The sequence below is a fragment of the Borostomias antarcticus genome, assembly GCF_949987555.1.
Source record: "Borostomias antarcticus genome assembly, contig: scaffold_65, whole genome shotgun sequence".
In the NCBI taxonomy this organism is placed as follows: Eukaryota; Metazoa; Chordata; class Actinopteri; order Stomiiformes; family Stomiidae; genus Borostomias; species Borostomias antarcticus.
In genome coordinates this window covers 1087597-1159685 of record NW_028176587.1, presented here as the reverse complement: position 1 = coordinate 1159685, position 72089 = coordinate 1087597, and the positions used below count along the sequence as shown (strand labels likewise).

At 46.9% G+C, this 72089-nt stretch overlaps 1 protein-coding gene and 1 long non-coding RNA gene across 6 annotated transcripts; one reads left to right on the top strand and one right to left on the bottom strand.

Annotated features, from left to right (window-relative positions):
* The first annotated feature begins 28341 nt into the window (after window positions 1-28341).
* Window positions 28342-36660, top strand: LOC311328313 (uncharacterized protein). Of its 5 annotated transcripts, none has more exons than XM_084462301.1 (17): window positions 28342-28480; window positions 29292-29374; window positions 29542-29691; window positions 29809-30022; window positions 30338-30413; window positions 30548-30819; window positions 31095-31172; window positions 31460-31501; window positions 31784-31857; window positions 32118-32189; window positions 32552-32757; window positions 32841-32937; window positions 33869-34031; window positions 34735-34838; window positions 34926-35070; window positions 35627-35750; window positions 35897-36660. In XM_084462301.1, the coding sequence occupies exons 1-17, from the start codon at window positions 28448-28450 to the stop codon at window positions 36193-36195; spliced, it is 2232 nt and encodes a 743-aa protein (XP_084318427.1). In that variant the 5' UTR covers window positions 28342-28447; the 3' UTR covers window positions 36196-36660. The 5 variants fall into 5 exon arrangements, with proteins under 5 accessions (XP_084318427.1, XP_084318426.1, XP_084318425.1 ...); XM_084462300.1 differs by having other exon boundaries at window positions 29545-29691; window positions 35627-35756; window positions 35897-36659; XM_084462299.1 differs by having other exon boundaries at window positions 35627-35756; window positions 35897-36659.
* Window positions 36661-36742: 82 nt separating this feature from the next.
* LOC311328314 lies at window positions 36743-42495 on the bottom strand. Its single transcript, XR_014631201.1, has 7 exons — window positions 42346-42495; window positions 40709-41373; window positions 40543-40588; window positions 38951-39042; window positions 38635-38745; window positions 38183-38471; window positions 36743-38079 (listed from the first exon to the last, which is right to left on the bottom strand). It is a non-coding gene; the product is annotated as an uncharacterized lncRNA (long non-coding RNA).
* Between the last annotated feature and the right edge of the window lie 29594 nt (window positions 42496-72089).

Genomic DNA, 72089 nt, shown 5'->3' with positions numbered 1-72089 from the left:
TTAGATGCGCCTCACATATGCGACACCAACACTACACATGACAGTTTGGTAAAATTATAGATGTACGTACGTACGTTCGCTTGTAATGTGTGCAGAAATTGCATAGCGACGTGTCAAACGTGCCAGTGCCTTGCTAGCGCAGCAGACGTGTTAGCGGCCGCACGTGTAAGGTCAGTCCCTTTAAATCATAGCTGGTTCTAATCTCGTCCTTGCCAATTGGTAATGCATTCTCAATAAATGGAATTCGCACATGTTAAGCAACTTGTTTTTAATAAAGCCTAATATCTGAATGACTCTTTCTTCGCAATTTAAAACAAATGTTCAGATACACGTGTTTCTTGTCAATAGAGGGCGCTGCAGCACCGTCAGCACCAGTTCGAACAGCCACAACCTATTTGAAAATGTAGCGATAGTGGAGATAAAACGACACATATCTAGGAAAAGTTATGCAAGGAGGGTCCTGGAATTTGATTGAGTGCAAATAAATATTCTTAATTTTTATTCAATATGGACAAATGAGCCCCGCTCGCAGCTTCTAGTGCCCGCTGACTTAACACGAGCGTGCAAACGTTACATGCATGTGCGCAAAAGTGGCACGGCACTTTTTACACGTCACCCTCTGAGAATGCGAGCGACTCGTAACGCGTGCGTATATGCACGCCTATTAATCAGCTCGCCAAAGTACCTTTATACACGCAATGCAGGCGACGAAAGCACTGAGTGTTTGTTACGCTGGCACGAATCACACCCCATATGAGTGTGGGGGTGGTGTGTGTGTGTGTGTGTGTGTGTGTGTGTGTGTGTGTGTGTGTGTGTGTGTGTGTGTGTGTGTGTGTGTGTGTGTGTGCATGTATCCTCAACAAAAATTATGTCTCTGCAGGAGGGGGCGTAGAGTATGCTTCTCCATAACATTCAGGCATTAACACTACACACACACACACACACACACACACACACACACACAATATCCACATGCACTTTCCATTTCCATGCTGGAGTAGGAGTGGGAGGTGGGGAGAGGATGTTAAGCACTGCTGAGGCTATTATAGGATAGCATCACCCACGGTTACCTGTTTTGGCTAAACAAACCCGAAAGGCCAGCACTTCTCTAGGCATGATGTTTCTGCAGGCGTGGGTATAGAGCATTGCTCTCCCCATCATTCAGCGTAATGCACTAACATTGCACACACACTACTAGGGGTCTATAACCGAATGGGCCTACCGGGGCCCAGGCCCAGGGACACAGCAGCTCATAGGGGCCCCTAAGCCAGAGCGTGCGTGTGAAGTCGCTGTTAGTAACTTTGCATTTATTTTGGCAGAGTCCAAGGGTTTAGTCATTCATGTCGATAGCAGAGCCCAACAAGTCCTGCTGAAGGAGTAGCCTAAATATTAACTCTGAAGATGTCACAAGATAGAAACCATCATGATACCTTTTAAGTGAGTGTGTATCCTCTCAGTGTATCTACAGGACCTTAGAGGGGCTGGTTACTCCTTGGAATATGGGCCCTTCAACACCAATTTCTTTGAGGATTTCTTCGCACAGGGAGTCGAGGTCCGTCGAGTCTAATCCGAGCTGAGAAAAAGTGATTTTCGTGACTATGCTCCGAGGGGGACGAGTTTCATGGAGTCTATATATCGGATGCCTTCATGCATCCGATATATACATACATGCTTTGTAACCAGGGCACCATGGCAATTGAGACATTGTTCTCAATGGGTTCCCCTGGATAAATAAAGGTTAAATATAAAAATGTAAAATAATTGAATAAATAGCAAAATAACTAACTAACTAACTAGCTAACTAACTAACTAACTAACTGACTAACTAATTAATTAACTAACTGACGAACTAATTAACTAACTAACTAACTAGCTTGCTAGCTAAGTAAAAGAAAAAAAGGAGAAGAAATTAATAAATTAATAAATTAATAAATACACGATTGTATCATAATCCGTCCGTGCACGCTACATATATCTACATGCACTTTCCATTTCCATGCAGGAGTAGGAGTGGGAGGTGGGGAGAGGATGTTAAGCACTGCTGGGGTAGTGGGGAATAGAATAGCATCACCCACGGTTACCCCTGGTTAGTTAACCACCAGGGGATGTTTTGGTTAAGCGAACCTGAAAGCCCAGCATGTCTGCAGACTGGTACTGCACACACACACACACACACACACACACACACACACACACACACACAGGTACCTGCATTTAGAGACAAGATAATGGCCACACAGAGTGCAGCTTTAAGGTTAAACCAATTATGGGCAAACCTGACAGGTGTACTTCACAGTCAATCTCATGTAATGTGTGCGACGGTCTCCTCCCCTCAATCCCCTGCACTCTCTCTTTTGCTCTCTCTTTGCTTCTCTCTCCTCCCCTCTATTTCCAGCTCTCTAGTAGCAGAAACCGTCTCTCCAGGCAGTTATAAATAATTTGCGCTCAATGTCATTGTCAGTTGTCGGATCCTTAAAAACAAGAACTTTCCTGAACGCAGACCTCAGAGAAGAGAAGGCGATGGAGATGAAAGGAGGGGAGCAAAGCTGAATACTAAATCCCCCCTCAGCTACGCTGGTCTCTGTTAGGGGTACGGATCTGGGAAATGGCCGAAAACTTGACACTCTTAGGGACAGAGGCAGCCAGCCCTGCCTTCTCCTCCTCCTCCTTCTCCTCCTCCTCCTCCTCCCTTCCTCATTTCTCCTCTCTCTCTCCTTCCAGGTCCCTCCCTCCTTCAATGGTTTCTTTTCCTTTCCCTCCCCTCTCTGTTCCCTTCGTGTGTCCCTCTTTCTCCCTCATCTCCCCTTCTCTGTCCTCCTTCCTCCTTCCTCCTCCTCTCCCCGTCTGTCAGAGAGAATACTGCGGCCAAGACCGTACCCTCTGCTTCACTCAAACGCACACTCTCTCTCTCTCTTTCTTTCTTTCTCTCTCTCTCTCTCTCTCCTTGCCAAAGCAAGTGAGACAATAAAACATTTAAATGAAAACAAATGGACCACAAAAAAAGAACAAAATACAAAATCATAAAATATCTGTCTCAAGATTAGGGATTGAAGGGTTTACCGTTACCGGGGTATGAAACAACCACGCTACAGCGGACTTTGTAATTTGATATGGATTGTTAAACTGCACCAGATTACAAGATTGTTTTTTTTCCATCTTTATGCAAAATAAACGATGTGCACTGTAGGACGCTACAGTGTTGCACACTAGAACATGACGTCTCACACACACATTTCAAAACGCCACGCACACACATTTCAGTTCAAAAAAGCAACATTTTTCTTCAAAGCAAAATACTTTTTGGTTTTTCAATGTGCCATAGTAGCCTAAAAGGGAGAACAATACAGTGAAACCACCATGGTATTTTGGTAAATACCGTACTGTACTCTGAAATTTCATACTGTTACATCCCTTCTTAAAATTAAAGTTTCAAGATGTCTTTATTGTTACATCCAGGTATAAGGGAGTAAAATGTCTAGCAGCAACAGAATCAGAATAATGCAAATACCTTGGTATTGGGCTTGATGAGGAACTCACATTCAAATACCATCCCATCCATCCATCGTCATCCGCTTATCCAGGGTCGGGTCGGGAGGCAGCAGTTCCTTCAGGGGCCCCCAGACATCCCTTTCCCTAGCAGCATCAACCAGCTCTGCCTGGGGAATCTTTAGCCGCTCACAGGCCAGTGTGGAGATGTAGTCCCGCCACCTGCTCCTGGGTCTACCCCGCGGCCTCCTCCCAGCTGGACATGCCTGGAACACCTCCCTAGGGAAGCGCCCAGGAGGCATCCTCACTATACGCCCGAACGACCTCGACTGTCTCTATTCGACGCAAAGGAGCAGCGGCTCTACTCCGAGTCTCTCACGGATGACTGAACTTCTCACCCGATCTTTAAGGGAGACCCCGCCACCCTCGAGAAAACTCATCTCAGTGGCTTTTATCCTTGATCTCGTTCTTTCGGTCATGACGCATCCTTTATGACCATAGGTGAGAGCAGGAAAGAAGATAGACCGGTAGATCGAGACCTTTGCCTTTTGGCTCAGCTCTCTTTTCGTCACAACAGTGCGGTAAAGCGATAGCAGAACCGCTCCTGCTGCTCCGATTCTCCGGCCAAACTCCCTCTCCATAATCCTCTCACTCGTGAACAAGACCCCCAGATACTTGAACTCCTTCACTTGGGGTAAGGACTCATTCCCTACTCGAAGTGGACAATCCCATTTAAATACCACGTGGGAATTCTTGCTAGCAAATTGCGACAAAAGATTGGCTTTTTGCACAGAAACAGAGCCAGCATCCATATGATTAGCAGAAAGAGTCACTGAAGCAGTGTTCCTTTCTGTTTTGGATTACGGGGATGTCATATATAGACATATGGCGGCTTTCACTCTTAAGCCATTAGACTTTGTATATCATTCAGCGATTAGGTTGATTACTGGTGATAGTTATCATAGTCACCACTGTATTGTGTATAATACTGTAGGGATGGGTGGGTTTCCCTGGCCACTAGACTAGAATTGCACTGGCACCTGTTTTTATATAAAGCCATAATTGAGGATTGTCCAAATGACATCACTTCTTTATTGGAATGGACCTCCAGACCCTAGGACACACGAACCGACGACTGGCTCACACTTAGAGCGCCTAGAGTTTGAACTGCATTTGGTAGATCTGCCTTTAGCTTCTGTGCCCCTGACTCGTGGAACTAGCTACTGTCTATGCATTGGTTTAGGACATCGATGACCAAGCATTTACATTTCCTGAAAGTGTTTTTGAATTGTTCATTGATTCCTGTTTATGTAATATAGTTTATTATTGTTTATGCGGCATTGTTTCTTGCTGTTGATCAATAATATGTTATTACTGGACTGTAAATGAGTGTATTTATATTGCAAATGAGTGCCAATGAGTGTAACTACTGTGTAATTGTGAATTTAAATGAAGGTGGAATCAATGAATGAATTAATAAATGAATGAATGAATGAATATAAATACTAAATGCATGAATACTAATACTAATACTAGTAAAAACAGTGCAATACAATTGAACAGCACAATACAATACAATAAAAAGTAATAGCATGGTGTGTGCAAAGTGTATAGTACGTCAAAATGCAAATGTGTATTGTTTGGTTGGTTCTCTCTCTCTCTCTCTCTCCCCCCTCTCTTTCTCTCTCTCTCATCTCTCTCTCTCTCTCTCTCCCGATCTCTCTCTTGCGATCTCTCTCTTGCCATCTCTTAAACACATGCAAAAACACACCAGGTTTCAGGCCATCTTAATGGCCACCCACGAGCTCAGACAGGACCCTCCATCCCTACCCTACACACTATCACCCACTCACTCTCCCTCCTCTCTCATTCTCTCCATCCCTCCATCCGTCAATCCCTACCCTACAGACTATTACACATTGTGTACTGTACATTTGCAGGAGCCAAACGACAGCAACCCAGAATGAACTCAGAGTGCTGTGATGCACTTGTGCCGTCTAATAGAGGAGAGTTGTAAATCTCATTTCAACTCCTTACCTCATGCCTCTCCTAGCAACCAGTCATTAAACACACTGTGCACGGCAGCCTCTGAATTTAGCTCTGCCAAAAGCAGAGGACGAGCGACGGCGAGGGACCCTCCCCCGTGCACAGTCAGATAGTCTGGACTCTCCTGCCCGCTCCAGCCATGTGTGTCTGACCGCAGCTCTCTACACCACTACATACTCAGACGCCGGCCCGTTCTGCGTGTTTAGGTGTGCATAGAAAACGCATATGCGCTGTAGTGAAGCTCTAACTAACGCTAGTCCTGACCCCGACCCCGACCCTTACCATAACCACGGGGGTGGAATGCATTCATACGGGTGCTGTAGTTCACGGTTCGGTTTTGTGCAGGGGAAAAGCCGGTTTACTAAAGCAAGGAAATACCTAGAGTGGCGGATCATGCAGTGCTATTGCTCGGGATGATGACATGTTCCAGACACGACTCAGCTCAGGCGTTCGCTATTCCAGTCAAAGCGTCCCCAGATTTGAACCTCTTTCACAGCCACGCAGAGCAGCCTGCTGCCTCCATCACTCACTGATCCCCTGCCAGAGAGGCCAGCCTGAGAGAGCGTGTGCGTTTTTTGTAAGGAATTTGTTCCAGAGGCCGAGATAATGTAGAGCATAACGGTCAATTGGCTTTAACACTGTTTGTCTTATCCTGTAATGAAGGCCACGCTTCACACCCTGCAAGTCCAGCAGTCCGCAGTGTGATTCCAGGGTTTGTGAGGTGACTTTTAATTTGAATTCACAGGACATCTGCAGCTGCTTCGCTTGACTTAAAAACAACACCCAGGTGGTGAAGTAGGCGGTGCAGGTTCATGAGCAATCTCTACTGCCCTCTAGAGCCGGTGTGCAATGTTATTGGTGACTCCTGTTTGGTCTAAATTTCATGCTACATGAACGGACACAGACGGATACACATGTCAGGTATAGAATGCAGATGCACTTAAGTTTTGTTCATAGTTTTTGTCCAATTGAAATGAATGATGAATGAACGACATGATGAATATTCAGGCTACGCATATATGATGGAATGTTCAGTGCTGCACTCCTGTTTTCCAACTTGTCACTACTTTCTAATCCACATGGACAGATTATACCTCAAAATCGTCTTCAGGTTCTCATGAGTCTCACTGTGTAGTATCTAAGCTATGACATGTATACTTCTTGAGATAGAGCTGTCTGAAGCAGGCCATGCTTACCTCATGCCTGCCCTGTAGTGCAGGACACACACATGGACACACATGTCAAGTATAGAAGCGGCTGCGCAGCTTTAAAAAATAATCAAATAGAATCAAACTCAATTTTTTAAATCAAACCCAGACATGTTTTAAGTCTTGGGAGCTCTATGTGTGTGGGAAGAGAGTACAATAGGTTGCCCTAGGGAAGAGTGTCTGCAAAATTACTAGGACATGTTTTAAGTCTTTAGGAGCTGTGTGTGTCTGGGAAGAGATTTGTAGGTTGCCCTGGGGAGGATGGTCTGCAAAAGGACTAGACTGTAAATATCAATGTGCTTTCTTCGGTGGATATATTTGTGTGTGTACTGCAAATGCATATTCCTACAGTGCGGCGTTCTGCTTGCCATGATACACAGCTCAAAATGGGGCAAAAGGCTGCAGCCAGCACACTTGAAAGTGTTTAATACCCTGATAAATCTTATTGACAAGCTTTAAATGGAGCTCTAGACTCATGTGGGATGACATTTAGAAAGCCTTGTCACCGCTGCAAAATCTCAGAGAGTTTGATAAATGGATTAAATGGATGTTCGAGCAAATTCAACGAGTCCCCTTGGTCCTAGTGTCCGGGTCTTCTTCCAGGAAGGCTATGTTTGCAATCAAGCCAAGTCTAAGCTAGTTCAAGTTACAGGTGGCTCAGACAGTGATTAAAAACAAATGCATATATAATTCTTTAATTCAGGCTGAATTCAATAAGGGGTAAAGGTGATTTTAGACTAAAATGGGCATACTGTACATAATTCTCACTTTTCACCGTGTGAAATGTAGGAATGTCCCAACAGTATACCTCACAGTTCTTTACATATTTTACAAACCTTGCACCCCTATCTAGCACTGTCTTCCAATGGATAATCTTATTCAAAATTATACAACGGGTAGTTCCGGCCTCGCAATCTGATTGGTTAAGAGCCGTTGTATATGCCATGATATACCACGGGCAAAGCCTCTTTATTGTTCTATGTGAAATATTACTGCGCCAATTATTACTGCCTGTAAAAATGTTAGTTCCATTGTGTAACGGTCTGTTGGTTACATTACAGTTTCTCCTCAAGAATAATGGAAGCATTCAATGTATATTTTGAGTTGTTCTATCCGTCCTGTAGCCTACCACTCTGGTTTATCTTCACTCGGCTGCACCTGTGCCTATGACCACCGCACAACCTATGGTATATTGGCCATATACCACACCCTCTCATGAGTTATTGCTTCAGTAACTCAGAGAAACATAGCAGCACCATCACTGTCAAAAAACAATGAACATTCTACAGCTTCACACTGACGTCACGCAGTTCCAGAACATTGAGAACAAAGATGTCTCCCATTCTCCTCTCCCATTCTAGAAGAAAGCACAGCCTCACGTTCTACTGTTCACAACCTGACACGCCATTACACAACCAACATCAGGATATCACAGACAAATCCTAAGACTATATTTAACTTTCTCTCTTAGTCAGAGGGAGGCAATAAAGACGTTTCACTTTCAAAGAACACTTAATTTTGTAATTATGTCTAGCGTCTTTGGTGACGTCGAAGTAGTTGGCCTGCAATTTCTCTCAATTAGACAGCACCCGGTGAAGGGAGGTACACCACGTCTCCCTACTCCTCCACTTTCCTCCTTAGCTGACACCTCAAAGCTTTCTTTATTTCTCTTTCTTCTGCTGGATCCCCGTCAGTAGCCTCCTTGAACATGAAAGGGGCTTTGTCATTTAATAGTCTGCCGCTGCTCACTGGGTTTTTAAGGACCTGTGAGGTGGGGGGGGGGGGGGGGGGGGGTGGGCACGCCGGCACGGCCTCTGTGCTTTCATTAGCCAGAATGTAATAACGCCGAAAAACAAACAAGGCTAAATTATCTCAGCCTAATTAAAATCTCTGGGCGGGGTGGCTCAGGACACGTGTCGCTTCTCTGCACTGCCCAAGAGGGGACTTCTGTTTAAACGTCCCTCCCCCTCCCTCCCTCCTCCTCAGACTTCCTCCCCCCATCCTCCCTTTATCCTCTATCCTCTCCCCTCCTCCTCCTCCTCCCTTCCTCCCTCCTTTCTCCACCAAGTCAGTCTGCAGTGAAGCGTTGAATTCATATACTTGATCAGTGCTAATTAGAGTTGGACCAGGCCCAACATAAACACTCTAGGAGGACATTGGCAAACACCAGGAGGATGTGTTGTACCAGCCTGTGTGCTCTTTCTGACACACACACACACTCCGCCTCTGAGCTGAGCTCAACAACTCTGGGACTCGAGTAAATAGATCCTCTGCCCTGCCCAATCTAAACGATGACGAGAATATGCCTGCTCTATTACAATGTAACTCTATGCTGAACAAAAGTCTCGCTGATGGAGAAATGCTGTGGAGCACTACGTGTTTGGTATGAGCAATGGGGCTAAAACCAAGCGTTCAGGTCACAGCCTGGGCTACTCATCACATGAACGTGGTTGCCAAATCACCTCACACACCACACCACACCACACACACACACACACACACACACACACACACACACACACACATGTAGTTGTGTGGGTTCTGGAGCAGCTGTGGTTTTGTGGTCTCTAGAGGGGCCGATCAGAGTGAAAGCCAGAACAGCCAGAGGGCCTCTCGAGTGGCTCGGATGAAATCTGTGCAGATGTTCCAGTTACCAGACTGGAAATTAGACTAATCTGCTGCTAGCTGGCGTGTCTTCTCCTGCTCTGTTGGTGGGATGAAATAAGAACTCTGTGTGTGTGTACGCTTGAGAGAGAGTTCTAATCAACTCTCCAGCTGTTCCTTAGAAGCCAAACTGATTTCCCCGAAAAAATGTATTGTGTGGTGTAACACCAGTCACTTACCCCTCCACACATGCACATGCACATGCACGCACACACACACACACACACACACACACACACACACACACACACACACACACACACAGCACCTGTTCTCCATATTATATCTTAACTAGAAAGGTGCTCAGAGAGCACAGGCCTCCGCTCATTAATGCATTGTGTTGGTGTAACTGGTTAAAATCACACCTCAGTTTATATGTAATAGCTTACCACAGGATCCAGGCTAAGAAAATGTAGGCCTGATTTGTCTTAATAGTGAATGAGAATCAGATATTATTTTGTTTAACATGCATGGAAAGATGTTTGCTTAAACAGCAAATAAATGAAGTAGATTTGAGCTCATTTGACTCCACATGTAATGCAGAGACAAAAATCTTGGTCTGGATTCGAACCCAGGTATACAGATTAATACTGCAACAGCTTAAAAGAGAGGGAAAATAGATATAGAATAGACGTGTGTATAGAAGTGTATGCTCTTTAACTGTACTGTGTTAAAACTGTTGTTTTGTTTCAAATAAAAGTTACAGATAAAGCAATGATTTTGTCTTACTTGATATTTAAGTGAGTTACAATGCATAGATTTGAGAACTGTAGAAAATGAGATCAGAAGATCAAAATAAAGGATGTCATAGTATTGATAACATAATTAATTGATCAATAGTTTGTTCGTCATAGAGCAATACTATAGCATATGATTTATATGTAATACCACATGATCCAGGCTAAGAAAATGTAATATTTCCTAATACAGTCAGTGTTTATCTGATTTGTTTGTCATGAGTCAGATATTATTTAGTTTTACATGTATAGAAAGGTAAGATAATATTGTTTGCAAACAGCAAAGTTCATATCTATCTATCTAAAGCTGACTTGCGTCCTCATTATAAAGGAGAGCCTTTGTTTAAAAAAATAAAATAAAAAAAAAGTCATCTTGATCAGGATTTAAACCCAGGACTCGGAATCGTAACCACTCGGCCACTGACCAGTATGGTATATCATTATTTATATGCATATTAATATTCATAATTAATTTATTTTACATCTATAGGGATAAGATAATATTGTTTGTGAAAACAGTAAATACATTTGACTCCTCATTATAACAAAGAGCCATCGTTCTATAAAAAAAGGAGATATTGAACCCAGGACTCCACTGACAGAGCAGCGTTTTAACCCCTCGCCCACCGGGCAGTACGCTAAACCTGGCAGAAGAAGTAAACATGAAGTGAAGGGAAGTGGTCCAAAAATGGCCGCATTTTGTTTTCTTTTAATTCGTGTAACCGCACCGTACTTCAGATCCGCTCCAAAATTGAATGGGCTTTAAGGTGGCCCATGCTAAACCCCTCCACCGAGTTTCGTGAAAATCGCTCTGGTCGTTTTTGTGTAATCCTGCCAAAGAATGATCAAACAAACAAACAAAATAACAAACCCCGCTGAAAATATATCGTTCGCCCCGGGGGTCGCCGAGTGTGGAGGCAATCACAGCAGATTTGGAGAGGAGCTGACATCCTAAGCCACCCTGTCCTGCCTCGTCCTCTGCTGATATGGTCACTGTCTTCATTCATTTAGTCACATCACGCAGTGAGATGTGCTCCATTAAACGCTATTTGACAGCGAATCAACCCATAAACATCAATAAATGTCAAGCATCAAACATTTATGACTGGGATTCATTTGAGTAACCCGGGGGCTGGCATATCACGGGGAAATGTCACCTTGCTTCCCAATAGCGCCTCACAATGACTGGTGAGGTCTTTGATACACTCGAAATGTGGGATGGTATTCCCAGTGCACCACATATCTACTGTATCTCTTTCTCACCCCCCCCCCCCCCACCGCCCCCCCCCCACCCCAACTCTCTCTCTCTCTCCATCTCTCTCTCCCTCTCAGACACTTGACATTTAGAGACTAGAAGGGTTTAGGAGACTGAGACATAATTCATGTCTGAAAGGGGACGACTGATCTCATCACCCCCCCCCCCCTCAGGGCTTGACCTGCCTAGAAGGGAAGCTGTGCTGTCACACAGGCAGCCCGTGAGGAAAGGACCCAAGCCTCTAGGCAGGTGAAACATTGACACATGGATATGCTCTCACTTAGAACCACACAATGAAGGTAATCTCTACGGATTTAAGTCATCTAGAGAGAGAGAGAGAGAGAGAGAGAGAGAGAGAGAGTGAGAGATCAATTCATTCCACTGTGCTGACCCAAAAAAAAATAAAAATGGTGAATTTCCTTGAATGACTTTGTTTGCTCATATGAACTGACATTTAACCTCTTATATTCTGGCAATATTCACTGCTGCTGCAATTAAGTTTAGCCATTCTTCAGAGGCTTGCCACATGCACACACGCACACACACACACACACACACACACACACACACACACACACACACACACACACACAAACACGCACAAATGCTTCCTAAAAACACCAGTCCCCCTATTGGGGGATAATTCATGTTAACACACTGAGGACAATAAAACAGTACAACATGACCACCAGGCTGAGCCCAAACAACCTATTAAAATCCTCCACACAGCAGGCCTCCAGGGAGCTGCAGCAGTTCTGGCTCAGATATAAGATCATATGCTCTACCTATATCTGAGAGGAACATACATCCATGGTGCGTGTGTGTGCACGTAGCAAGGCTATAGCTGATGGCTCCCCAAGGGCTTCAGGGGGTTCTCTCTCCGCAGCACGTACACTCTCTCTCTCACACACACACACACATACACACACGTACACGACAGCCAAGGGCTATGTTGTCTCTCATAACTCTTCATTAGTAAACAGCAGAGCCCATGGCTGCATCACGTATAGTAACAGAACCTCGCCAGCCTGCCGGTGGGTGGCCCGGCTGCAGTGTCTGACTGTGGCTTAAGAGACAATCAGAATGGCTGTAGGGTAACATCATGCTCCATGTAGCAGTAGCAGACACTCCAAGTAGCAGAGACCCCGTGGCCTGGCTTTCATTAGGTCCTCACAAGTCAGGTTGTTCTGTTCCGCAGTTTCCTTTGGTTTGTAGCTGTATCGCCAAATACAAAAACATCTCTCTTCACTTCAGCTTTTAACTAGCTCCTTTTGCACTTTTTCTTAAATGTATATCTCCCCAGTACAATATTTTATCAAATTATGTATTTTACTTGATTCCTTTTCTTAATCCTACACACAGGGCCTGCTCAACGATACTGTCCTGCACGGTAGTCTAGCACAGTTGTGTATTACGATGCAGCTCTATCGCTCTCTCATTGATAAGAGAGACGAGCGTTCTGACGGGTAATTCCACCAACACACACACACATACACATCCTGTACACATGACAAATAAATCTACTTGAACTTGAACACACACACACCCATTAGGGAAATTCCAGCACCGTAAACTCCCTTCCCCACCACAGGCTTGACTGGTTTATCACCTTCGGTATGCACAGACAGAACCACCAGGAGGGTTATTTCCTTCAGTCATAAGGCCTTCCTTTGTCATCAAATGTGAACCTGACCAAGTCTGTCATTAATACTGTAACGTTTCCAGGAAGGCAGGAGGCAGCAACCCCCCCCCCCCCCTTCCCCCCACCAATTAAGACCACCGTCCATGCCAGAGAAAAGCAAGGGAATGAGAAACCCCTTACCTTGAATGAGCAGCCACCCAGTCGCGCTCACACACACGTTGAAACACACACGGACACGTCACGCAGGCTGAGGATGGGATGAGCAGAGTTTGCGGTAAGGTCGGGGATGAGTGCGCTTGACTTCAGGTCGGGTCGGACCGCCCGGTGGAGCTAGAGCGGCCAGCAGCAGCCAATGACGGCAGCTTTAATGAGTGCTGATGCATGATGAATGGGACCATATGGTGGAGCAGGCTGCCAGAGCGAGGGGTGCCGATCCTCTCTGTTCACACCGGCCCAAGAAGGAGAGGCATCAAACTCTCCAGAACAGCAGGTAGAGAGCATGACCTCTGAAACCCTATGGAGACCCCATGAGTTTATAATTACGGTCCAACCTCACACTCTTGAGTTTAATGAGAAAACTTTTTTTTGATAACAATATTCTCACTGTGTTGAGAAACTGTGTTGAAAGGACGTATCCGTGCACGTGTTTGACTGCGCATGCGAGACGGTGTCGCCCAGCTGAATCCGAGCAGGTGAAGCCATGTGCCGTGCATGCTCATATTTCCCAGTCAGCACGTTCCTCTCCTCCCTCAAATTCCAAAACAGAGAGAGAGGGGGGGGGGGGGGGCTCAGAAAGAAAGCGATAGGAGAGGAAGAGAGCAAGTAAGATACGAGAGGGAGGGACTGAAAATAAGGAGAGAGAGAGAGAGGAAGAGAGAGTAGGAGAGAGACTCACTCTGAGGAGCTGAATGGGGCCTCGTTGTCCTCTCCCACCAGATGTCATCTCTCTCACTAATTGGCCCTGTGAAAACAAGAGGGCCTGGGATGCCTGTGCTCCGAACCCGGCCCACCCAGACAGAGCCCCCTCCCCCCCTCCTAGGGCAAGAGAAACACATCTCCTCTATGTCTGCCTGTCGGAGCTCTTTAGCTTGTGCGCTGATTGAAGCAGTGAAGATTAAGCGGATACTGTGCAATAATATACTCTGTGGATAAACAAGCGGGTAATTCTGCCTACACCTCCACAAACCCTCGACTAAACCTCTGAGACCAAATCTGGGTCTAAGACAGCGCTGGGACGCGACCACTGAAGTGATACTCAGTCCAGGTCCAGCAAAACTGTGCCCAGTGCTCAATCCACAGTTACTTACTGTTTGTTCATATTGGAACCCCGCCATGTTGAGCGCTGAGAGGAGAGCTAAGCTGTTACTATGTGAGGAGGAGTTCATCATATAACACTTAGAAAAGAGACATTCCTCTGCAATGAGTACAGATGACGAATGCACAAGAAAAAGGAACACTGCCCTCATTTGGCAAGATATGGTCATAACATGCACATCAAGACCAAACAGAGATAGATACAGACAGAGGGATAGAGAGAGATAGACAGACAGAATGACAAACAGATAGACAGACAGACAGACACAGAGACAGAAGGATACACAGACAAAAACATATCTTGGACCTTGGCTTCATATCTATGAATTGAATCTTGGCTGTATCTGTGCATTCTATATCCATTATGTAGCAAAGGATATACAATCTTAAAATGTCAAGCACCTAAATAGTGGCATGCGTCAAAGTGTGTAATATCCTTACTATGGCCCTGTATTATCATGGAGAGAAGGCTGATGCTCGGCTATCTGACGTGAAACTGGGTTGGCAAAATGATTCAAGATGTTGATTCATACTCATTTCCATAGTGTGGCATACAGACTTTTGAATGCTTTTCTCATCAACGTCCAATTTACGAAGCCTGCACTTAATGAATTATTCATCTATCACTTTAGGACAAAATATGATCAACACAGGCAGTCTTGAGCTTTAGTCATTATTCAGAGTCTGCTAAATAGATTTCTGCCACAGCAGGAATTGAATTGATCACAAACTCTGTGTGTGTGTGTGTGTGTGTGTGTGTGTGTGTGTTAGGCTAGTAAACACACAGGCAATCTTAATTGCGCAGAGTACTTAATGCTTAATAGTTTTATTGGGGTTTTATCTGATGTATAATTTTAGGACTAGATGGTTTGTGAGCGATTTGAGCAACTATTATCATTGTTATTTATTGTAATGGTTAGAGGCTGAGTGATGAAAATTAACATTTAAAATGTACATTTAATACTATGATCTCATTTGCACACATTATGTCACTCAATCTATGACGCTGATGGCTCATAAACGGCTTTGTCAGCTTACATTCTGAATGGGTACTGTAATTCAACTGAAAATATGGGGTGCTTTAATTGGCTCTAGCCAATCAGCTCTCTGGCTGTGTTGATCAACTGCCTGGACTGCTGACCAAAACAAGGTCCTTCACACTTTCAAAAATTCACATCCTACCCTACATAGCATTGGCATTGTCAGAAGAGTTAATATTATTATTAGTTAGTTATTATTGTGAATAGTCAGCAGCACTAACAGTTCACTTATTCAATAACATGGCATACTCCCGATTTGACTTGAACTGACCTATACGGTTGAGATTGTAGACTTTGTTGCACAATGTTTATATATCTTATAAGCTACTCAGTGTACATACTGTAATTAGTCCCTGAATGTGCCTTTTGTTGTCCAACCTGAGATTGTAAAATGTATGTTTTGCCCTTTTGTACGTCTTGCATACTGTATAATGTACTGTATACTGTACTTATTATGGCTCATACCGAATGTTCCTCATTGTGCTGTCCTTTTGTGCCCGCTGTGCCTTTTTGTTCTGTGTATAATTGTTGTGTGTCCTGCTACAACAAAGGAATTTCCCCACGTGAATCAAAAAAGTTGATAGATCAATCGATCTATGTATCTATGTCCTTATCTGACCTTGGACAATGTAAGTGCACAACATCTGCAGCTGGGAAGGAGTCTGATTCGCAGGATGTAGGTTTTTGAGATAAGCCTGTCAGTGGCTATATCTCCCGGTGCCAATCAGATTCAATCACCCGACACTGTTTTGCAAGGGCACTGTTTAAGAAAAACAAGCTTAGCTCTGCTCAAGATGATTGTGATTAGTTTAAAGCAATAGTGTTTTTCCCCTATGATCCCTGAATGATAATAGTTTGCAGCTAGACCTGTCTCCAGCGCTGGCACAGTGCTAAAACGAAGTGTGTGGAGACAGATCTAGTAATGCAAGACTAGCTGGGACTATACCCCCCACCCCCTTCTCGGCCAAAGTCCACCTTATAGCTCCTGGAAAGGCCCCCTGCCTCCTCGTGTCCAGCTCCTTCCCACTCTGTGTCGTCAGTTGTCCCTATCCAGCCAACCCCACCCCTATTTACCCTTGGCTCTCTGCTTTCTGTTTCCCCACCTCTGCTTTGCGGCATTCTCTATGAGTCTGTTCTGCTAAGTGCTTACTGTGCTTTGTTATATAGTTCACTTTAATATCATATTAGAGACTACAGGGATAGCTAACACATAATGGCCCCATGTAGGGAACTTCTCTGTAACTATTTGTGCACTCTACTGTTAGTCCTGTCTCTCTTATGAAGTATTTAGCCTATGTTTACTGCTCTGTATATGTTCTTAGCCAATAGACAACATTTTCCAGGAGCTTGCTTGATCGTCTCGTTGAGAGTTCAGGGAAGAATTTTTACAGCTCACTTTTCTGGCCCCCGGGTGAACCAGTTTTTTTTGCTTCCCTCTGGAATATGTACAGTATGCCCCCCCCCCCACACCCCCTATTGCTCTCTGTAAAGCGCATTGTGTTGCCTCTGGGTATGAAATGAACTATACCAATAAAGTTTGATTTGATTTGGGAGGTATTATTAGAGAAAGACTGTTTTACAACTCTTCCTTACCCTTCCTCTCTCTGTGTGAATAATCCCCCCATAAATGTAGGGAAAGTCTTGGTCATGACCATACCGCTGTGATCATACAATAAGTGTGTTGTTAAGCCAGGAGTCCAGCACACTGGAGTTCTACTCAAGACAGACAATCTCACGCACACACATATGCTCATACACCAAACGCACTCACACACAAACATACGCACACTCACTTGTTCCTCAGCAAACATCTACTGTACTGTATGAGACAACAATAACCATAAAAACTATGTTTATTATTATTATTTTATAAAACATACAGTAGAACACAGATATTGTTTCGCTAGTTGTGCAAGCCAAAAAGGTTTATAGTGCCCCCAATAATATGAATAATAGCTTGAAATATGTTCCCCCCTCTTTGAGGAACTTTGATTGGTAACTGAAAATGTGGAATGAGCCTGGCTGCCGAGGAACATTCGAGATCGTATGTGATTAAAGTATTACTCTGACACTAAATAAAATAAGTAGTTAGTGAACGAACTAACAACTGTAACTGAAAACTAAGAGAGAGCCTCATCATGGGACCGTTTACAGAGCAACATTAAGTCCTTCCTGCAGGTGGCGCTCTCAAACCTGAAGCCCTCGATGATCAGCGTGTCCCCCACCTCCTCTGCTCTGCCCTCACAGATGTGCTGCTTCACCTGCCGCTAGACACACAACGAACCAACACAATCCTGATGTAAACCACTACAGCAGCTCAGCTCATATGCTTTCTCATGAAATTGCCAAGTCAAGCTCCTGCAAGACATCTTTAGTACAATACTGTAACAGCACAAAGGCATTTTGTTTTCAAGACAGAGTAAAACACCTTCAGACATTAGTTTAAGATACAGTGTAACCCATATGTTCCGGCATGCATAAGAGAAAGTAGTATGGTGGGTATGATATTAAAAAAGGCTTTCAAGAGATACAGAGAAGGAAATGATTTAAGACCTACTGTAGCGCCAATTCACCTGCTGGTTAGAGGTACCTGCTGAGTTGCACTTATCTTGTCTCATCATCTTCTTAATGGCATTCATCAGCTTCTGGGCTTCATGAAGCACTGCACTCACGCTGTTGTGGGGCGTGCGCGGAGCGCGTCACGGTCTGCCTCTCCGACGCCGTCTGACCAGCCCACCACCTCTGCGCGCTCAATGAGAGCGTTGGCTAGGCGACGACGCAGCCGGTCTCCATCAGGCAATCAGCGCACCTGTCGCTGATTGCCTCCGCTGCTACAAGAACCAGCGGGACCGGCAGTTCATCGCCAGATCGTAGCCTTATGTACACGGTACAAATCTCGCTCCCTGTGATTCCTAGTCAACTTGCCTTTTCTTTCCCGGACCCTGCCTTACCCCGTTTTGTGTTTTTCCTTCCAAGATTCCCACGGACCCTCCCTCGCGTCTCTCCGGCCCCAGTTCCTCTCGGCCTCCCGCGGATCCCTTCCCCGTCTCCCCGGACCCACAGAACCCCTCGAACCACCCCCGAACCCCTGGACACCCTCGGACGGATCTCCCGGTACCACGCTCGCCTCCTCCCTTGGACATCCCTTGGACTCTCGGACTGTACTGTAGCCAGGCGCACGCACATACATACAACACCCTGCCCGCCTATATCACCCCGCACCCACGGTAGACCACACACATAGTCTTCACTACGCACTACACATAGGTATTCACACATCCCATACTCCGAGACCATTCGGCGCACCACACTTTCTCCCGCATATCCCCTTCCCTACGTCCTGGAAATAAACAAACCCACGGGCTAACGGATCAACCGCTCTGTGCCGCTTCTTTGGTCCCCCCGGGTCGTACCGTACAACATTACGATCTGGCCATGACGGACCCCAGCGGCACAGGGGCGGCTGACGCCCCGGCTCCACCGGTACCCAACGTCTCGGCCCTCTCCGTTCTCTCTGGGGCTGTCCAGCGGCACGAGGGACGGCTAGCCAGCCTGGAGACCCAGCTCACCGACGCCTTTGCACTGATTGTGGCTCGTCTGGATCAGCTGGACAGCACCGCTCGGGCGCAGTCCCAACCTCCGCCCCCCGCCGCTCAACCCATGGCAGCGTCTCCCCCGTACCAGGCTCCTGCGCCCGTCGCTCCGGAGAGAGAGCCGAACCTAGCCACCCCTAGGCCCTACGAGGGCGACTTCGATCTCTGCCGTGGGTTCCTCAGTCAATGCGAATTAGCATTTCGCTACCAACCTAGCCGGTACGCCTCTGACGGGGCTAGGGTGGCATACATCATGTCACTCCTCACAGGTAGGGCCCTTAGATGGGCTACAGCCGCGCTAGATCAGAACGGGTTACTCACCTCAGATTATGCGGTTTTCCGTAGGGAGTTCACTCTGGTGTTTAACCACCCCGTAGACGGATGTGACGCCGCTACACGCCTCCATGTAATCCAGCAGGGCTCTCGTTCTGTCGCGGAGTATACCGTTGAATTCCGCATCCTTGCGGCCGACAGTGGGTGGGGAGACAAGGCCCTCCTCAGTGCCTACCGACGGGGCCTTAGCGAGGCTGTCAAGGACGGTCTTATGAGGGACAGACCCGAGACCTACAACCAGCTGGTGGACCTGGCTCTCATGATGGACCAACGTCTCCGTGAGAGACGCGCCGAGCGCTGTCACCGTCTTCCTCCAGCGGCCCCTAGATCCTCTCCCCCGGCTCCCCGATTCCACCCCGAACCACGGTTCACGACACCCAACGAGCGTGCACCGGCTCTCCGTCCAGCCGAGTCCGAGGAGGAACCGATGCAGGTAGCCCGGTCACGGCTCTCGGAAGCGGTGCGCGAACAGCGCATGCGCGGAGGGCTTTGTTTATACTGTGGGGAGCCCGGTCACTTCATCCGTGCCTGTCCTACCCGCCCAAAAGACAGGGCTTACTAGCTGAGGGGTTACTAGTAAGCCACCTGACGCTGCCCCAGAACAAGAGCTCACCTAGTATGTTATTCCCTGCCTCGATCTCCTGGGACAGCCAGTCATTGACCGTTAGCGCTTTTCTGGACTCTGGGGCAGACGACAGTTTCATTGACAGCACGCTTGTCCGGCAGGCTGGTATCCCCCTTGTTCTCCTGGAAACCCCTCTGGTTGCCTACGCCCTGGATGGGCACACACTAGGGAAAGTTACACACAGCACTAAGTCCCTTTCCTTCTCCATCTCCGGCAACCATGTAGAAACCATGCGTTTTTTTGTTATCTGTTCGCCCACGGCCCCGCTCGTGTTAGGGAGACCCTGGCTCCAGAGACACGATCCCCACGTCTCATGGTCCACAGGGCAGATCCTCGGATGGAGCGTCGCATGCCACGCCAACTGTCTCCGTTCTGCCCCTGGCTCCCCTAGGACGCTCAAGCCTGACCCCTTACCTCCGGATCTGTCTGGCGTTCCTACTATTTACCACGACCTAGCCCCCGTGTTCAGCAAGGAACGCGCTCTCTCTCTACCTCCCCATAGACCCTACGACTGCGCGGTCGACCTCATCCCGGATGCGCCGCGTCCCTCTAGCCGGTTGTATAACCTCTCCCTCCCCGAGAAAAAGGCGATGCGGGAGTATATATCCGAGTCCCTTGCCTCTGGTATCATCCGTCCCTCTTCATCCCCGGTGGCAGCGGGTTTTTTTTTTGTTGGCAAGAAGGACGGCTCGCTCAGGCCCTGCATCGATTACCGTCAGCTCAACGACATCACCATCAAGAACAAATATCCCCTCCCTCTCCTTAGTTCCTCGTTTGAGCCTCTCACCACCTCTGTCATTTTCACGAAATTAGACCTGCGCAACGCTTACCATCTCGTCCGTGTCAGGGAGGGCGACGAGTGGAAGACGGCGTTTAACACACACCTTGGGCACTTTGAATACCTGGTAATGCCGTTCGGGCTCACAAATGCCCCTGCCGTTTTCCAAGCCCTCGTGAATGACGTTTTGCGGGACATGTTAAATATTTTTGTTGTTGTTTACCTGGACGACATTCTTATTTTTTCCCGTTCCCAGCAGGAGCACGAGCAGCATGTCCGCCTGGTCCTCCAGCGGCTCTTGGAGAACCGCCTGTATGTTAAAGCGGAGAAATGCACGTTTCACGCGGCCTCAGTGGAGTTCCTGGGGTACATAGTGGAGGGGGGGCACGTCCGGACCGACCCCCGAAAAGTGAAGGCGGTGGTGGAGTGGGCCCAACCCACCAACCGGACTGAATTGCGTCAGTTCCTGGGGTTTGCGGGGTTCTATCGCCGTTTCATCCGTGGCTTCAGTAAGGTGGCAGCCCCTCTCCACGAGCTCACATCCACTCTTCGAGTTTTTTCCTGGACCCCGGAGGCGGACGCTGCGTTTGAGACCCTGAAGGGGTTGTTCACGGAGGCTCCGGTGCTCGGCCATCCAGACCCAGCCCGGCCGTTCGTCGTGGAGGTGGACGCGTCAGACACGGGCGTCGGAGCCGTCCTCTCCCAGCGGTCTGAAGAGGGCAAACCGCTCCACCCCTGCGCGTTTTTCTCCCGGCGTCTCACCCCCGCAGAACGCAACTACGACGTGGGGAACAGGGAGCTGCTGGCAGTCCACGAGGCCCTGGTTGAGTGGCGGCACTGGCTCGAGGGGGCTGAGCTGCCGTTCTTGGTGTGGACAGACCATCGCAACCTCACCTACATCAAGACCGCCAAGCGGCTAAACGACCGGCAGGCACGCTGGGCCCAATTTTTCAGCCGTTTTGATTTTACCCTCTCCTACCGCCCAGGCTCCCGAAACACCAAGGCGGACGCCCTCTCCCGGCAGTTCGCGGAGGAGGCAGCCGACCACGACACCCCTGACCCCATCCTGCCCCCAGCCCGAGTGGTGGGTGTCGTCACCTGGGCCATCGACTCTGTGGTCAGGGCGGCTCTTCGCGCCCAGCCAGGCCCAGGCAACGGACCCCTCAACCGCCTCTATGTCCCGACCCTGGTGCGTTCTCGGGTCCTCGAGTGGGGCCATTCCAGCCGTTTTGCCTGCCACCCCGGCGCCCACCGCACGCTGACCTTCCTCCAGCGGCGCTATTGGTGGCCCTCCATAGCGGCTGACACCAGGGAGTTCGTTGCAGCCTGCGTCACCTGTGCCCGGAACAAGGCGTCCCATCGACCTCCGGCGGGCCTCCTACGTCCCCTACCGGTTCCCAGTCGGCCTTGGTCCCACATCGGGCTCGACTTTGTCACAGGTTTCCCCAGGTCCCAGGGCAACACCGTGATCCTCACCATCGTCGACCGGTTTTCCAAGACCGCCCACTTTGTGGCTCTGCCCAAACTCCCCTCCTCTGCGGAGACCGCCGACCTCCTCGTCTCCCACATCGTCCGGCTCCACGGCATACCCCAGGACATCGTCTCTGACCGTGGTCCCCAGTTCACCTCTCGGGTGTGGCAGGCCTTCTGCAAGGGGATTGGGGCCACGGTTAGCCTCTCCTCCGGGTACCACCCCCAGACCAACGGGCAGGCGGAGCGGACCAACCAAAGCCTGGAGGCGATGCTGCGCTGTGCCACCTCCCGCAGCCCCGCCTCCTGGAGCAAGTACCTGGCCTGGGTGGAGTACGCCTACAACTCCATGACCAGCTCAGCACTGGGTATGTCGCCTTTTGAGTGTTCCCTGGGTTACCAACCACCTATGTTCCCCCAGCAGGAGTCCGAGGTGGCGGTTCCGTCCACTCGGGCCCATCTCCGGCGGTGTCGGCGCATATGGAAGGTCGCCCGTGCTGCGCTGCTGAGAGCCACGGAGCGGTCCCGGCGTTGCGCCAATCGACGGCGGGTTCCGGCTCCCCTGTACCGCCCCGGCCAGCGCGTCTGGCTTCTGGCCAGGGATCTCCCTCTCCAGGTCCCCTCCCGGAAGCTCGCTCCCCGCTACGTGGGGCCCTATACCATCGACCGGGTCATCAACCCCACCGCGGTACGTCTCTCCCTCCCTCCATCCCTGAAGGTGCACCCGGTGTTCCATGTGTCACTACTTAAACCGGTGTCTGTCAGTGCCCTGTCGCCCCCTGTCTCAGCTCCCCCTCCTCCCCGTGTCCTCGAGGACGGCGACCAGGTGTGGCCCGTCAAGCGGCTGCTCGCCGTCCGGCGTCGGGGCCGGGGGTTCCAGTACTTGGTGGACTGGGTGGGTTTCGGCCCCGAAGACCGGAGCTGGGTGCCCCCTTCCTATCTGGCTGACCCTGCCCTGTTGGCCGACTTCTATCGGGCCCACCCTGACGCCCTTGGGCGCTCGCCGGGAGTCTCGCGTCGGGAGGGGGGTACTGTTGTGGGGCGTGCGCGGAGCGCGTCACGGTCTGCCTCTCCGACGCCGTCTGACCAGCCCACCACCTCTGCGCGCTCAATGAGAGCGTTGGCTAGGCGACGACGCAGCCGGTCTCCATCAGGCAATCAGCGCACCTGTCGCTGATTGCCTCCGCTGCTACAAGAACCAGCGGGACCGGCAGTTCATCGCCAGATCGTAGCCTTATGTACACGGTACAAATCTCGCTCCCTGTGATTCCTAGTCAACTTGCCTTTTCTTTCCCGGACCCTGCCTTACCCCGTTTTGTGTTTTTCCTTCCAAGATTCCCACGGACCCTCCCTCGCGTCTCTCCGGCCCCAGTTCCTCTCGGCCTCCCGCGGATCCCTTCCCCGTCTCCCCGGACCCACAGAACCCCTCGAACCACCCCCGAACCCCTGGACACCCTCGGACGGATCTCCCGGTACCACGCTCGCCTCCTCCCTTGGACATCCCTTGGACTCTCGGACTGTACTGTAGCCAGGCGCACGCACATACATACAACACCCTGCCCGCCTATATCACCCCGCACCCACGGTAGACCACACACATAGTCTTCACTACGCACTACACATAGGTATTCACACATCCCATACTCCGAGACCATTCGGCGCACCACACTTTCTCCCGCATATCCCCTTCCCTACGTCCTGGAAATAAACAAACCCACGGGCTAACGGATCAACCGCTCTGTGCCGCTTCTTTGGTCCCCCCGGGTCGTACCGTACAACACACGCAGTCATTTTAAGCACATATAATATACAGTCAACATACAGTACAGCACAGGAATTATACTACAGCTATACAGGCAGTCAAGATCCAGTATATAGATCGAGTCAACTTAAACTGCTTTAAATATCAGAATATCATTATGAAATAGAACATTTTACAATTTGAATTTTGCAGTTTGTGTGATGTTTGAAATATCACCCCCAAAAAACATATATTTTGAATTAGACAAACGTAGACAACAGTGTGAATACATGCTGCACGTAGGGATGGGCATCGTTAGGATTTTTATGAATCCGATTCCGATTCCGGTTCTGCTTATCGATTCCGGTTCCTAACGATTCCATTTCGATTCCAAAAATGGTAAAAAAAATAAGAGGTCAAATGTTTATTTAACAAAAGTAACTTTATTCTTTTAAACCTTAGTCACTTTAAGACCTTTTATGGATAGAATAACATCCTCTCCTTTATTCCAACACAGTTGATCCATTTGTGGATAATATAGTGAGCTGCTTGTGTTTTTATTTTATATAAAAATAAATATAAAAATAAAAACATTAAAAATATATATATTCTCTATTCACCCAGGGTAGTAGTATTGTACGTCTTACTACTGACAATGACAGTAGTGTGATAAAAGCCTTTCTGAGCAGCATTGGGCCAAATACTATATCTACTGTAAACTGAATTCACTGCAAAACAGACTTTGACTTTTCCACCTTGTACCAGGCAGGAATCAGATGATTTGATAAAATATCTCTGGAGGGAGGAGTGTAGCTGGGATTTAGGGCCTTGGTCATCTCCCTGAAAATAAAGATTCAACATTACATAAGTATCTGTTACTGTACAATGTTAAAACGTACTGTACAATGTTAAAACGTTCTGTATCAAACGTTTTTTTTACCAACTTAAACCTCGCCCATTTCCAACCTAAATCCCATTATTTTTACCTACCTGAATGACGGAGATTCAACAACTGAGAAGGGATGTAGTCCTTTGACCACAAACATTGTGACCGTTCGGTGACACTCCTCTGTTTTTTCTTTTGTCAGCTTTTCTTTTTCGCCAACGTAAACGGGGTCTCACCTCTCTCTGTGCCGGGCTCTACCGGGGCTGCTGGCGAGGTGCTAATGTTGCTACTCACTGTCTGAGACATGGACGTACTGGTCGCAGTGGCCGGACACCGCAAACATACCGTGCAATCTTTCACATCAATGCCATGCTGTCTTAAATGTTTCGCCATATTAGACGTGCAACCTGTCTTAGCGCTAACTAACTTTCCACATGTATTGCACTTTACCATTTCACCGGTTTCTCTTTTATAGTAAAGCTATGGAGTCAAAATGAGGCCAGAAAGCATTGTAAACGTAAGTGAAGTATTGTAAACGTAAGTGAGGTATTGTAAACAAAAAAATATGAATTGTAAATGTAAGTGAAGTATTGTAAACGTAAGTGAAGTATTGTAAACAAAAAATATATAAATAATCACTTAATTATTAAAAAATAAAATAAAAATTGCATTTACGATACTTTTTTGCGTTTACAAAACGTTTTCTGCGTTTACAACACTTTTCTGCCTTTACAATACTTTTTCTGCGTTTACAAAACTTTCTTGCGCTGCAAAACATTCTGGCCTCTCTTTGACGTGGGGGCGGGGTTAGATGAGTGGCGTGTCCAGAGAGGAAGAGGCGGGGTTTCGGGATGCCCAACGTTTTTTGGACTTCTATGGTTTTGATTTATATATGGCGGTGGGCATCCCGAAACTCCGCCTCTTCCTCTCTGGACACGCCACTCATCTAACCCCGCCCCCACGTCAAAGAGAGGCCAGAATGTTTTGCAGCGCAAGAAATGTTTTGTAAACGCAGAAAAAGTATTGTAAAGGCAGAAAAGTTTTGTAAATGCAGAAAAGGTTTTGTAAACGCAAAAAAGTATTGTAAATGCAAATTTTTTTTTTTTTTTAAATAATTAAGTAATAATTTATATATTTTTTGTTTACAATACTTCACTTACGTTTACAATACTTCACTTATGTTTACAATACTTCACTTACGTTTACAATTCATATGTTTTTGTTTACAATACTTCACTTACGTTTACAATGCTTTCTGGCCTCATTTTGACTCCATATAAAGCCACACTTTAGAGCGTTTGCCACGGTCCATATTTCACAGCATGCCGGTTCGCTCAGATGTAAACACGCTGCGTTGTATGTGAGCCATGGATGGTGTGAGCAGTGCAGCGTGAATGCGTGACGTAATCACGTACGTTAGACAGGTCCTGGCAGATAGCCATGTACGTCTTTGAAAATATATAATCTCATCCTGATTGGCCTTTGTTTAGCGCGGCTAGGAACCGATATGCAGAACCGAAATTAAATTATTTTTATGGGTACCCGGTACCGAACATTTTTTATTCGGTTCCTACTTGGAATCGAATTTTGGTACCCATCCCTAGCTGCACGCACCATCCTTTGGTTTGAAGTGGCACATCTGTAGTCTGTCCACACAGCCCATCTCCCTGATCTTCACAGCCTCCTTCACAGCCACATCATACGACCTCCTCGATGCTCCTCTCAGGCTTTTGGGCTGCAGTGGAGGAGAGGAGGAGAACGCAGGAGAGGAGAAGACAGGGGAGGAGAGTCGAGGAGAAGAATAATTGACACAAATTCTCAAAAGACATAACGCTAACTATATACTGTAGCTACATGTCTCATAATTTCAAAGCACGGATGGAGACAGAAAGGGAAAAATGGATGACAAAGATTATAAGAAAACCTACTATAGAGGATAAGTTGTGGTAGGGCACTACGGTGTTAGCCGAAGCCCAGAATCTTGTGTGGGGTTTCCCCAGGAACTCAACATGATACCCCTCCACATGGCCTTCGCTGTTCTGCCTCACATATCCCCCCTCGTCAGGGTCAGGGCTCAGGATGGCTGGCCACCTGGTGGACAGCAAGAGTTCTGCGGGTTTACGCTTACAATACATGGAATGGGAGGTAAACTCCTCAGATGAAGTTCAACAATGTATATGTGTTCACTGTAAGTTGGTTAAAAATGGTCTCTAAATGGCTTAATATGTCATTATGATATATTAACTACATTAGCCGCATGGGCAGTAGGCAGTGATGTGGCATGTTTCTCTCCAACCCACACACTGCAGTCTCTGAACTCCATACCATGGCCATTTGTTTGCTCTGACCAGAACCAGGCTCCCAGCTGGAAGAAGGGAGCACACCACCTCCAGCCTCTGGGCCCTCAGTTGTGAGTCTTGGGGGTCGGGGTCCTGGGGGATGCTGCAGAGGCTGAGGAGTGGGTTTGGGTTCATGTGGCAGAACCAGGGCTTATCCAGGTCCAACTTCACCTCGGGTACCAGCCTCCACTTCAGGCAGCTGGGAGACTCACACTGAACCCATATCTTGTTTTGGTGGGAGAACGACTCGTCACTGGCATTCAGGTTAGAAGGGTTCATAATCCTCCTGGTTTGGGGTGATGTTTTAACACCTAAAAAGCAAACATAAGCATCCTCTAATTCACAAGAATGGCATGAATAACTAGGCTAAAGCAAGCTATCTAGGGCTAGGCTAATTTAGACAGGATAATTTAGGCTAATTTAGTCATCTAGTAATAGTTATTGTTTTACTAGACTCAATAAAGAATTATAAAGGCTTTGTTTGTCATGATTACCAGAATAAACATATTGAAACATGGTGACAGCGGCACAAACTTGAACCTTGTCTGGTAAAATATTCAAAGAATTGTTCAGATCCAGGTTGCAAGTGCAACTAATGTTAGCAGCTAAGCTGAAAAATAGCCATTATCCCAACAGAGGCCATGCAGAAAGCAACATACAGTCAGTCTAGGGTCAGTCATCATCCCTAATCCCAAAGTATCCCTAGCCTCCAGGGAGGATAGACTTTGATGACAGCAATTTATCACTCGCCTGGAGAAAATGGAAAGAGGAATTCCGTTTGTATCAGGATCTTACTATGGCGGATAAAGATGATGCATGTTTATGGGCTGAAATCTGTGCCACTAGAAATTGAATTTGTATTATTTGTATCTGAATTTGAATTGCACAGTTTGAATTTGAATAGCACAGTTTGAATTTGAATTGCACAGTTTGAATTTGAATTGCACAGTTTGAATTTGAATTGCACAGTTTGAATTTGAATTGCACAGTTTGAATTTGAATTATTAGTGTAATTCAAATTCAAAACTTGTAATTCAGATTCAAAACTTGTTATTCAGATTCAAAACTTGTTATTCAGATTCAAAACTTGTTATTCAGATTCAAAACTGTAATTCAGATTCAAAACTGTAATTCAGATTCAAACTGTGAAATTCAGATTCAAAACTGTGAAATTCAGATTCAAAACTAAACTACCACCATCCGGGTCCTAGCCGGAGGAAGAGCAATCGATTTACGAACTGTTCATCGCTTCATAGCATCGCGAGCATAGACGTACTGTGCAACGTCATCATGGAGGATGGCGGTGCGGGACTTTCAAGCACGGTAATATAATAAAACCACATATTTACTAGTGTCTTTGCTTATGTAGAGTAAGAGATTGTATAACTGTAGCTGTTAGATTTGGTTAACATGGCACAGCGTATGTGCTGTTTTCGGGCGCAACGTCAGTTAGCAGCGCGAGCATAGTTAGCATAGCCGTACTGTGCTATTACCAGCACGTTCTGGATGGAGCTGCTGTTAGATTTGGTTAACATGGCACAGCGTATGTGCTGTTTTTCTTGATTTTCGGGCGCAACATCATGCATAGTGTAGCGGCCGGCCAGCTATGATCCAGCCGGATATTATGGGGCGTTCCAGGCAATACAACCCGTAACTCGTGTTTTTCCAACCTTCTGCGTGTGAAAGTGACGAGGAACGCGTGGTCAAACCCCGTCAAACTACGCGTTCCTCATCATTTTCATGGGCAGAAGGTCGGAAAAACACGAGTTACGGGTTGCCTGGAACGCACCAGTCTGGGGAGGGACTTCCGGGAAAGGGAAGTGAAGTTGTTGTTGTGTGTTGTTATGGAAACTAGTACGGATGTTATGTTACGAGACTACTATGGCTGCATGATAGCATCTTACACTGAAGAGAGTGATATAAATAAACTTGTTGCCTAAACCATTGGATACGTCTCTGCCTCCGGTTCCTGGAAACGTTACATTGGTGTCAGAAGGGAGGACCCGTGGAGCGTGCCCTTGCGTGAGGGACGTGATGGACCGGCCGCGTGCAGTGAAGCGATTGTATTTAAATGTACATTTGCTGTCAAACACCTGTGTTTTTTACAAGATGGCGTTGTTATATTTTTTGACAGGGAGAAAACACAAGACAGGTCTTGAATTCAGCAAGACAACTTCTTCACTTGATCACAAATCTAAGTGACCCAGAGACTCCCAGGTGTTGTGTATAGTTTAATTGCACACACCCAGATTAACATGTCTAACCATTCACCATGATTCACCATTCAAACATGTTACTCCAGTATTATTGTACCCATTCATGTAAATGTTAACTATTCAGCATTAAATGATGTGATGTGTATTCTTAAAATGATATCATTCCAGCAGACTGGGAGGGAGTCAGGAGAGAGGGAGAGATGGCCAGGAGAGAGGGAGAGATGGCCAGGAGAGAGGGAGAGATGGCCAGGAGAGAGGGAGAGATGGCCAGGAGAGAGGGAGAGATGGTCGGCCGAATGTCCACACGGAAATGACCAGGTCTCTTGCAGTATTTAGTTTCTTTGTCAGCCTGTGACTCATTGTCCCTTACATTAAGTGTCTGCTAGTGAGACAAAACTGTACAAGAGTCAAATACAAACATTCTCATCATCACAGGTCTTTTCCTGCCCTTTTCGGAATGAAGAGAAAGCGCCGGTGCCTCCGAGGGCCTACCAACCACTGCACACCGGCCAAAGAGCTTTCACTGTCATTTTATCTCTTACCCAAGCTTACTGAACGCACTCCCAAAGGAAAAGAAGAAATTTTCCATCTGCAAGCTGGTTTGGGCCGCAGGTCTACAGTGATGACCGAGAACTACACTCATGATGAGGTGAGGCACTGTTCCACATTGACAAGAATTGGTTTTGTCATCTGATCTGGTTAATATACAATGGGTTCAGAAAATATTCAGACTCCCTCAATTTTTTCACATCTTGTTATGTTGCAGCCTTTTGTGAAAAGTGTAGATTGAAATGTAGTGTAGATTGGTGAGATTAAAAACTAATTTAAAAGATTTTAGCAAAAGGCTGCAACATAACAAAAAGTGAAAAAACTGAAGTGGTCTGAATATTTTCTGAACCTATTGTAGTTATCAAACACTGCTCTTCTTTTATCAATGTAATGATATGTTTTATTACTCCCGAAGGTATTTTCAACACTCAAAGATCTATATCCAAAATTGGAAAGTGTGTCTGGGGGCTGGTTGATTTACAAAGCTGCAGGTAGGTAACATAGTGGCTAATACATCATTTTGATCAATAACTGTATAATCATTTGTGTCAATACAAAAATTTGATTGTAATCGGTATTGTTACATTTCAGTAGAATTCAACTATTGCATAACATTTTTTGTTAGGGGGATGGGGTTCGAGAAAACTACATATGGTGTCTCCTGGGGACCATGGATATACAGGGTCACTCTTGAAGACTGCAAGTGCAAGTGGAAAGGGTGTCCTGTACATTGCTCCACTACAGGAGGAGCTAGACACTCAACCACTGCCCCCCGATTCCAAGTCCTTCTCCAATATGCCAAGAGCAATGTGCCAATCCTGTCACACCAGCTACCCATTACAAATTCTTGCGCTGCATCTTGAAACATGTGAGCCTTCAGATACCAATGCACTCACGGTATGTATAGACCCATTTTATGTTGGGAAATTACTTTATTTTACAAAATGACTGCCGCATATTATTAAGCTTGCTACTAGATGGTTAATGGACATTATACATCAGTTAGTTTCGACCGGCACCAACCAAGCGATCTGATTGAACAAGAGGCAGTCCAGGAGTGCTGATATTCAGTACAACATCACTCCCTCTCATGTGATATTGCTTAATGCATTCTACTCACTTGTTGGAAGTAGTAATATTAATTGAGAACATCCTACTCTCTCCTTTACCAGATTAGTGATGATGACCTGGATTCCAGTCACCCCAAGCCAGATATGGAAGACAGACTGACGGTGAACTCAAAACAGAAGGTGAAGTAATTTATATCTTTACTAGCATCAATTGTAGACTGTGTAAGGTGAGCCAAAAGGTGTTTAGCCAAAATTCAAGGGACACAATTACAGTCCATATGTACTGACAGGTGCATACTCTAGATCAGTGGTTCCCAACCTTTTTTCCTACACAAAATTCTCTAAACTCCTTGGTCAATGGCCCCAGACACACACACACACACACACACAGTGGAGCCAGACCATCTGAATACTGTTGTCTTTTTAAACCCCCCCCCCCCCCCCCCCCATTTAATTTATTTTGGCAGCCAACGGAGGATGATGTGGTGACCCTGTCCTCTAACACAGAGGTATGTTATGGTTTGTGTATATTCTTGAGGTATTATTGTTACGTTTCTTGAATAAAGTGCGTGAGACAAAACTGTGAGCTAAACGTGCAACCTGTTTATTAGCCTTCAGCTTCAGCTAAAACATAACCACGTCACACATGCTGTCTACTATTGGTCCGTAGCCTACTACTCAGTCTTGCTATTGGTCAGATCAACCTGACATCTCTGTTATGTATTGTCATACAATAACACCACAATTGTGTCCACCTATCATGTTAAACATTTCAATGGTTTCATTTTCAGACCATGTGCCCAATCTGTGGCCGGACTTTACCTCCAAACGAGTTGGAGGTTCATGCAAGTATTTGCGGAGAGAGGTAATGGAAACTTTAAGCACAATTTCAGAAAAATATATCATTGTAGTGTCTTTGGGATCTCCCTCCAAGCATCTGACCTTCCACCAATGTAGTATCTTTGTTTGAGATCTCCCTCCAAGCATCTGTCCTTCCACCACTGAAGTAATGTATTGATCAGTTGGATTTAATGCTTGGAAATTGACTGAGCTGTTACCATAAGGACTGACTATGGTATATGTCATGGTCACTGGCTTTCAACACTACTCACTGTGTCATTGCAGCGATCAAGACTTCGTTCTTCCAAAGTTCCTTCCTTCACCTCCAAATTCAAATGACAACAAGAGCATCTCTAGGTGTGTATGCTTCAATAGTCTCCTTCAACACCTAATTATCACCTGACTTTTTTTTCTTACTTTTGGGGCAAAGTACCTCTTATTTAGATGAAAAGTCAAGACTGCACACACTTGAATACTCTTTGCATGTGGTTTTATGAAAAGGCTGACGTTTCGGTCACACTGTACCTTTTTGAAGGCATACATTATTTTTGCACTCAAAATACCTCTAATGTCAATGAATCCAGTTACCAGAAGTAACAAGTCTATCACACACATACACACACACACACACACACACACACACACACACACACACACACACACACACACACACACACACACACACAAAACATGCTTTCAGTTATCCATTTCTCTTTCAGCCTTGATGATATCCTGAAAACCATCTCTGCTGCTGTTAACAAAGAAAAAGATTTTCTCATCATGGTGCCAAGATCCCAGGTGGTAGAGCGAGGCCTAGCTCAATGGAAGCGCCAAAAGAAGTCAGCCCCTACCAACCAGTTAAAGGTCCAGTTCATAGGAGAGGCAGGCATTGACACAGGGGCACTCAGCAAGGAATTCCTCACAGGTAAAATATGACTGAAATTCTGTTTTAAAAATTGCAATAGAAGTGACAGTACTTAAACAAATGGGGTGATTCTTGGTGTTAAGACATGGTTGCAGGCATTGAACGGAGGCTGTTTGAGGGTGACCAGACTGGAAAATGTCCCAAATACTCAGTTTTGGATCTCGATCAACACAACTTCAGGTATGCCATATGTGCCTATAATAAAATTATGTATACAGTGGGACACACATGTCTCAGTTCTCAAATAGGGCTGGACGATATAAAAAAAGAGTATATCTATTTAAAAAAAGATGATCATATTGATCGATAATGATACTTATCGATACTTTTTTTATTTTAAATATATTTTTGGGGTATTAATGCTTAAGGAAGATCACAAGAAAAAAACATTGAATTCAAGCTCTTTGTTCCACCACGTTATAAGAGCACCAATACAGCTACAATGGTTATATAAAATAAAGGGAAATCAAGTGACCTGACATCACAGTACGATCTGATAAATATTAATCTCTTGATCCTTGAACAAATAAGCAAAGTGCAATCAACAAAAGTGAGTGTTACACACCCTAAATATGTTTAGAACTACAAATGAAGTTTCTCCTGTTGATTCTTCTTTTCTTCTTTTTTTGGCCATTGACATAGGCCAGTATTTCTCACAATAACTTCATGATGACAACAAATTATGTCTTTGGTCTGTTCAGTGAAGCTAGTCCTTAACCTTTTTAGTTTGTGTTTTTTCCTTCAGCATATCAATAAGTATTAATGCACTCTTCCTGTTCTAAATATATGACACATGTTGTATCATACTAGGAAGGGAACTAGGAAGGGAACTCGTGCGTTTACATGCATTTTTCGATTGAAGTTTTTATCGAGCTGTTTTTTCTATCGATCAAGTGTCTATCGATAGATATATATCGTTACTGAATTATCGTCCAGCCCTAATCTCAAACATGATATTGTTTACATGTTATTGTGGCAATGATTTTTATGTTTTATTGGCTAAGTGCTTGTAAGTAAATAGCTTGTTATCTTTACTACACAGTATTGACGTAGTCTTCAGGGCAGGACTATATTACTACGACTACTACTGTATATATTCTGTCTCTTTTAGGAGTGCTGGTGAAATTTGGGCTGTTAGTCTGGCACAAGGTGGACCACCACCCTGCTGCCTCAAACTTTGGTGCTTCAAGTACCTCTGCAGTGGGCAGGTGCAGGTAGAGCACCTTTCAAAAGAAGATGTCTGTGATTCTCACTCTACAGCACTTATCTCCAAGGTAAGAGGTTTTACTGATGTACTGAGGTCACTGGTGTAGGAACCTTCTCTTTCTCAAAGTGATTACACTTTCCTCACTTTGCAATAAACTTTAATTTTGCACAATGTTTCGGTCAGTATGACCTTATTTGTACCTGAAGAAGGTCATACTTACTGAAATGTACAATATTAAAATGTATTGCAAATTCAGGAGTGTGTGGGAACTTTCTCTCACTCCTCCTCTCACAACGCTCCGACGCACCTGTTAGGAGTAGGGCTGACCCAAGAGGGGCCTTGAACACAACATACTTTTCTCCGACAACAAGTGCAGACTGATGTAATATATATATATAGTATTTATATATATAGTATAGTACTATAGTATTATTATAGTATAGTATTATTATCCTGCTTAAAACACGGACGACTAAACAACACGCACGTTGCGACCGGACTACGCCGCCGTTGTTTCTCTCTCGTGGGTTCAGAGCAGCGAGAGGGAGAAACACAGACTGGTTGCGTGAATACTAATTAGCCACATGGTGGAGGAGAACGCAGCGGTGGTTGAGCAATGTATAAAGTGAATGAGGTGAGAGAGTGCCTGTGCCACTACTGTTGTCTTCCCGTTCTTCTTTTTCTTGCATGACGTCAGCGTTTTAACCGAAAACTCCGTTACATGAGCTGTGGTGTGTGTCTCTGTCTGTCTGTCTGTCTGGATTTTTAAGGTGGAGTCAGCCACAGAAGATACGATGACTGAACTGGTTGATGACATTTCTTCCTGTGGCTATCAAGGACCTGTTAATGTTGAGAAGAGAGAAGACATTGTTCGGTATATTTCTTGCCTTTACACTTGGATGTGTTACAATTGAGGTTTTGATTTTTCACTTTTAACTTGGTACTCTCCACTATATTTCAGTGCTGTTGTTCTTCATGCCATACTTCGGCTAGTGGCCCTCCTCTCCCAGCTACGTGAAGGTCTAAAACTTCATGGTCTCGCAGATCTGATGAGCCAATACCCAGACATCTGCCAGCCACTGTTTGTCCCTGGGTTGGAGCTGAAGGTGAGTTAATGCTTTAGTAGGGGTGGACTGGTATCACTTTTAACAGGTAAAAGTGGTTGCAAGTCCTTTACTTAAACTTTGGACTCTGTGAAAAGAAATGCATCATTAACTGTTCAAATGTAATTGTGTAAAGGAATCAGGTTTGCCTATTTGCAGAATTTGAATGTACCTCTGGTACCTATTGATATCTGCATCCCTGATAGATGGGAATCAATGAGATGTATATTATCCCAGTGGCCCAGTTTATCTAGCCCTTTTCCAGTCCCTGGACCATTTTTGGTCCATTTTGGGGTTTCTGGTGTTGAGTTTATGATTATTCATGGCTGTGTTGAATAGGAAAAAAAGTGGGTCAGGGATGAAAAATCTAAATTTTATAATTTCAACAACAAAACATTAAAGACAATTTTAATCAATAGTGTCACATTAACTACTGCTCCAGGTCCTTAGGGGCCATTTTTGGTCCACTGTAAATAAAATAATTGCTGCTTGATTTAAAATCAATGTTGCATGTTATTCATTTGGATGAACTCGGAATGTTGTTTTTTTCTCGCACCAGGCTGATGCTGACTTTGTTTTTGCGGCATGCCATCCTGAGTTCAGTGAGAAGGGGTCCAACAAAGAACAGCTGGAAGTGAGCCTTATGAACCATCTGCAGGACTTCTTACAGGAGCTGGACGAATGTAATTGTAAATATAGTTTTCTTCTTGCAAACTCTATGCACTTACTGTCGTTTCTCTCTATTGCACATGTCATGACATTTCCATTATAACTTTATTATTACGTAACCATAAATCAATTCAATTGTTTGGTTTCTGTCTCTGAACAGTTGAAAGTCCAGAGGTGGGTGATGGTCCAGATCCCCTCTCCCCGAGTACATTTATGCAGTGGCTCACAGGACAGGGCCACATTCCTATCTTGCCAGAAGAGAAGAGAGACTTCAGAGTCGATGTGCAGTTCAATCACACCTGTCACATCCAGTATGGTGCTCATACAGTTTGCTACCCAACAGTTGCTGCATGTACTAAAACGATCCGCCTGCCTGTTCTGCATATGCAAACTTATACTGAGTTCAGACAAGTAATGACAGAGGCCTTCCATCATGGACAGGCATTTCTTCAGATTTAGATGGACAGGAATAGTGAGGTTCCATTCATGCCAGTAACTGCCAGTAACTTGTTTTTAGACTTTCACTTGTTGTTGTCACTTGTTCTATTGGCAGAAGTTTGTAATTATTACAAGCAAAAAAACAATCTTCCAATTCCTACCATTTTGCCAATGCATTCTATAGCAGAAATAACTACTGTAGTGTTGCTATGTAGGCCTATATAGCAGAACTTGTAGGATATGTTTAACACATTAAATGGTTTGCAAATTCTTTTGCCATACAAAAAAAGGTACTGAATCATAAATATCCCCAAGTGGATACATCCCCCACAATTTGAAGGCATTGGTGGGGAATATGGGATTTCTTTACACGTGGATGTTTACGCGATGGTTACGCGCTGTGTGTGAGACAAGAAAGACCCAACATACATACATTACTTAATGTTTTACGGTCCAGTTTGTTCGTCATGTTATTTATTTTGAAATACATGAAGTTTAAAGAACTTTGAAAAAACTATTTCTAATTAAAGTACTTTTAAAACTAAAGTATTGTGTGATTTATTACGTACACAGCAGGAACGATTTCTGTGACAGCAAAGTGGGATTCCAGGACTACACTTATATAACATTTATTAAAAGGTCTTATGTAATTGTATTTTTCCATACAATGTTCCACTATTGTTGTCAGGGCCCTATTGTGTCCTATTATAACAAAAAGTGAAATACTTGTAATTATCCACCCTTGTACGTTTCTCTGCATTCCTACATAGTAAACTACATTGTGTTGAAGTCCTGTAAGCCAGTTAAAAACTGTATTGAGATGGACGGATGACAGTATAGAGACACTTTGGGGGTTGCCTCCTCAGCACTGATTGGAGCATTTTTCACAGCCTAGAGCTTGAAGAGGTCACAACAACCATCACCGATTACATACATTTTTGTGTGTACTATGTAGATGAGAAAAAAGAAATCCTACATTTCCCCAACAATAAAGTTTATATAACTAAGGACATTAAAGCATGTATCAATAAGAAAAAGCGTGCTTTTAAAAACGATCATGCAGCTGTAGTTGTGGTACAAAAAGAGCTCAATCACCTGCTGAAAGAAGCAAAAGATAAACACCACACTGTCATGGAACAAAGCTTTAGAGAGATGGACAATAGGAGATTATGGGACTGTATGAAAAAATATCACAAACATGAACCCCGGTAAAAAACAGCTGATACCCCTGGATGACACAGCAAGGGCTAATGAGCTGAACGACTTCTTCCTCAGATTTGAGGTCCAGGACTTCTCCCCCAGAGGCACGGAGGTTTTCGAGTCTGACTAGGCTACATTTGAGTTGGAAGTTGGAATGGGGTTTCGGGGTTCTTCTTACACAGATAGACGGTTACACTGTGATGTCCGATCCACAATGACTTGTCGCCAACGTTTTAAATATAAAACAAGTTTCTGCCATAATCCTAGGCTATAGTGTGCCGTATAGCCTGTGTGTGCAGAAGCACCGGGTAAACAAACATTATAGGCTGGTGGTGACACCAATTTTGAGAGAACATTCAATGATTCTTCGAGATTAAGGTTTGAATTAAATTAGCTTTCGTTTTTATTAAAACTGTCCCGACTATGTCTATGGGCGTTATACCAGTATAGTATACCAGTCAATTATTGGCACAGACACGGCTGTCAATGATGGCGAAGTAGGTGACAAGCATGTGACAATGTGGTCAAGTAAATGTCTTTTCCAAAATTATTGGAATGAGAAAGAGGATCAATGGTGAAACGTAATGTTTCTATGTCCTCTGCATTCAACGGACATTCCAGTTCTGGCACAGTAACACCCGGGGTGGCTGAGTTAGAATGGGACAGCCCTGAGCACTCCCAATCAATGTCATCGATTTGGATTCCCTGAAACCAAGAGAAACAAAAAACGATCAGGAGAAAATCAGTATGTAGATTCACAAATCATATTTAAAAGCGCGACGACAATACAATGCTGTAATTACTCAACTGCCACATTGTCCTCGGACGTGTCTGGCTCTCTGTGGGGGTGCAGGAGCATCCCTAGCTCCCACATCTGGTTAGGAGAACGGTAACCCGCTGTCCTGATGGGATGACTATTCCAGCCAAGAGAAAACCTGGCCAAATCAGCCTGGAGTCTAGGAAGGAAGGTGTACTGAGCACAGAAGAGATGAAGATTATCCGAGATGTCGAGGGATCCATCTTCCTCCAGGCTGTGCAGTACGTCATAGTAAACGTGTGTAACGCCTGTCCAGACGTCCCTCCATAGGCGTTCGATTCTACAAATACATATACAAATACATCAATCAAACTAAAATAATATCCAAGCAGTAATTCAGCTGGAGTTAAATGTCACACAAAGGCACACCAATATGGCATGTAACTACATTACTTGGATCTTGAGGTAATATGAAAATTATTATTGCAAAAAGAATACTTCACCTCTGGTTGTGCACACTTTTTCCGCTGATAAAACTTCCACATCCTGTGCCTCTCACACTGAACATCAGCTGGGCAATGTTGACATTTTCAACTCCCTGGTCACCTCTTACCCTGTAACACATCCAATTTTGAAATGAGTATCCATACACAATATAATCAAAAAAAAAAGTACTCTAACGCAGGATAATTTCCTTTCACAAGAAGATTATGAAAATGCAACAGAGAAAACATCCTAAATAAATGGCTGACTTTCTATAGGTATACTAAGAGAAAACATTAAATAATAATAATAATAATTAACTGCAGCATTACTCACTTGTAAGGCCATCCAAATCTCCTCACTCCATCCAGAAAAAAATGAAGTGCAGTACTGGCTCTGTTGTTGGGTGCAGCATCAAGGTACATGACCTGGATGGGAGGTGGGGGTTTATGCATTAATAATAATAATAAATACACGATTAATCTCTTACATCTCTACCATTCACAGAAATGTACAAAATTAATCTACAGAAGAACAAATAAAAGTTTTGTAAATAAACTGATAAAAATAAATAAAAGGAAATTTAAGCTGCACGCAGCAATGTTCAGGCCCTCGCACCTCTGTGCACATCAGGGTCTGCCATGTTATCGGAAGCCGATGGGTCGGGCCATAGATCAAAGGCAATACTGAACCGACTTTCACAAAACTCGGTGGAAGGGTGTAGCATGGCCCCACTTAGAACCCATTACATTTCGGAGCCGATCCGAATGACGGGGGTCTGGCTTTGATGTACGGGGTCTGAGAGGAGGCCACGCCCCTTCTTCAGATCAAAGCCCGGAAAAGAGTGATGTCACAGATCAAAGCCCGAAAAGAGTGATGTCACGATTATGTCATATATCAAAGGCTCATGCTATAGAGACACACGGGCGCCTACAAATTCACGCCCCCAAGTGAGACAGCGGCACCACATCGGGTAAGGTGAATAGTATACTGCAAGCCAGCCCATAGAAGTCACTGCAATTCACCTTTAGTTAGCCTACTTTTAAAATAATCCTACATGAACTGAAGACTATATTGATTTAAATAAAAAATATGTTTTCCAATGTATGGACTGTCTTTGTCAACATATCTTCTTGCTTTCTAAATAAATGATGTGTCACATTTAATTTGCCACTTAAATGAATTACCCATAATGTTAACAGAGCAGAGGAGAGACGGTAGACAGAGAACCTGTCGCTTTTCAGTGACATCATTGGCTTTACTGCTATGTATTTATGAGCGCCGACTTTGAAGATCCCGACATTTTCAACTACAGAGTGAATTCTCCAGGTTAGTATTAATCCAGAAATATGCCTTGCAAGACGCCAGATGGAAGCATGGAAGAGGGAAGATCCCTAAATGAGAGCCTAATATACATGATAGAAAAGCGTATCCTGGTATTGAAAACCTCAAGGGATGCGTTCGTGACGTATATACCATGCGACCACTTAAACTTAAGATTTCCAATGCTAGCACTTTTGACTCACTGATGAAGTAAATTATAGTATGTTGTGGGTTGTATATTGTGATGGCAGTTATATCCCATTAAAAGGGACAAATCAAACTAATGGGACCCTTTATTAGAATACAAAAAAGATTGCTACAGCCTCAGTAGGCAATCAGTGAAATCATGGTATTTTACGATGCCTCTCATAAGGATTGCACTGACAGCTGCACTACACCGTTCTTCCTTACCCGATGTGGGGCCGCTGTCACTTGGGGGCGTGAATTTGTAGGAGCCCGTGTGTCTCTATTGCCATGGTAATATGTAGCATGGCCCCATTTAGAACCCATTCAATTTCGGCGCACAGAGCCACAAATTGCATTCATTTTAATTGCAATTTTTCATTAATATATGCTTCGTGAGTACTTTACTGTAGGAAACATACCTTCCTGGAGAAGCCATCAATCCCTCCAAATATCACCATGTTATATCTGTTGAAAAATTGAACGGGTTAAATTAAAAATAAAAAGGCAGAAGATGATTTACCCACAAATAAAAATTAATTCCAATTATATGTTTCTTGTCATTCTATATTCAACCATAAAACACACCTGATGAGCTTATGATTGGTGTCTATATGTTGCAGAAAATGTGGGCCTTGAACAGAGTACTTTCGCCGGACAACACAGCCCATACTTGTCATTCTTGATAAGATTCCTTCTGTATCAACTCTATGCATAGAGGCTTTGATTCTAGTCCATTGTACACGGTGACCATCTGCTTGAAGACACCCCTTGACAGTCTGGTATCCAGCATGAGGTTGTCTAGATTTGATTGCTCTCACTTCCATATCCAGAGCATCATCAGTCATGGTGGAGTACAGGCTCCCAACTGACATGTTGTACTCCTGCATCATCCTATAAAGGGTACGTCTTGAGACTCCAACCATGTCTGCTACACATGTAGCAGACAGACCCAGCTGAAGAAGACTTTGTAGGTGTTCCTCTGTGATCTGGAGCCTAAAACGTCCACAGGGACCCAGCATCTTCACCACAGAGTTACAGGGAGGTGGTTCGTTCCTCATCTCAAACAACATGCTCAGTTCATCAAGTCTTTCACGGACCTCATTAGGCAGACCTACATTCTCTAAGGCACTTAAGAAGACCCTCTCCTGCGTCACTATATATTCTAAGTAATCCAGATCAGGAGGGTTGCTGTTGAGGGCCCATTGCAGTCGTTCCTTGAATCTCTGCAAACACTCCTGAAGGACAATGTTCTGCAAAAGTAATGAAATTAATAGTTAGCATAAACCATCAAGTACTGCAACCCCTTCATCAGCTGGCGTTATTATGATATACTACTTCTCAGTGTCCAAAATTAACTTTTTGACTCACCTGCCAAATGGCTACTGAATGTTCAAATTTGACCAGCCACTCAACATTACATTACCATTGTTTTTCTTGGCTGGTGAATTAAACAAGTCTACCAGCCACTTGCATACTTTACCAGCATTTGGCTGGTGCTTGGTGTTAATGTCAGACCCTGCTACTGCTGTGAATCATTGGCAATACTAGCTACATATTAGCCTTTTCATCCGTTCCAAACATGCAATGACATGATGTGACTGATTGATTAAAGATTGTGATGTGCAACAGGGGTGTCTAAATATTTTATGGATCATGGCCATGGGCCGGGTCGGGCCGGGCTCGGACAGAGAATCTAAGCTCTACTAAAGGCGGTACTATAAGGCAGCGGTGGCCTAGTGGTTAGAGGGGCGGCCTTGATACCGGAAGGTGCCCAGTTCGATTCCCCAATTAATCACACATCAATCATGAATCACCGCTGAATAGCCCTTGAGCAAGGCTTCCTGCAGTGTCTGGCTGTAGATAAGTTAGTAAAATAACAGTCCAACACCCTGGGTAAACAACAAACTTTGCTTTGCTTTGCTTTTACTGGTAACATTAGCACGGTACAGCAGCTTATGCTAACAATGCTCGCCATGACGTTGCGCCCGAAAACAGCACATACGCTGTGCCATGTTAACCAAATCTAACAGCAGCTCCATCCAGAACGTGCTGGTAATAGCACAGTACGGCTATGCTAACTATGCTCGCGCTGCTAACTGACGTTGCGCCCGAAAACAGCACATACGCTGTGCCATGTTAACCAAATCTAACAGCTACAGTTATACAATCTCTTACTCTACATAAGCAAAGACACTAGTAAATATGTGGTTTTATTATATTACCGTGCTTGAAAGTCCCGCACCGCCATCCTCCATGATGACGTTGCACAGTACGTCTATGCTCGCGATGCTATGAAGCGATGAACAGTTCGTAAATCGATTGCTCTTCCTCCGGCTAGGACCCGGATGGTGGTAGTTTAGTTTTGAATCTGAATTTCACAGTTTTGAATCTGAATTTCACAGTTTGAATCTGAATTACAGTTTTGAATCTGAATTACAATTTTGAATCTGAATAACAAGTTTTGAATCTGAATAACAAGTTTTGAATCTGAATAACAAGTTTTGAATCTGAATTACAAGTTTTGAATTTGAATTACACTAATAATTCAAATTCAAACTGTGCAATTCAAATTCAAACTGTGCAATTCAAATTCAAACTGTGCAATTCAAATTCAAACTGTGCTATTCAAATTCAAACTGTGCAATTCAAATTCAGATACATATAATACAAATTCAATTTCTAGTGGCACAGATTTCAGCCCATACATGTTAACTACTGACATACTACCCGACTGTAGAAAAGGGGAAATACATTTTAAAGTGATTTTGTTATGAAAAGTGTTTATTTGCATGGTGACGGTGACATTTACATGGAATTGCCTTCTTCTAGTCCCCTTGATGTTCTTCCTTCATCCCTGTTTCTAGGCTAAATGTTTTTAATTCAATAGGTCTTTCTATTGTGTCCATTATCAACCTCTCTCTTTTAACTGTCCCCTCTCCACCCAGCTTAAACATGCTATACTGTAGCTCAGCCTCTGCTGAAAAAAACAAATCAAAACAAATCTTGGCCCCTCCCTCCCAAAGAAGTATAGGCTGATATCCAAGTTGCCCCTCTGGTCCAAAGTACAAGAAAAAGTTGTATCCAAGCAGCTTACAGTCAGGTTTCCGTAAACTGCATTCAACAGCTCTTCTTAAGGTCAGAAATTACATTGATAGCTGCAGATGAGGAGAATCATTATGGACCTCAGCGGCGCTGCTTTTGATACAGTTGATCACGATATCATGTTAAAGAGGCTAATCAAATTGGTATTTCCGGGTCTGCCTTTTAGTGGCTGTCATCATATCTAGCAATAGATGTTTTTTGGTCTCTGTGAGTCAGTTTACGTCCGACACTGCACTTCTGTCATGTGGTGTCCCACTGGGTTCTGTTCTGGGACCAATGTTGTTCTCATTTTATCCGGTTGATGACATCTTCCCTATTCTAATTCTAAATACCCAGTTAGTCTGGGGGGCTGGATTTCTAAGTCTGAGGAAAATCTAGTGGCTGAATTTCCAAAGCTCCATCTAGTGGGACAAACAAGTCCAGGCACCTGTATCATCTACAGTTAAATATTATGAATTTTTAAATACTGACATAGCTAGCGCGACTAAACACCTCAAGCTCTGCTCTCTGCGGATGTAGAAAGTACATGGTTTCCCGAGTATTTTACTGAGGCACCAAGCATATTTTTTTTAATATAAAAATTAAAAAATGTAGCCTATTTGGCAATGGAAAAAATATTTGAAAAAGTGCCTCTTTGGTGATGGATTCTGGTACTACAGGGGGACACACAGACTGACTGACTGACTCACAAACGCCGCCCAACTTATAGTCCCCCCTCTTTGGTTGCCTCCGGGGTGCGGGACAAAAATGATTCCACTGTGCTCTGATTAAAGATGCGCACGAGACACATGCCTATGGGCCAGCAAGTCCAAATTAAAACAGACATCAAATAAGACACTGGCTGACATGAAAATCCTCCAGGTAAACATTATTAATATTTAGACCATTTAAAAAAATGAAATGCCCCACTTTGGTTGGAACCAAACATGTTGCACAAAGCTAAAAGACTCAGTAATCTCAAGGAAATCAGCAGCAGCCTTGAAGGTGACCTCATTAATGAGGAAATTCAAATCCCCAGTGATTAAAACCTTGTCCAGCTTTATAGCTGAGGATAGGAACTCAGAAAACTCAGAAAGAAAAGGACCAGGAGGGTGGTAAATTAAAATAGGACAAAACAGCTTCAGCCAACCAACTTCAGTCATTTGAAATTCAAAAGACGGAAAAGTCTCAGAGCTTACTGACTGGCAACCAAAGCGATCTCTGAATAATACCACTGCAAGACCTGTATCATGGCCGTACAGCTATGGCGTGCTGATGGAACTGCAGTCCACCGGGCAGGGTTTGTTGAGGTGGCCGTGTTCCATATTCCGCTGCCAGGTTTCAGTGAGGAACAAGTCCATATCCTCCATAATAAATAAGTAATTAGGAGAAATTACTTGTTGGCAACGGAGCGAGCGTTGAGAGCAGGGCCATCCTGACAGAGGACTCATCAGGAGCGGCTCCAGCAGAGGTGACAGACAGTGGGCGCAAGTGACAGGTGCTCGCTCCCCGGCAACGCCTGGCTGCTTTCAGTCACCCGCGGCCTACTTGCCCCGTGGCTCGTGATGACGGGGATGGGGACAAGGGAGAAACTACAGGGGCGAGTTCGACGCACACACCTCCGACGGGACAGGTGGGAAGACAGGAGAGGTTGTTTTGACTGTAGAGGGACTAGAGGGAGACCTTGACCTTTGCCAGTCGGCGACTGGGTGCTATGGAGTTCTGCGGCAGAGATTAGTGTGTCTGATGGTCAGGTGAGGAGGAGCGAGGGAGAAAATCCCAGTACACCCCAAGTTGTTTCATGGTTTTTGTATAATCTTCATATTTGCTTTACAGTGTTCGGTAGAGCAGGGCGAATGTGACACAATATGGTCTTCTGACATAACCTTGCTTCACCAGGCTCTCCTTGGGGAGTAGAGTTTGTTTTCCATTCCCTATCAGATTCATATCATGCCTAGAGCCCTCCATGTCATGATGCAATTCGCCCTAGACCCATTAAATACAAAGTGATTGGCCCCAGACTATCTAGAGCCTGTGGAGAGAGATCACAAAGCCAAACTGATGGATATGTGTGCTATTTAAATACACACAAAAAATTGTTTTTTATACAAAAGGTGGAAAAGTAAAGCCATCTTGGAGAAAAGGTTTCCATCGTTCGAAATCTGTATTCACTTTGGTAACGGAATAATATTATCTGTAGATACTGAAGAGAAGACTGAGTGAAAAAGGTGAATGGACTCTGGAGAAATAGATGGTCCCTGACGCCAATATAAAGATCTCGGACTGGACCAGAGTGCAACCGGCCTGAAACTTTCGCGCGCAAGCAAACTCAAAAAGTGAACAGGGAAAGTTTCACCCTTGCACTTGTTACCAAGAACCAGAAACAAACATTGAAACAAAGTGAATTACAAGACAAGTACATGGATATAACACATAGAGGTAGTGATGAATGATAGCTCCCTTTCTCAAATAGACAGCTAGCTGACGTTAACTAGCTATTTTTTTGCTAGAGAACAATCGGGATTGGACGAGCTAGCTAGCACTGCTGTAGCTGTAGTATTGCCAGGTGCCACTGAATGTGTCATATAAACATGTAGCAGCAACAAGAAAACTAGTCGGTCATATGGCTTTAATATGTGGATATCGTACAGGACGAAAACGATACTTTGTTTTAGTTTTTTATCGAATTCAAATCACTTACATTGAGTCCGTGAGTGTTCATCAGTTGAGTCTGTCAGCCAGTGAGCTTTTCGCAAATCGCAATCATCCTGCGCGAGGACCAAGAACACTTCAAACATCAGCATCCATTCATTCTTTTGTAATGTTGTGCATGCAAGTTATGATTCCCAGAGTTATCCCCTACTATCGCATAATCCAATAACTTTCAAAATATTTAATAAATACACGCATAATATCTAACCCGTATGCCCTTACAGACATCCCTCTGCATGATTTTACCTCAATAATCCGACATTTTAATGTAATTGCTGATATGGACCAGTGTGTCTGCAATCAAGATTATATATATATATATATATATATATATATATAGCATGTGTGTTTCTTTACCGCATTTTAAATAGAAAATGTTATCTATGTTTTCACAGTCAAATAAAAAGTATTATTGTTGAAAATGTTTAGTGACATTTATTTTGAAATTCTTGGAAAGAACGCTACCGGAAGTGCGTTTCGCTATTGAGGCTAGGATCGACTGCTGCTGTCATCCCAGCGATTCAACACAATTCTTATATTGATATAATATCATGTTCATCACATTCAGGACCTGATATCCCTCGTCAACACCACATTACAGGTTCAACCAGGTAGGCTAAAATATATGTATCATTCAGTGACGTTGGCATTTCCTTTTTGACCGCGGCTAGCGCTGGTAGCTAGTAGACCTTATCTGTCAATCACTTTGCTCATCGCAGATTGACCCGATGCTTCTCAGTTCTTCTAACTATCCAACACATTACCTGTCGGTATGTCAGTGTTACATTTGCTATTTACGGTAGCTAGTTCTCGAGTCCTTTTTGTGTTATTGAGCAAGATAGCTAGTGACTAACGTTAGCCTAGCTGCGTTGTTTACCTATTGAGGTCTGACCCCATATCGCTATTCAATTGTTATTTGACTGGCTAGCATGAATTCTACACGATGTCGTAAAAATGTATGAACTTTCTGTTATGTTTGTTATTTCCAGTGTTCCTAACTAGTAATAAACAGGCTGGGTTTCTGAGCTGGCTTTTAATCACAAGTTGCTCATCCCTTACTTCCAGGCACTCTGGACCTCCTGTCAGGTCCCGGTCCGGGTACAACAACATAGGGCGGAACCAATATTATGTACTATAATAACAACACATCTTCCCTTCTTTCAAAAGAAAACAACTTGTTCTTTTCTTGTAGTCATATAACAAAACATTAGTTTCTAACTGTATGCATTCAAATTGTAACCAGGGAGTAGCTAAAGGACTGTATGACTTTAGGAAGGGCTGGCTATCTAACTAATTCTGAGCTAGATGGGCAGTGTAGGAGGATAGAGGCAGGGGGCGACAGCAACCCTTTAAACTAGCATATAATATTGAATAAACATATATATCATAATATATAATAATACAAGCTATAACTCAGCTAATCACACTATAATACTCAAACCCAATACTAGATTAGCGGTTAAACTAAACAATACAGACAACTAAACACACAGCAATGTATCAAATATAAACAAACACATTTATTCATACAAATTATATATACATCCCAATATACTCCCTCCCGCCGGCCACACACACACACTCACTCACACACACGGTACCTGGCCTGAAAAGGCTTCGAGTCCCGGACTGAAAAAGAGCGCGTTGAGGCCTGGTTGGAGCTCGTAGGTGATTTGAGAGGAAGGCAGCAGATTGGGGGGGGGTGACGTAGCAACTGGAAGGGAATGGGGCGTCTTCGTAGTAAACGAAGAGGTGTGAAGAGGCGTGAAGAGGTGTGAAGAGGTTCAGCTCCGGTGATCCGGTCCGCTCCGGTGGTGTTGGCGATCGGTCGCAATTCACCTCGGAGGCGACGGCTTCGTTTGGCTTTAGTCTTCTTTCTCGGCTAGTTATGCGCCAACGTTAGTAGCCGGCGGCTAGCAAGGCTGGCTAACGGGAACACACAGCTAAACCGGCTAGCGCTGTTAGCTCACTACAAACGCTGAACTCCCGCGGTGATGCGGGTAGCTAGAGATCTACTACTAACAGTCAGGCAGGTCTCCTAGACAGCATCACACAGTAGGCTACACAGTAACGAGTCCACCTTGAAGAGGCTAATCTTTCTATACTTCGCCGACTTTTTGGCTGATCGGGACGTGACCGCTCTTCCTCACCTAACACACAGACTACCTCAGGGCTCGTGCCATAAAACAGAAAACATGCGTCAAGTCACGTACGCCAATCAAAACCACGCCCACTAACCTGGCGCTTGCTAAATACTTAACATATCTTATATAAATCTTAACTGAACTTATATATACTAACAATAACAATGTACACCTTCATAAGTGTATATGAAATGTATGGCAATAATAAGGAAAATAACAGGGGAAAATAGAGCTGATTTGGGGAAACTAAGACTAAGATTGTGGGCCTTCATAACAGCCGCCCCATGAAACCCTCGGTTTCATTTAACTATGGAAGGCACACTGGCTAGGCTGCTCTAGCAGCGTGAGGTATGAGGTGACAGTGTCCTTTGTGATTTGAGGGAGCTCGATCAGGCGTGCCACAGGTCGGGTGTAAGTGCGACCACCAACGTCCACGACGGCCGTCCGCACCCTTCCATCCTGACCCGGCAGGACCTTGGTCACTCTGCCCGTCTGCCAGGCGGCGCGTGGAAGGGACTGGTCGATCACCAGTACCACGGCACCTTCGGACAAGTTGTCCCTCTCCCTCGTCCACTTCTGCCTGACTTGCAGGGTCGGCAGGTAGTGCAGTATGAACTGCCTCCAAAACTGGTCCGCGAGCACCTGGCTGTGCCTCCACCATCTTCTTCCGGTGAGCTCTGCAGGGTCGTAGACTACCTGAGGCAGTGCAGAGTCTCGCCGCCCCATCAGCAAGAAGTTGGGCGTAATGGGATCCAGATCTGCTACATCACTGGAGGTATAGCCTAGGGGCCGGGAGTTCAAGATGCCCTCAATCTCTGCTAGTACAGTCTCCAGCACCTCATCTGTAGGCACCTTCTGTCCGAGAATCGTACGCAGGACGTTCTTTACTGAGCGAATCTCCCGCTCCCAGGCTCCCCCGAAGTGTGGAGCATTTGGGGGGTTGAACTCAAACTTCACTTGCTGGGAGGCGAGTCTGTCACGGGCCTCCTCAGTCATCGCGGCGTAGCTTGCCCTCAGCTCGGCCTCACCACCGACGAAGTTGGTGCCTCTGTCCGACCGGAGGGTCTTAGGGGTCCCTCGCCTGGAGGTGAACCTCTTGAAGGACATGAGGAAGCTGTCGCTTGTGAGCTGGTGCAGAACTTCCAGGTGCATTGCTCTCGTCGTCAGGCAGGTGTAGATGATGCCCCACCGCTTTTCTGAGGCTCGCCGGTTCCGGACTAGGAGTGGCCCGAAACAGTCGACCCCAGTGGAGTGGAATGGAGCCTGTCTCAGTCGCAGCCGGTCCTCGGGCAGGTCGGACATCATGGGCTGCGGCGGGGTGGCTCGCCACCTCTGGCAGTCCGAGCAGGACCGTTGATATCTCCGTACCGCCTCCCGTCCATGGAGGATCCAGAATCTCCGTCGTACCTCCGCGAAGACACGTTCTCCACCCGCGTGCTGCACTTTGTCATCATGGTGCTTGATGACCAACCTGGTGACCTGATGCTTAGTGGGAAGCACGATGGGATGCTTTGTGTCTAGGTCTAGATCTTGAGCGCGGCGCAGTCTGCCACCCACGCGAATGAGACCACCGTCGAGCTCTGGAGCTAGGCCGCGGAGTCTACTGTCCGAGGGGATCGGCTTCCCTTTCTCGAGACACTCCAGCTCTCGGGAGAAGGCATCCTGTTGGGCACTCTGCAGCACCAGGAGCTCCGCAGCGGTGTAATCTTCGGCACTGAGCGGATTAACTAGGGGTAGACCGGCCTTGGAGCAGAACATCCTCTTCTGCAGCTCTTCGAGCGTCTCACACTCCTCTCCCGGAGTAGTCGCAGGGTCTACGACCTGGGTGGCTCCGCAGAACAACGTCTTCCGCAGCTCTTTGTCCTCTCTGTCTTCTGCTAACGCAGGCGTGGCTGGCCACTCTGACTCCCGCTCCTTTAGGAAGTCTGGTCCCGTGTGATACAGGTGGGGCTCAGCCAGATCCTGGAGAGTTGCCCCTCTCGTGATGACGTCAGCAGGGTTCCTCTTGGTGTCTACATAACGCCAGCAGTTCACCTCAGTCAACTCCAGAATCTCTGCGACTCGGGTGCCCACGAACACCTTATACCGACATGAGCTTGACTTCAACCACTGGAGGACGGTAGTTGAGTCTGACCACATGGTGACGCTCGTCAGAGGTAGCTGGAGCTCGTCGAGCAGGAACCTTCCCAGTTGCGCACCGTTCAGGGCAGCACACAGCTCCAGTCTTGGGATGGACTGTTGCTTTTTCGGCGCCACTCGGGAACGTGCCAGGACAAACGAGACGTGGACTTCACCTCCAAGCTCTGCCGCTCTGACGTACGCCACGGACCCGTACGCCATCTCCGAGGCGTCGCAGAACACATGTAGCGTGATGACACTCCTCTCTAGGTCCGTGGAGGGAGGGAAGTAGCTCCGCTGCAGCTGGATGTGCTGGAGAGTGGGAAGTTCCTGCTCCCAGGCCTTCCACTTCTCTTCTAGGTGACGAGGCAGAGGATCGTCCCATCCTCGTTCCTGGGCCCACAGCTCCCGGACAAGCACCTTGGCCATCGTCGTGAAGGGAGCGATATATCCCAGTGGGTCGTACTGACTCGCTAGAGTGCTGTATATCGTTCTCATCGTGACACGTTGGGGCTTGGCAGGCTTGTTGCGGTAGCGTAGAGTGTCGGTCTGGAACTGCCAGATAAGTCCGAGCGTCATCTCCTGAGCGTCATCTGGTGAGTGAGAGACCCAAGCCTCGCTGCTGGTCGACTTGGCCTCCTCCGGGAGGTCTCTGATGACTTGCGGGTCGTTGCTGGCCCACTGGCAGATCTCAAATCCACCCTCCTGGAGATGAGCACGCAGGTCCTGGACTAGCTGGCGGGCTTCCGTGGCTGTCTTCGAGCTGTGGAGGCAGTTGTCCACGTAAAAACTCTTATGGACGGCGTCGAACACTCCAGGAGGTGCCGTCTCCTGTGCGGCATGAGTCTGTAGCGCATAGGTGGCGCAACAGGGGCTGCAGGTCGTCCCGAAGGGTAGCACCTCCCACTGGTAGATAGAGGGGTCGGGGTCGCTCGGGTCCTCTCTCCAGAGAAACCTCATGAGTGGCTTGTCTTCCTCCAACATCCTGACCTGGTGAAACATTCGCTTAATATCACCACTGACTGCGATCGGCTGCTGACGGAATCTCACCAGGACTCCCAAGAGGGCTGGGGTCAAGGTTGGACCAGGGAGAAGATAGTGGTTGAGGTTGAGCTTCCCCACCTGGTAGCTACAGTTGAAGACCACTCGGTTCTTCCCGTTGTGGTGCACATTGTGGTGCGGGAGGTACCAAGACTCGGCACTCTGATTCGCCTCGGCTGGCTCGAGCTTCTTCACCAGACCGGACTCCGTCAGCTTCTTCATCTCCGTTCTGTAAGAAGCAGCAAGGACCTCGTCTTTCCTCATACGCTTCTCAGTGCTGGTCAGACACTGCAGGACGGTTCGAGGGGACACTCGAAACTCTGGCATGGGTTCTCTTCGGAGTAGTGGTGTGACGTATCTCTTCACGCCCTGGACTTCAATACGCACTGTCTTTGCTTTAAGGAGGTCTATGGCGTAGGCGTCCTCCTTTGACCGTACGTAGAGCTTCTCGTTCTTGTAGGGCGTAACGTCTAGTGTCCACAGCTTCTGGACGTTGTCTAGTAGCGCCGCATTCGTGGAGTCCACACTGGTGTGAAGGCAGTTGATGGTCTGCAATTCTTCGGTTCGGACATGGAGGGATGACGTAGCTCTCCCGTCTCTATCTCTCCACTCAGTAGCGCCTTGGAGGGCCCACCCAAGCACAGTCTTAACAGCCAGCGGGCAGCCTCGTGGTCCTCTCAGCGGAGGACGGAGCGACACGATCAGTGCAGCGTTGTCCGAGCCGATGAGAAGGGTGGGCTCCGCTCCTTCTATCGGATGCAGGTCTACTCGCCGTAGGTGGGGATATCTTGCGCGTAATCTCTCCAGGGGGTAGTCGTAGCGGGAGAGCGCTAGCTGGTCTCCGGTGAAGACATTCTGAAGCTGATATCTGTCCGACGGCCGCCCCGCCGGGGAGATAGAGAAGTTGATCCTCGCCCCGGTGACCTCTTTAAGGTCGCGACGTATCGTGCGCAGAGTCAGCTTCTCCTCAGTCCCTTGGAGCCCCAACTGGCGCACTGCCTCCTGGAGAAGGATGGTCCGTTCCGACCCATCGTCTAGAACGGCGTATGTGTCGTACACAGCGTTGTTGTGGTGGAGTCGGACCTTCACCACCTTCAGTAGGACCTTGGAGCCGCTGCTCTGGGTTGGGTCTAGGTAGTAGACAGGTGTTTCCTCTTCCGGTGCGCTACTGGACCTAGGGCTTCTGGTGCCCTCCGTGGACCTGGCGAGGGAGACCTCGTGTAGGATGTTGAGGTGGACCTCCTCGCAGCGGTTGCACTTTCGCCTCAAGGTGCAGTTCTTAGCCAGATGGTCGCGCCCACAATTCCAGCACCTCTTGTTCTCTTCGAGCCACCTCTGCTTGGCCTCGGTACTCAGGCTGTTGAAGTCACTGCACTCATTGAACCAGTGCTCGCTGGTGCAGTACGGACATGGCGGTGGACCTCTCCGTCCCTTTTGAGGGGGTTGAGAGGAATCCTTTCCCTCAGGTCGGGCTTTCCTCTCTCTCCGAGGCTCCTCCTCCGTGTGCAGCACTCCTACTGGGCGTCCTCTGTTCGAGCTCGGCCTGTCCCAGCGGTCTCCCTTCTCCCTCTCCTTCTTCGGCTCAGCGTAACTCATGGCGTCTACGTTGGTGTCATGCACTTCCTCCAGTAGGAACTCCGCGAAGGCAGCCATGCTCAGACCCAACTTCCCGGGGTTACGAATGCGCTGCTGTCGCCGGAACCTCTCCTGTCGGAAGCGTGGGATCTTGCGGAGCAGCCGCTCTACGTTGGAGGTGCTGTTGATCTCGCTGGCGCCAGCTGGGCCCTGCGTCTTCAGCATTCCTACCAAGGTGTGCACGCGGAGCGCGAAGTCATCCAGCGCCCGTTCATCCTTGATGGGGGCCTGCTGTTCGAGGGATTGCAGTTCAGCAAGGGCGTGGTTCCAAGGACGACCGTAGCGGGCATCCAAGTCGGCGAGCGCTCTGGTGTAAGGCGTCGGTGAGGAGGCATGGGCCAGAACCATGTTGTGGGCTCTGGGGTTCCTCACATGCTGAAGGAGAATTGCATATTTGTAGGACTCTGAGCAGGAGTCGTCCAGGAGCGTGTCTAGGCAGATGCGTAGTTCCACATACTGGCTCCTGTCCTCGTCCTTGAAGAAGGGGAACTTGGGTCCCTCCACCTGGGGAAACATCCTGTAGTGGATGGTCGGAGGGGCTGGAGTGACTGTCTGGGTCTCCGGCTTGCATGCCCTTTGGTTCGCTGGAGGACCTGGGGGTGTGCTACGCTCTTGTGGAATGGCTCCCCTCCCGGGCAGCGACGGGGGCTCACTCTGGGCCGCGTAGCGGTCGGGTCCCTGGTCCTCTTCCTTCAATGTGGTCAGCTGGGCCTGTAGTTGTACAGTCATGGCGGGGTTCATGGAGCCGTCGGTGGGGCGTTCAGGAGATGGCACTCGCGATGGGCGTGCGGATGATGCTCTGGAACTACGGGCCGACGGAGCTCTGCTGATGCACATGTCACGCATGGTCTGCATCGCTTCCTCCATCTTCTCCGCGTGCAGTTGCTCTCTCTCCATCTGGAGGCGGTCGCGCTCCATCTGGAGGCGTTCACGTTCTAGCGCCTCCTGGCGCTGCCTCTCCGCCGTACGTTCCGCCTCCTGGCGCTGCCTCTCCGCCGTACGTTCCGCCTCCTGGCGCTGCCTCTCCGCTGCACGTTCCGCCCCCTCCATCTGGAGGCGCTCGCGCTCGAACTGGATGCGTTCCCTCTCTAACGCCTCCTGACGCTGTCTCTCCGCCGCACGTTCCGCTCCTTCCATCTGGAGGCGTTCGCGCTCGAACTGGAGGCGTTCACGCTCTAACGCCATCTCGGCCTGTTGGCGCATACATTCTGACAGCGCGGCACTACTCCCTCTGGAGTGCATGCTATCCGCCCCAGAGGCAGAACTGCCCACGGAAACCCTGGACCGGGAGGAAGCCACTGAACGGCGGGAGCTAGGTCTCGAGCGCGCCGTGCTGGGAGGCAGATCGTTAAGGCTGAGGCCCTCCCTCCTCCGCGCGCAGGCGCTGTCAGACCGGGCCTCGGGCCTGTACCTCTCTTCTGAGCGGACAGAGCACCGCTCTCCTTCCTGCTCTTCCGTTTCTACGGCAAAACCCTGCTGTTCTGCCATCTCATCCTCAGGCTGGTGCTCTTTGATGGCTGTCTCGGTGCTAGCCACCCGCGCGCCGGCGGACACCTCGGCCTCTCCGACCACTGTGTCCGGTGGAGTGCGCTCCTCACTACCACTCAGTGAGCTTTCGAGCTCAAGCTCATACTCTTGTAACCTCTGAGGCAACCGGGGGACTCTCTGTGGTCGTGGCTCTGGCTCAGGGGGCGGAGAAGGGGGGCTAACTGTCTTGTCTGGTTGGCTGCGCTCAGCCATGCTATCACTACACAAACCTATCCGGCTCGAAGGACCAAATGTAACCAGGGAGTAGCTAAAGGACTGTATGACTTTAGGAAGGGCTGGCTATCTAACTAATTCTGAGCTAGATGGGCAGTGTAGGAGGATAGAGGCAGGGGGCGACAGCAACCCTTTAAACTAGCATATAATATTGAATAAACATATATATCATAATATATAATAATACAAGCTATAACTCAGCTAATCACACTATAATACTCAAACCCAATACTAGATTAGCGGTTAAACTAAACAATACAGACAACTAAACACACAGCAATGTATCAAATATAAACAAACACATTTATTCATACAAATTATATATACATCCCAATATACTCCCTCCCGCCGGCCACACACACACACTCACTCACACACACGGTACCTGGCCTGAAAAGGCTTCGAGTCCCGGACTGAAAAAGAGCGCGTTGAGGCCTGGTTGGAGCTCGTAGGTGATTTGAGAGGAAGGCAGCAGATTGGGGGGGGGTGACGTAGCAACTGGAAGGGAATGGGGCGTCTTCGTAGTAAACGAAGAGGTGTGAAGAGGCGTGAAGAGGTGTGAAGAGGTTCAGCTCCGGTGATCCGGTCCGCTCCGGTGGTGTTGGCGATCGGTCGCAATTCACCTCGGAGGCGACGGCTTCGTTTGGCTTTAGTCTTCTTTCTCGGCTAGTTATGCGCCAACGTTAGTAGCCGGCGGCTAGCAAGGCTGGCTAACGGGAACACACAGCTAAACCGGCTAGCGCTGTTAGCTCACTACAAACGCTGAACTCCCGCGGTGATGCGGGTAGCTAGAGATCTACTACTAACAGTCAGGCAGGTCTCCTAGACAGCATCACACAGTAGGCTACACAGTAACGAGTCCACCTTGAAGAGGCTAATCTTTCTATACTTCGCCGACTTTTTGGCTGATCGGGACGTGACCGCTCTTCCTCACCTAACACACAGACTACCTCAGGGCTCGTGCCATAAAACAGAAAACATGCGTCAAGTCACGTACGCCAATCAAAACCACGCCCACTAACCTGGCGCTTGCTAAATACTTAACATATCTTATATAAATCTTAACTGAACTTATATATACTAACAATAACAATGTACACCTTCATAAGTGTATATGAAATGTATGGCAATAATAAGGAAAATAACAGGGGAAAATAGAGCTGATTTGGGGAAACTAAGACTAAGATTGTGGGCCTTCATAACACAAATAATAAGCATATGTATCACATATCTCTTTACAATCCTTTTTTTTTTTTTTTTCCCGCAAACATTTTCATTTTCACTTAACTTTCAACAATAAGTGTCCTCTTTTCTTTACTCTGTCTCTTGCCCACAGCCCACATGGTTTTTAGCACTGTGCAATAAGCCTCTCAGGAGGTTTAACAGTCCTTTTAGGCCTGCAACAGGTCTCAGAGGGTGTGCTGCCCCCTTTTGGCATGACAGAGTCACTGCGGTCTGGAGAACTCTGACCAAACTGCTCACTCCTGGGAGCATCTAACAGTTCTCCAGTGCTTCCTTTTTGAGAGTCTGTCTCTGGGACCGTCACCTGTGGTCTCAGATCCACGCGGTTTCGTCTCAGAACTGCACCATGGTCTGTCTGGATCAGGTATGAGCGTGGTGCAACTTCTCTTTGCATGCATCCTCCTTGCCTCCATGTGTCTTTTGTGTGATCCAGGATACGGATTGTATCGCCTGGCTTGAGGCTTGTTAAGTGTTTTGCCTTCTTGTCATGTTGCAATTTGTGTTTTTCTTTTTGTTCTTGTTTCCTTGTCCTGAGTTTATGCGCTCCTTCAGGTGTCAACAGGTTCTCATGGATAGGAAGGTTAGTGCGTAAGCGCCTTCCCATCAGCATCTGGGCTGGGGACAAACCATTTTCCAAAGGGGCACTCCTGTATATCATCAGACTCCTCTGGAACTCCTCCTGTCCATCTTGAGCCTTCTTCATGAGAGCCTTGACGATCTTGACTGAACTCTCTGCGAGCCCATTGGATCTCGGGTAGTTAGGGCTTGAGGTGGCATGGTGAAAACCCCAGTCCTGTGCAAAATCAGCAAACTCGCTGCTGGAGAACTGTGGCCCGTTATCTGAAAACACCTCACAGGGAACTCCATGTCTCGCAAAGACTGTTTTAAGGTAGGCTATGACTGTTCTGCTGGATGTTGACTGCAGTGTTGCAACTTCCGGGTAGTTGGATAAGTAATCTGTGACTACAATGTTGCTTTTACCGTCACAGTCAAACAAATCCACTCCGACCTTCTGGTACGGGCGATCAGGTACAGGGTGGGGCATGAGCGGCTCTGCTTGTTGTTTGGACCTGTAGGTGAGACATATTTCACATGCAGCTGTGGTGTGGCTGATGTCTTGGTTGAGCCTTGGCCAGTACATTACTTCACGCGCTCTACGTTTACATTTTTCCTCACCCAAATGTCCCTCATGCACTTTCTGCAACATTTCCTTACGCATGGATGCCGGGATGACAAACCTGCTTCCTTTAAAGACAATGTCATTAGCAACTGAGAGCTCTGATCTGCATGCCCAGTAATCTTGGATCTGACTTGGGCAATCACGCTTTTGCACAGGCCACCCTTTCAGTATGGTCTTCTTGAGCTCTTTCATTGTCTCGTCTAGTTCAGTTGCTTTCCTGATCTTCTCTGTTCGCTCAGCAGACACAGGAAGTGATGTGACAATCATATCAACATAGGCTTCTATTTCGACACTTTGCTGTTCATTTGGACTTTCCATCTTGTTGACTGCGCGTGAGAGCGTGTCAGCAGCAAACATGAATTTTCCTGGTGTATAGACCATTTTCACGTCATATTTCTGCAGTCTGATTGACAGTCGCTGAATCCTCAGAGGACAATCATTGAGGGGCTTGGACATTATCGATACTAGGGGCTTGTGGTCTGTTTCCACTTCAAAAGCCTTTCCATATATGTACTGATGGAAACGTTCACATGCATATGTGCTGGCTAAAAGTTCCTTCTCTATTTGTGCATATCTAACTTCAGCACTTGTCAATGCACGAGACGCGTAGGCTACGGGCTGCCAGCTGTTGTCATACATCTGTAGCAGTACTGCCCCTAGGCCGTACTGAGAAGCATCTGCCGAGATCCTAGTGCTCCGTTCTGGGTCATAAAACTTGAGCACTGGCTCCTTGGTTAAGATCTCTTTCAGCTTATGGAAGCACTCTTCCTGCTCATGGGACCATTCCCACTCATTCTTCTGCTCTAGAAGCCATCTGAGTGGTGCTGACTGGGCAGACAACTGGGGGATAAATTTAGCCAAATATGTGACCATTCCCAGAAATCTCCTCACCTCTTCTTTGTTCTGTGGACGTTCCATGTTCACTATGGCTGACGTCTTCCTTGGATCCCACTTCTGACACCATGTTATGTTTGTTATTTCCAGTGTTCCTAACTAGTAATAAACAGGCTGGGTTTCTGAGCTGGCTTTTAATCACAAGTTGCTCATCCCTTACTTCCAGGCACTCTGGACCTCCTGTCAGGTCCCGGTCCGGGTACAACAACATAGGGCGGAACCAATATTATGTACTATAATAACAACACACTTTCTACCTGATTTTTTAAAAGAGATGTGGCTAGCGAGCTAATGTTTTTGATTTCGCCTTGATGCAACAGATTGATTGAAGCTTTCACTTTCGTTAGCTACAGTACGTGATTGTGCAGTATTCGCTGAGCATATACTCTCTGGCACAGGCTTGTTTTTTCATGTCATTTTTCATTCATTTGTCATTTAGCTAGCAAGCTCCATGTGAAAACGTGCATTCTTATTGTTAATCTCTAGTGTGTGCTAGGCAAACTGAAATGACATCATACATTAGTTTAACTGAATCACTCCCCGAAAGTAAGAATCTCCATAACAAAGTGCATTGGCTAAAAGGAATTAATCATATTTTCCTATATCAAATATACAATTTATAAATGTCTGTGACTGAGTCACTATAGTATAAGGGCAGAGACTCAAGGTTCAGCCATCCTCATTGTTGACGACTGTACTAATACCCACTCCCCCCTCCATCTCTCTCTCCCTCTCTCTCACTCACTCTCTCTCTCTTCAGCTATTGAGGGAATTGTGTTTTTTGTCTTCGCATTCAAAGCAGAACTCCGCCGTAAGTAGCAGCTCATATTCAAGGCATGCTCCCCCTCTAGCTCAGGGGGCGGGGAATTACCCGATTGAAATATCACACACTGCACCAAATCGTATTACTGAACTCACAGGGCAAGCGAGGCAAACGCAGACAGACAGTGCCCTGCCGTGCACACCTGGCTGGCGCCACGCTCGTCTGCAGCCGGGTGTGTGGGTTTCAGTCCTCCCCGTGACTTTTTGGTGTAAATTAAATCGCACAGCGCGCAAGCGTTGCTCCAGCACGCTGTGCGCATGCGTGCTGGAGCAAGTGGGGAAGCTATTTCGTTTCTAAAGACGTTTCTAAAGATCATATTACAGAGGCATGTGAAAAACCACAACAAGCCCTCGCTCTATGTAAGCACAACTAGTGATTCATAAAGACAGATTGATGAAAACAACCGTTTCGCGGCAGAAAATAGATTTTTTAGAAGCTGCATTCTCAGTGCCTCGTCCGCCGCCATTACATGGATATACTTGGCTCGCGCTGGATTTTACATTTCTTCTACATGCCTCCAAATTACACCAAAGTTATCTCGGTGAGTCAAACGTCTCATAATATGCCGTAAATAAGGTCCAGGTTGTCAAAAACAAGCATTCTCCTTTAATACTGCTGTATACTGTCATTTTTTCAGTTGTAAGGTAGAGTCCAGTAAGTTACAAGTTAGATAAAGAAGTACATTTACATTTAAGTCCAGCTATAGCAGCCAATCCAACACACTTGTATGCACTCCTGCAGTATACAGGGACTCAGTTGTTTGCAAGCCAATCTCCAGACAGTGTTTTCATACCGCATAATAAATCAATTGTTTAGACAGGCTGACCACTCTGCCCTCAATCTGAATCGCCATGGAGCCGGCACACCATAATAATGCCCCTTAATAAAGTCTTGGGGAGGTAGTGGAAAGTGTGGACGCCTGTTTGTTATTGAATTACTGAGACGTGAACAGCTAGTGGCGCCTGCAGATGATATTTAGTGGCGGGGGGGGGGGGGGGGGTTTAGATGGATGGAGCCGGTGAAAATCTTGATGTGGCGAACTAAAAAGGCTTAGAAAATATTTGAATCTTTCATAGTAAGAAGCATCTTGAAAAAGAAAAAAGGATTTAGGCAGCGATCAGATGGAGGACGAGTAGGAGACTAGAGATAGTGAGATTAGAGTGAGATTCGAGAAAAAAGACTAATTCCATGACTCAGCTGTGCAGTAAACAGAGTTTATCTGATTTTTTTTCTCATGAATCAGATATTTTAGTACAGAAAGATAAGCTACTATTTTTTGCAAAAACAGCAAATAATTAACATTTATATATATATATATACATATATATATATATATATATATAAACATCTTTAAAAAAAAGACACACCAGACAAAGATCAAGTCTAGCCATCAACAGAATAAAAGGTTTAAAAACATAACCAGACTGTTTACCGCCTGAAGGCCCCAGCCAGATCCATATTTGGAGGTAACGTTAGTTTGCCAGCTAACATTAATTGTCTGTGTCTCACATCGTATTCATTTTACTCTGAAAAAAGCAATTATCGCAATCCAAATATTTTTACATGTTTGGCATGGTTTGGACATGAGCGATCCCCTGGCACTTGTTTTCACTGCTCCCATGGAAGACTATGTCATGCCAGGCACATAAAACTATTCAAAGTGTGATACATCCCACAGGAGAGCATACTGAGACTGGTGAGATTACACCCTGTGCTTCCCCCGTCTCAGAAAAGCACATCATAGTGTTTCCAACACATTTACATATACCCCATTGACTTCCATTGTAGCCCAGTGAGAGCCTGCATAAAAACTGGAGCTCGCTCAATACTGGATCAGTGAAATGATGGCCTCTGTGTTTCTGTTGGTAGACAGACAACAACAACAACATAAGAGTGCTGCACTGTATATTGTATTTTGTAAATACTGTAGATCAGTGCATTGTGTTGTATCACAACACATAGGCCCAAGGCATTTGTACATGGCAGTATTAATCAATAAAATCCGTTCAGGTGCGCCGTATCACGGATATGTAGAATTTCACTCAGTTAACTCATCCACTTAGGTAACCGCAGTAGCCTAGTGCACAGCCTGAGCAAAAACACAGGTCCTGAATAGAATTAGAACAACGTATCAGTATGATTGCCTACCCTACACTCAGCCAACATTTTTCTAATGAGGGAATGAGATTTTTTCGATCTATTGTAGTAATATATCCATGGGATTGACATACAGTACATGTTGATGTTACCAATATGTAGGCCTAGCCTACACTTAGCCAACATTTATCTAATGAGGAAACTGATATTTCTTCCATCTAGCAAGAGCCGTGAAGTAAGTGTGTGGTGGAGGGGGGAGCGACAATTAGCCTAGTTTGAATGGCGTTCAGGTCTGAGAGACTCTCATGTGTAAGTTGAGCCAAACATTCAGGATAAAAAGTGCCCCTCGAATGAGGGACTTGACTTCATGAGACCAGAACTTTCCTAACCTGCTAGCTGGAATGACTATCGCAGGTCATCTGATGAATGAATGTCAACAAGTTGTGTCAGACAAGTCATTCGTTACCAGCTCCTTTGCTTTCAACGCAAACTCTCCCTCAACATGCTCACGAAGTTAAGGGTCCTTCACAAATCTCATCCCTTCTGTGGGGGAACCCAATTCATCTAACCAAGTGGCAAAGTTTGTTTTCAAACGTGTCCATAACTCCCGTCATCAGCTCGGTGATGTGTAGGCCTGATTTATGTAAGGTGGAGAAGTGGAGCGTTTCCCCTGGACACAGATCAGCTGAAAAGTGAGCTTCCTTTGAAACGTATTTACCCTGCACTTTTATCTCTGCCCTGCAGCTCCATGTTGAGTTGGTTCAAGTGATGGAAAACGTCACTCAAAAAGCAAACGGCAGCGGAAACTCACTATTCTCCATTAGAGGCAGAACAGTGGCCTATGGGCCCTTTTCTGCTTTGAATTGCAGAGAAACGCCAAGATCTCTCGTTCACAAAATTGTTTCCTTACTGAATTGAATTGAAACCTTTATTTATTCAGGGGAGACAATTGAGAGCAAGCTCTCTTTTAAATGCCGCCCCGATTACAATAAAAAACAAAGAAAATAGGAGCATTATGACAAAACCTCATAACATAAAATAACATAATATAAAAACAAGTATGAAGTCATAAGATCCAGAATAAAAACAAGACTAGAAGAATGTACAGTGCACATGGAGCACACCTTCTATTGTAGCCTTGAACCTCTCCAGAGAGACAAGCTGCTCCAGCTTTAGGGAGTCCTGCAGTCTGTTCCACCTCTCGGGTTCATAAATACTAAAGGCATACTTTGCTGCATTGTTGTTACACTGAGGTACTTTGAGCCTTATAAGATTGTGACCTAGTGCGGTGTTCCATGTCCCTAAATCTCAAAAGTGAACACAAGTAATGGCCGCTTGCCAGACTGCTTTAAAAATAAATAAAAGAGAATGTTGTTCCCTTTGTATGGCAAGAGACGGCCATCCAACTTGACTATACAGAACTCAGTGATGGGTGAGAAAGCCATCACCAGTGATGAAACAGAGCCCTATAATATACTGCATGAAAAGGTTTAAGAGAAGGGGGCGGGGCCTGGGCAAACAACATATATCATCATACAAAAATGATACACCTTGGTTATTATTGTTATTTTCTGACTATTTTTTATAAGCAATGAGTAGCCTACTCAAAAGGCTAGTAACCCGTAAGTACTGCAGCATACTCAGAGGGCCAGTAGGCAGTAAGTAGCATACTCAGAGGACCAGTAGGAAGTAAGTAGCCTACTCAGAGGGCCAGTAGGCAGTAAGTAGCATACTCAGAGGGCCAGTAGGCAGTAAGTAGCATACTCAGAGGACCAGTAGGCAGTAAGTAGCATACTCAGAGGGCCAGTAGGCAGTAAGTAGCATACTCAGAGGGCCAGTAGGCAGTAAGAAGCATACTCAGAGGGCCGGTAGGCAGTAAGTAGCATACTCAGAGGGCCAGTAGGCAGTAAGTAGGCTACTCAGAGGGCCAGTAGGCAGTAAGTAGCCTACTCAGAGGACCAGTAGGCAGTAAGTAGGCTACTCAGAGGGCCAGTAGGCAGTAAGTAGGCTACTCAGAGGGCCAGTAGGCAGTAAGTAGCCTACTCAGAGGGCCAGTAGGCAGTAAGTAGCATACTCAGAGGGCCAGTAGGCAGTAAGTAGCATACTCAGAGGGCCAGTAGGCAGTAAGTAGCATACTCAGAGGGCCAGTAGGCAGTAAGTAGCCTACTCAGAGGGCCAGTAGGCAGTAAGTAGCATACTCAGAGGACCAGTAGGCAGTAAGTAGCCTACTCAGAGGACCAGTAGGCAGTAAGTAGCCTACTCAGAGGGCCAGTAGGCAGTAAGTAGCCTACTCAGAGGGCCAGTAGGCAGTAAGTAGCATACTCAGAGGACCAGTAGGCAGTAAGTAGCATACTCAGAGGGCCTGTAGGCAGTAAGTAGCCTACTAAGAGGGCCAGTAGGCAGTAAGAAGCATACTCAGAGGACCAGTAGGCAGTAAGTAGCCTACTCAGAGGGCCAGTAGGCAGTAAGTAGCCTACTAAGAGGGCCGGTAGGCAGTAAGTAGCATACTCAGAGGGCCAGTAGGCAGTAAGTAGCCTACTCAGAGGGCCAGTAGGCAGTAAGTAGCATACTCAGAGGACCAGTAGGCAGTAAGTAGCATACTCAGAGGGCCAGTAGGCAGTAAGTAGCATACTCAGAGGACCAGTAGGCAGTAAGTAGCCTACTCAGAGGGCCAGTAGGCAGTAAGTAGCCTACTCAGAGGGCCAGTAGGCAGTAAGTAGCCTACTCAAAGGGCCAGTAGGCAGTAAGTAGCCTACTCAGAGGGCCAGTAGGCAGTAAGTAGGCTACTCAGAGGGCCAGTAGGCAGTAAGTAGCCTACTAAGAGGGCCAGTAGGCAGTAAGTAGCCTACTCAGAGGGCCAGTAGGCAGTAAGTAGCCTACTCAGAGGGCCAGTAGGCAGTAAGTAGCCTACTCAGAGGGCCAGTAGGCAGTAAGTAGCATACTCAGAGGGCCAGTAGGCAGTAAGTAGCATACTCAGAGGGCCGGTAGGCAGTAAGTAGCCTACTCAGAGGGCCGGTAGGCAGTAAGTAGGCTACTCAGAGGGCCGGTAGGCAGTAAGTAGCCTACTCAGAGGGCCAGTAGGCAGTAAGTAGCCTACTCAGAGGGCCAGTAGGCAGTAAGTAGCCTACTCAGAGGGCCAGTAGGCAGTAAGTAGCATACTCAGAGGGCCAGTAGGCAGTAAGTAGCATACTCAGAGGGCCGGTAGGCAGTAAGAAGCATACTCAGAGGACCAGTAGGCAGTAAGAAGCATACTCAGAGGACCAGTAGGCAGTAAGTAGCATACTCAGAGGGCCAGTAGGCAGTAAGTAGCCTACTAAGAGGGCCGGTAGGCAGTAAGTAGCCTACTAAGAGGGCCGGTAGGCAGTAAGTAGCCTACTAAGAGGGCCAGTAGGCAGTAAGTAGCATACTCAGAGGGCCAGTAGGCAGTAAGTAGCCTACTAAGAGGGCCGGTAGGCAGTAAGAAGCATACTCAGAGGACCAGTAGGCAGTAAGTAGCATACTCAGAGGGCCAGTAGGCAGTAAGTAGCCTACTAAGAGGGCCGGTAGGCAGTAAGTAGCCTACTAAGAGGGCCGGTAGGCAGTAAGTAGCCTACTAAGAGGGCCGGTAGGCAGTAAGTAGCCTACTCAGAGGGCCAGTAGGCAGTAAGTAGCCTACTAAGAGGGCCGGTAGGCAGTAAGTAGCCTACTAAGAGGGCCGGTAGGCAGTAAGTAGCCTACTAAGAGGGCCGGTAGGCAGTAAGTAGCCTACTCAGAGGGCCAGTAGGCAGTAAGTAGCCTACTCAGAGGGCCAGTAGGCAGTAAGTAGCATACTCAGAGGACCAGTAGGCAGTAAGTAGGCTACTCAGAGGACCAGTAGGCAGTAAGTAGCCTACTCAAAGGGCCAGTAGGCAGTAAGTAGCCTACTAAGAGGGCCGGTAGGCAGTAAGTAGCATACTCAGAGGACCAGTAGGCAGTAAGTAGGCTACTCAGAGGACCAGTAGGCAGTAAGTAGCATACTCAGAGGGCCGGTAGGCAGTAAGTAGCCTACTAAGAGGGCCGGTAGGCAGTAAGTAGGCTACTCAGTGGGCCAGTAGGCAGTAAGTAGCATACTCAGAGGGCCAGTAGGCAGTAAGTAGCCTACTAAGAGGGCCGGTAGGCAGTAAGTAGGCTACTCAGAGGGCCAGTAGGCAGTAAGTAGGCTACTCAGAGGGCCAGTAGGCAGTAAGTAGCATACTCAGAGGGCCAGTAGGCAGTAAGTAGCATACTCAGAGGGCCAGTAGGCAGTAAGTAGCATACTCAGAGGGCCAGTAGGCAGTAAGTAGCATACTCAGAGGACCAGTAGGCAGTAAGTAGCATACTCAGAGGGCCAGTAGGCAGTAAGTAGCCTACTCAGAGGGCCAGTAGGCAGTAAGTAGCCTACTAAGAGGGCCGGTAGGCAGTAAGTAGGCTACTCAGAGGGCCAGTAGGCAGTAAGTAGGCTACTCAGAGGGCCAGTAGGCAGTAAGTAGGCTACTCAGAGGGCCAGTAGGCAGTAAGTAGGCTACTCAGAGGGCCAGTAGGCAGTAAGTAGGCTACTCAAAGGGCCAGTAGGCAGTAAGTAGCCTACTCAGAGGGCCAGTAGGCAGTAAGTAGCATACTCAGAGGACCAGTAGGCAGTAAGTAGCATACTCAGAGGGCCTGTAGGCAGTAAGTAGCCTACTCAGAGGGCCAGTAGGCAGTAAGTAGCCTACTCAGAGTGCCAGTAGGCAGTAAGAAGCATACTCAGAGGACCAGTAGGCAGTAAGTAGCATACTCAGAGGACCAGTAGGCAGTAAGTAGCCTACTCAGAGGACCAGTAGGCAGTAAGTAGCCTACTCAGAGGGCCAGTAGGCAGTAAGTAGCCTACTCAAAGGGCCAGTAGGCAGTAAGTAGCCTACTCAGAGGGCCAGTAGGCAGTAAGTAGGCTACTCAGAGGGCCAGTAGGCAGTAAGTAGCCTACTAAGAGGGCCAGTAGGCAGTAAGTAGCCTACTCAGAGGGCCAGTAGGCAGTAAGTAGCCTACTCAGAGGGCCAGTAGGCAGTAAGTAGCATACTCAGAGGGCCAGTAGGCAGTAAGTAGCCTACTAAGAGGGCCAGTAGGCAGTAAGTAGCCTACTCAGAGGGCCAGTAGGCAGTAAGTAGCCTACTCAGAGGGCCAGTAGGCAGTAAGAAGCATACTCAGAGGACCAGTAGGCAGTAAGTAGTATACTCAGAGGGCCAGTAGGCAGTAAGTAGCCTACTAAGAGGGCCGGTAGGCAGTAAGTAGCCTACTAAGAGGGCCGGTAGGCAGTAAGTAGCCTACTAAGAGGGCCGGTAGGCAGTAAGTAGCCTACTCAGAGGGCCGGTAGGCAGTAAGTAGCCTACTAAGAGGGCTAAGGGCTAGGGCTAGGCAGTAAGTAGCATACTCAGAGGACCAGTAGGCAGTAAGTAGGCTACTCAGAGGACCAGTAGGCAGTAAGTAGCCTACTCAAAGGGCCAGTAGGCAGTAAGTAGCCTACTAAGAGGGCCGGTAGGCAGTAAGTAGCATACTCAGAGGACCAGTAGGCAGTAAGTAGGCTACTCAGAGGACCAGTAGGCAGTAAGTAGCATACTCAGAGGGCCGGTAGGCAGTAAGTAGCCTACTAAGAGGGCCGGTAGGCAGTAAGTAGGCTACTCAGTGGGCCAGTAGGCAGTAAGTAGCATACTCAGAGGGCCAGTAGGCAGTAAGTAGCCTACTAAGAGGGCCGGTAGGCAGTAAGTAGGCTACTCAGAGGGCCAGTAGGCAGTAAGTAGGCTACTCAGAGGGCCAGTAGGCAGTAAGTAGCATACTCAGAGGGCCAGTAGGCAGTAAGTAGCATACTCAGAGGGCCAGTAGGCAGTAAGTAGCATACTCAGAGGGCCAGTAGGCAGTAAGTAGCATACTCAGAGGACCAGTAGGCAGTAAGTAGCATACTCAGAGGGCCAGTAGGCAGTAAGTAGCCTACTCAGAGGGCCAGTAGGCAGTAAGTAGCCTACTAAGAGGGCCGGTAGGCAGTAAGTAGTTTACTCAGAGGGCCAGTAGGCAGTAAGTAGGCTACTCAGAGGGCCAGTAGGCAGTAAGTAGGCTACTCAGAGGGCCAGTAGGCAGTAAGTAGGCTACTCAGAGGGCCAGTAGGCAGTAAGTAGGCTACTCAAAGGGCCAGTAGGCAGTAAGTAGCCTACTCAGAGGGCCAGTAGGCAGTAAGTAGCATACTCAGAGGACCAGTAGGCAGTAAGTAGCATACTCAGAGGGCCTGTAGGCAGTAAGTAGCCTACTCAGAGGGCCAGTAGGCAGTAAGTAGCCTACTCAGAGTGCCAGTAGGCAGTAAGAAGCATACTCAGAGGACCAGTAGGCAGTAAGTAGCATACTCAGAGGACCAGTAGGCAGTAAGTAGCCTACTCAGAGGACCAGTAGGCAGTAAGTAGCCTACTCAGAGGGCCAGTAGGCAGTAAGTAGCCTACTCAAAGGGCCAGTAGGCAGTAAGTAGCCTACTCAGAGGGCCAGTAGGCAGTAAGTAGGCTACTCAGAGGGCCAGTAGGCAGTAAGTAGCCTACTAAGAGGGCCAGTAGGCAGTAAGTAGCCTACTCAGAGGGCCAGTAGGCAGTAAGTAGCCTACTCAGAGGGCCAGTAGGCAGTAAGTAGCATACTCAGAGGGCCAGTAGGCAGTAAGTAGCCTACTAAGAGGGCCAGTAGGCAGTAAGTAGCCTACTCAGAGGGCCAGTAGGCAGTAAGTAGCCTACTCAGAGGGCCAGTAGGCAGTAAGAAGCATACTCAGAGGACCAGTAGGCAGTAAGTAGTATACTCAGAGGGCCAGTAGGCAGTAAGTAGCCTACTAAGAGGGCCGGTAGGCAGTAAGTAGCCTACTAAGAGGGCCGGTAGGCAGTAAGTAGCCTACTAAGAGGGCCGGTAGGCAGTAAGTAGCCTACTCAGAGGGCCAGTAGGCAGTAAGTAGCCTACTAAGAGGGCCGGTAGGCAGTAAGTAGGCTACTCAGAGGGCCAGTAGGCAGTAAGTAGGCTACTCAGAGGGCCAGTAGGCAGTAAGTAGCCTACTCAAAGGGCCAGTAGGCAGTAAGTAGCCCACTCAGAGGGCCAGTAGGCAGTAAGTAGCCTACTAAGAGGGCCAGTAGGCAGTAAGTAGCCTACTCAGAGGGCCAGTAGGCAGTAAGTAGCCTACTCAAAGGGCCAGTAGGCAGTAAGTAGCCTACTCAGAGGGCCAGTAGGCAGTAAGTAGCCTACTCAGAGGGCCAGTAGGCAGTAAGTAGCCTACTCAAAGGGCCAGTAGGCAGTAAGTAGCCTACTCAGAGGGCCAGTAGGCAGTAAGTAGCATACTCAGAGGGCCAGTAGGCAGTAAGTAGCATACTCAGAGGGCCAGTAGGCAGTAAGTAGCATACTCAGAGGGCCGGTAGGCAGTAAGTAGCATACTCAGAGGGCCAGTAGGCAGTAAGTAGCCTACTAAGAGGGCCGGTAGGCAGTAAGTAGCATACTCAGAGGACCAGTAGGCAGTAAGTAGGCTACTCAGAGGACCAGTAGGCAGTAAGTAGCCTACTCAAAGGGCCAGTAGGCAGTAAGTAGCCTACTAAGAGGGCCGGTAGGCAGTAAGTAGCATACTCAGAGGACCAGTAGGCAGTAAGTAGGCTACTCAGAGGACCAGTAGGCAGTAAGTAGCATACTCAGAGGGCCGGTAGGCAGTAAGTAGCCTACTAAGAGGGCCGGTAGGCAGTAAGTAGGCTACTCAGTGGGCCAGTAGGCAGTAAGTAGCATACTCAGAGGGCCAGTAGGCAGTAAGTAGCCTACTAAGAGGGCCGGTAGGCAGTAAGTAGGCTACTCAGAGGGCCAGTAGGCAGTAAGTAGGCTACTCAGAGGGCCAGTAGGCAGTAAGTAGCATACTCAGAGGGCCAGTAGGCAGTAAGTAGCATACTCAGAGGGCCAGTAGGCAGTAAGTAGCATACTCAGAGGGCCAGTAGGCAGTAAGTAGCATACTCAGAGGACCAGTAGGCAGTAAGTAGCATACTCAGAGGGCCAGTAGGCAGTAAGTAGCCTACTCAGAGGGCCAGTAGGCAGTAAGTAGCCTACTAAGAGGGCCGGTAGGCAGTAAGTAGGCTACTCAGAGGGCCAGTAGGCAGTAAGTAGGCTACTCAGAGGGCCAGTAGGCAGTAAGTAGGCTACTCAGAGGGCCAGTAGGCAGTAAGTAGGCTACTCAGAGGGCCAGTAGGCAGTAAGTAGGCTACTCAAAGGGCCAGTAGGCAGTAAGTAGCCTACTCAGAGGGCCAGTAGGCAGTAAGTAGCATACTCAGAGGACCAGTAGGCAGTAAGTAGCATACTCTGAGGGCCTGTAGGCAGTAAGTAGCCTACTCAGAGGGCCAGTAGGCAGTAAGTAGCCTACTCAGAGTGCCAGTAGGCAGTAAGAAGCATACTCAGAGGACCAGTAGGCAGTAAGTAGCATACTCAGAGGACCAGTAGGCAGTAAGTAGCCTACTCAGAGGACCAGTAGGCAGTAAGTAGCCTACTCAGAGGGCCAGTAGGCAGTAAGTAGCCTACTCAAAGGGCCAGTAGGCAGTAAGTAGCCTACTCAGAGGGCCAGTAGGCAGTAAGTAGGCTACTCAGAGGGCCAGTAGGCAGTAAGTAGCCTACTAAGAGGGCCAGTAGGCAGTAAGTAGCCTACTCAGAGGGCCAGTAGGCAGTAAGTAGGCTACTCAGAGGGCCAGTAGGCAGTAAGTAGCCTACTCAAAGGGCCAGTAGGCAGTAAGTAGCCTACTCAGAGGGCCGGTAGGCAGTAAGTAGCCTACTAAGAGGGCCGGTAGGCAGTAAGTAGGCTACTCAGTGGGCCAGTAGGCAGTAAGTAGCCTACTAAGAGGGCCGGTAGGCAGTAAGTAGGCTACTCAGTGGGCCAGTAGGCAGTAAGTAGCATACTCAGAGGGCCAATACAAATTGTTTCATGGGCAGAACCTGGCCACCAATTAAAAAGTCCCGTCCTAAGACATTCATATTGATTGATCCCTAGGATTTAACTGGGGGATTAATGCTAGTGATGCCACTTGAATGTGCATGAGGCGAATTATGGAAACGTACTGTAAGTGTTTTTAAATTAGAGATTGGGCACAAGTTCTGCCAGCTTGTTAACTGGAGAGAGTTCACACATCCAAAGAACACATAGGCACTGTTGCAGTAAATGCAGCTATTTGTGCCGGAATAACATGTATTCACAATATTTTTAGCAACTCTCTCAGCCAATTAAGGATTTCAGTCTGAGGCTCCTGAAAGAGAGAGAAAGAGACAAAAGAAAGCATGATCTTCCCCCATTTACAGAACACAGGCGCATTATTAATATATATTTTTAAATAAGTATTATGTAAAAAGCACATCATTCCTTTGAAAAACCGTCACCAAGACAGGCTCGGTCATGTGAACAGGACATTTATTTACCTCAACAGACTACAGTCTCTAATGGAACTGCCTCGTTGATTTTTACAACTTAATAAAAATGACACGGCTATTTCGTTAATACCTTTTACTAACCTCCCTCAAAGTGTAAATTGCGGACTGTTCAGCTAAGCGTGCCGGTTTGAATCCCCGAGTTCCTAAGCTAGGCTTGGCAAGAGGTCCAGAGCTAACACAGACCAGTAAAGAGGGTCATAATTGGTCATATCTGTGCAAACAGTACCGTACCTTAACTCTAATACCATAGCCTAATAGTGCTACCATGACATGTTAACATTGTTTACATTATCTGTACATACAGTAGATGAGTAGAACCATGTTTTGGGAGATCAACATCATACTGTGTGTTAGAGTGCTCGGCTGTTTTCAGATTCTGCGGTGTATTTTGCTCCTGTATGACCACATTTGCGTCGAAAGGAGCCAGTTGAGGTATTTCGGGCATCTAGTGAGGATGCCTCCTGGGCACCTCCCTAGGGAGGTGTTCCAGGCGTGTCCGGCTGGGAGGAGGCCGCGGGGTAGACCCAGGAGCAGGTGGCGGGACTCCACACTGGCCTGTGAGCGGCTAATGATCCCCCAGGCAGAGCTGGTTGATGCTGCTAGGGAAAGGGATGTCTGGGGCCCCCTGCTGGAACTGCTGCCTCCGCGACCCGACCCCGGATAAGCAGATGAAGATGGATGGATGGATGGATGGATGGATGGATGGATGGATGGATGGATGCATGTGTAACAGGATTAATATTGTTCCACTAGATCTTCTTATTGTATAACTTTAATTATTATTATTTTCCTTGGGTTTCTGCTCGCCTTTTATTTTAATTGGTTGATTTATTATACAAAGGGCTGGGGATTGGTTTTGGGGTATCTGGGGGCGTGACCTTGAGGGGTTAACTGTCTGCGCATCTATATTTCCTTCCCTTTTGCGGAGTATGGGTGCAACAAGGTCAGTGCTGTCGGTCTGTCTAAGCTAATCTTGTGACAGTACTTAGTCTGCTGTTATAGTGTATGTAACCCCCCCCCCCCTGGGAGATTTGAAGTATTTCATATTGAATGAGTGATGTTAGACTTGAGGTCACTTTTATTTCACATAAGAATATAAAAACAATGTTTCCCCGTTTTCATGACTGCAGGGTTAGCCAACGAGCAACGAACTATTGCCAGAGGCTAATGTGTTCTCGTGCCCTGTCTACATGTCCATGCAGATGTCCATGCAGGAACAGTCAACAATAAAAGAGATATTTGAATGCACGTCGTCCTCCAGTGTGCTCCGTAAACACAACGCAGATTGAGCCTCGCTACACATGGATGCATGAATGCATGGATGGATGGATGGATGACCACAATCTGCTGCCACCAATTCAGGGCCTTCGATTCAGGTCACCGCAGTGCAGTCAGTCAGTCAGTCAGTCAGTCAGTCAACCAGTCAGTCAGTCAGTCAGTCAGTCAACCAGTCAGTCAGTCAGGCAGTCAGTCAGTCAGGCAGGCAGTCAGTCAGTCAGTCAGTCAGGCAGTCAGTCAGTCAGTCAGTCAGTCAGTCAGTCAGTGAGTCAGTCAGTCAGTCAGTCAGTCAACCAGTCAGTCAGTCAGTCAGTCAGTCAGGCAGTCAGTCAGTCAGTCAGGCAGTCAGTCAGTCAGTCAGTCAGTCAGTCAGTCAGTCAGTCAGTCAGTCCAGTATTGATTCTGCGTGAGGCTCTGTGATTTTCTCTTTAAACTCTTAGTCATTACGATAAAAAGAGTCAGGAGGCGGAAAGTGCTGACTAACAATAGCTCAAGGTTCTCATCTGCCTCCTCCTGGTATGAACAGAACGA

Bases quoted from the DNA above. Each gene is read 5' to 3' on its own strand.
- LOC311328313 (XM_084462299.1), top strand. From the start codon at position 28,448: ATGGAGGATGGCGGTGCGGGACTTTCAAGCACG. The intron at 31,858-32,117 runs GTAATGGAAACT...GTGTCATTGCAG, and splicing joins GCAAGTATTTGCGGAGAGAG to CGATCAAGACTTCGTTCTTC. The intron at 34,032-34,734 runs GTAAGAGGTTTT...TGGATTTTTAAG, and splicing joins CTACAGCACTTATCTCCAAG to GTGGAGTCAGCCACAGAAGA.